This window comes from Coffea arabica, chromosome 3c, assembly GCF_036785885.1.
Source record: "Coffea arabica cultivar ET-39 chromosome 3c, Coffea Arabica ET-39 HiFi, whole genome shotgun sequence".
Classification (NCBI taxonomy): Eukaryota; Viridiplantae; Streptophyta; class Magnoliopsida; order Gentianales; family Rubiaceae; genus Coffea; species Coffea arabica.
Window position 1 is genome coordinate 35,037,204 of NC_092314.1, and position 72,089 is coordinate 35,109,292.

The 72,089-nt window shown below is 33.8% G+C and overlaps 3 protein-coding genes across 3 annotated transcripts in view; 2 read left to right on the forward strand and 1 right to left on the reverse strand.

Annotated features, from left to right (window-relative positions):
* Positions 1-29,227: 29,227 nt before the first annotated feature.
* Positions 29,228-32,550, forward strand: LOC113734041 (GDSL esterase/lipase 1-like). Its single transcript, XM_027260355.2, has 5 exons — positions 29,228-29,585; positions 29,784-29,908; positions 29,998-30,228; positions 31,719-31,980; positions 32,170-32,550. Exons 1-5 carry the CDS (start codon positions 29,321-29,323, stop codon positions 32,403-32,405), a joined length of 1,119 nt encoding a protein of 372 aa, XP_027116156.1. The 5' UTR covers positions 29,228-29,320; the 3' UTR covers positions 32,406-32,550.
* A 32,030-nt stretch (positions 32,551-64,580) lies between these two features.
* Positions 64,581-67,673, forward strand: LOC113734964 (GDSL esterase/lipase 1). Its single transcript, XM_027261754.2, has 5 exons — positions 64,581-64,979; positions 65,140-65,264; positions 65,356-65,586; positions 66,347-66,608; positions 67,299-67,673. Exons 1-5 carry the CDS (start codon positions 64,691-64,693, stop codon positions 67,532-67,534), a joined length of 1,143 nt encoding a protein of 380 aa, XP_027117555.1. The 5' UTR covers positions 64,581-64,690; the 3' UTR covers positions 67,535-67,673.
* Positions 67,674-67,893: 220 nt separating this feature from the next.
* LOC113734965 (ribonuclease 2) overlaps positions 67,894-72,089 on the reverse strand; it is a 7,104-nt gene continuing 2,908 nt past the window's right edge. Inside the window, exons 5-10 of the mRNA XM_027261757.2 lie at positions 71,328-71,429; positions 71,213-71,216; positions 69,928-70,019; positions 68,634-68,795; positions 68,294-68,393; positions 67,894-68,209 (exon numbers count right to left, since the gene is read on the reverse strand). Coding sequence (XP_027117558.1) covers positions 68,181-68,209; positions 68,294-68,393; positions 68,634-68,795; positions 69,928-70,019; positions 71,213-71,216; positions 71,328-71,429 — 489 coding nt within the window. The 3' untranslated portion in view covers positions 67,894-68,180. The remainder of the gene's footprint in view (positions 68,210-68,293; positions 68,394-68,633; positions 68,796-69,927; positions 70,020-71,212; positions 71,217-71,327; positions 71,430-72,089) is intronic.

The window sequence follows — 72,089 nt, forward strand, 5'->3', positions numbered from 1 at the left end:
TTTCCCTCTGCTACCATCCATTCTTCCTACGCCATCACCTTTCCCTATCCCTGCAATCCTTTTTCCAGCCCAACAAGGCCCACCTCTCCCTTCCCATCCTCACTCAATGCCCCTATCTCCCGTCTACCCAATGGCCCTTTTATTCTCCATCCTTTCACTCATCCCCTCTATCTCACAGCCAACTTCTCCTTGGCCGCAAGTCACCCTCACTCAATGTCCAAGCCCTATCTTTGCTCCTCTTTTCATTATTCATGATTCATTTGATCATTTTTCAAGCTTTTTTTTTTTTTTTACCAAAATCAGAAACTAATATCAGAATCTAGAGGAAAATTGAATTTGGATTTCAAATTTTGTGAAATTCTACCTTTTTTTTAACAATCATCTGGAGATGGTTTTCAGAAAATATTTAGAGAGAATATTTTCTAAAAACAATCATCCAAATGCACTTTGTTTATTTAAATTCATATTTACATTTTCTTTTATAATGAGTCTATTTTAAGTGAAAATAATCATTAAAAACTATTATTTATTGAATCTAGAGGTTGTGTTAGATTATAAAGTTCAAAATTAGAAATCTAAAACTTTGAAAAAAATGAACATGTTAAAGTACTCTATACTTATTAAATACCAAGAAAAATAATAACAAATTCTTTTATCTTATCACAGTATTATTGGCTATAATTATTTACCATTAAAAGTGGTGTACCAGTATTATTTTAAGAATGGTCCAAAGTATTTTGTTTGAATATGGTAATCTCCAATGTTTTTATTAATGCCTTTAGTATTGTTGTTTCCTTTTTTATTTACCATTAAAACACTATAGAAGTACAAAAAACATTAAGAGGTAATAACTGCATACACTTATATCCAATAAAAAAATAATGGGATTTAAAAAGGCATAAAAAAGAATGGAATTAATCAAAAGGAATAAAAAAGCAATGGGATTAAAAAAAAGAATGGAAATCTAAAGGTTAAATAGGGGACTTAGCTAAAAGCCCTTCTTAAATAATATATATATATATATATTTATATATATATGGTGCATTTGATAAAATCGAAATCTAAAATTTAAAACTGTTAAGTTATTGAATTGTTGAGTACTAAAATATTAATATTTGACCGTATTTTGCAATAAGTGATAAGTGAACAACTTATCACCTATTGTTTTGAGTAAGTTTTGCTTAAATAATTGAGGGCCAGTTAATTAATTAAGATATTTAATCTTTGGTTATCAAACACATTTGAACATATTAACATCTGAACTCATTAAATTTAAGTGCTAAATTGGTTTTATGAAATAGGGCCATAGCGTGAAAAATTATTTTTGTTTCCTGATCATTTATTTTCATAAATATTAGGCTTGAAATGTGGATAAAGTTTTGCTTATCCATATGAACCCTAACTTTCTAATTCAACTACGCGGTCTTTCGTTTACATTCTATTGGTAATTAAAATAATTCAATAATAAAATATATTTTCCCTAATCAAGTTTTTTTATTTGGTCATTTGGACTTTATTAATGGATATTTTCCTTGCTTATTGTATAATTCATTTATGGCGTATCTATTTCTTTCCTTCATAACCAATTTTCAACTAACATGTACCTACCCTACTTTTGGTAGAACTTTTTTTTTTTTTTTTTGGGTTAGAGTTGCTATACTGAGTGTCAAAAATATTGTTGTTTACTTTATACTTTTAGTAACATTTTCAAATATTCCAAATTTAACTGTACACATTTATAGACAATAATGAAAGGTAATAAATGTATACATTAAACCAAGTAGTCAAAAGAGGGTTTAAAAGTTTTAAGTAATTAAAATAAATAAAAATCGAGGAATAAAAGAACTACGGATTGAGGGCCCTCTTAAATGTATACATTAAATCAACCAGTCAAATGGGTTTAAAAGTTTTAACGAATTAAAAAAAAAGGAATAAAAGGGATGTGCTGTTTTTAGCTACAAAGTTTTCACCATGGCAAGATATGTGCTGTTGTCTTTCTTAATCTTTAACGTTAAGTATCACTAAAAAGGAAAACTGGGTATGACACTCAAGAGGTAAAGCAAGAGATGCAGGGGCATAAAAGCGCTGAAGTTGGAGGCACCATAGTCATGGAAATCTGACTATAGTTCCACAAATTCTAAAAGTGAGGCATAAAAGACAAATGTTTCCTCTGGTTCTCAAGCTGCATACATGTCCTTCAATACATAAATATAGAACTTAAACAACTCTCAGAAATCAATTAAAGGTTCTACCCAAAAAAATAAAATTAAAAATCAACTAAAGGTCTTAAATTCTTTAGGTATCATCTATCTGCCAGCACAATTCCATTTCTAATTTGAACTATAAAAGTATGGGCCCTAAAATTCATCATAATCATAGTTCAAAGTAGCGGTCATGGTCACAATTGTTACTATTCCACATCTATCTCGACATATCAGTTGTGATCTCAATGAGATGCATATTTTAAAGTATCTAGTATTCTAAAAATTGTGAAAATTTATTAAAAATATAAAAAACTATGCTAAACAAAAAATAATAAATAAATAAGCAAAAGAAAATGAATTCAAGAGTTACATTTGCGATGGGGGAAGGTCAAAATTTACCCTCAAGCATCCCCCTATACCTTGTAAAAACTGATTGCGAGTTTAACTTTATTCTTCTAATTTTAAGGGCAAAAAATGAGTTAATTTATGCTAAACACATAACATGCATTTTAATTAATTAAAGTAGAATAAAACACCTAAACATAGCATGATAAATAGAAAAAAAAATCAATAAAAACAAGATGAATAGTTCCAAAGCTTCCATTTAAAAGCCATGAAAAAACACACTTGTGGCCCACTCGATCACATTTGGTAACAATCAAGAGTAATTAAGACAAAAATAAAAAAAAAAGAAAGGAAAAAATAAAAATAAAAATAAAAATACAATAATAATATGGGTTACATCATCTTTAAAAAACTAAAATTAATTACAACTTAACTTAACAAATAACAAACTAATTAAACTAATAGCTAACTAGTTAACTATTAAGGACCTAATTGAAAACATAAAAGTAAAGTATAGGGAAATATTACAAAGTACAAAAACTTGGGAGCCAACATTAAAAGTAAAAGAAACTAGGAGGACTAATGGTGCAATTTCTAATGTCGGTTCATCTTCTCGACACGAAACAGCTTGGGGATGGCTTGCGTGGATCTCGGGTTTCAAGTCATCTCAAAGACAACTCGGTCCAAGATGACCGAGTCTTTTCAATTTCTCAAGAGTTTTCCTCCTTGGATGCGACTCCAAAGCATCTCAGAACGTGAGTCTCCATTAAAGATGGCAATGGGGGCGCGTGCCCGCAAGCACCCGCACCACCGGGGTAGAAATGGGGCAGGGGATAGGGGGACGGGGCAAAATATTTCCCCCCGCCTTAAAATGGAGCCGGGGGGGTGGGGAAACATACACCCGTCCCGCCGCCTGCATACAATAAAAAAATATATATATAATATAATTCTAAATTTCCTAAAGTTGCACCCTTATTTACAAGTACAATGCTAGTCAGTGTCAACGCTCGCCACAACAACTGAAGAAATTTCTTGAACTATTGTTGATTTGTTTCTAACACCTCCCCCAAAGACTAAACTATCCAATTCCAACCTGTTTTGCTCCTAACCCTTTTTTATTTCGATTGGTTCCCTTCCTCCGCACTGAATGTAACTTGACTTGTTATACTTTATTTCCATCTTGATAGCTTTTTAATCTTATTTAACATTGTTTATAATTGTATTATTGTAAATAAACATTTATGATAAGTTGATTTCTTCCCCTGTAGGGGAAATGGGACGGGGACGGGGGCGGGGGCGGCGGACGGGGGGAGTTATTTGACAATGGGGCAGGGAGTGGGGGAAGGATCCCCCGCCCCAACCCCGCCTTATTGCCACCCTTAGCCTCCACCGAGTCTTTGAATCATGATTATAATATGGGATAATTTCACAAACCTCCCCTGAGGTTTCTGACACTTGCACTGAGACCCCTCCAGGTTTTAAAAATTTCACCTAGCTCCCCTGGCAGAGTATTGGGGTCCATTGCTGACATGCAGAGCGTTGAAATGACCTATTTGTCCTCAGAGGATGGCTTAGATGACTGGCGTTAACTAAATTGGCAAATGCATCTAGAGGTTGGTAATTATATTTAACTAGAATAACAGAAATTTAATGTTTAATGAAGGTGATTAAAAAACCATTACTCCTAGGCGCCAATAGAAGAAGTAATTTGGCGCCAATTTCTGATGATAAGCGATGTGACAAGGTTGATTGGACAGATGTATCTTGCTTTGTAGCTACAAACCTCAGAAAACATGTCTTAAATCTAAATGTTAAGAAACGGGACAATGAAGAAGCAGTGGAACTCAAGTGAAGCTGTCTTCATCTGGTGGAAGTTAAGCTTCTTAAAAGCAGAAATTAAGGTACCAATTTCCATTTTCTTCATGCAGCACTGTAATGCAGTGTTGTAATGAATCAGTTTGTTAAAAAAGTGCATGTTATGTAGGGGTGAGCAATTACGGTAATTACCAAATTACCGATCGAAATCGATTTGAATTTGGTAATTCAAAGTCGGTAATTCGGTAATTAGTAAGAATCAAATTAGGGTCAAAAATGATTTTGGAGTTTTTGAATTTGGATTTACCGAATTCGAATTTATTTCAGTAAAACGGTAAAATATTACCATTTTCAAATTCAAAATTCCAAATAAAGTTTAATATAAAATAAATATATTCAGAACTTCGGATGCTTAAAGAAGTGGTTTTTGCTTCTATACAAACAAGCAAAATGATTGCTTGTCATAATTGTGTCCAAGTGCCAAGGCCAGGAAATAATTGCTTGTCATTATTATGCTTTGACTAAGTTGATTACTTGATTACTGATTAGTGCTAAACTCGTATTTCATTTTCTAAGTGAATTCATATGTGAATGAGGAGTGTGAGCAAGATGATGAGAGATTTGATATCTTGTTATGGTGGAAGGCCAATAGCCTTAGATTTCCAATCCTTTCCAAAGTTGCTCGTGATGTGTTAGCAGTCCCAATTTCTACCGTCGCCTCCGAATCTGCTTTTTTAGTACCGGAGGTCGTGTTCTTGATAGATTTAGGAGTTCTTTGACTCCTAGAATTGTGCAAGATTTAATATGTGCTCAAGATTGGTTTCGGTCCTCCAAGACAGAATTAAACGTAGAAGAAAATCTGGAAGAGCTTGAAGCCTTCGAATCTGGTAAGCTATCAAAATTTTTATTGCAAATTTTGAAGTATTTCTTTGTTTCTAATAATTGCCTTTATGATACTTGATAAATTTTGTTTGTTCTTGCAGAGTTGCTGAAGACCGGAGTTGAACCAACTATAATTGACCTTTGAGAGGTCACAAATGCTGAAGTTTGCATTTTGAGAGTTGAATCAACTCTTCTTGAAAGTTGCAATTTCTGGACAATTGGCTTTCTGGATTGTGGATTGTAGTTTATCATTTCTGGACAAGTTAATTTAGACTTTTGTCTCTGTTGAGTTATGATTTCTAGATTGATTTATAATTTTGGAGTGTTGTTTCATGAATTTTATTTGTGGACAAGTTAATTTCGATGAGTTAATACTTTTATGGACTGTGGAGTGTGAATTTTAGTTTCATTAGTTTGTAATTTGTGGATCAGTGATCCAACTATTACGTGTGTTATAAATTGTGGAATATCAGTACTCATCCTTTGTTTATGTTTGTTTCATTGTTTGTGGCTCAGTTAGTGTAATAGTATTGCTATTTGCTGATAAAAAATAGTCCAAAGAATTTGTTTTTTGAAATTTGGTTAAATCGGTAAATGTCCATTTTTCGAATTGAAATCGGATTGAATTCGAATTCGGTAATTTCTATTCCGAATGCGACTTAAGTCGAATTTTCCTAGAACCATTTACCGAAAATTACCCATTTTAAGCTACCGAATTATCGATTTCGAATTCGATGCTCATCCCTAATGTTATGGAGAAGTTTTTTGCTTGATCAGTAGATGTGTCAAGAAACTAAAGATGTTTTTTGCTTCATGCAGTACTGTAACTAAAGATGTTTCTTGAAATTTCATGCACGATGGATGCATGCTGATGTTTTCTGGAAATTTCATTAACTTCTGTTAAAAATATGCATGAATGCATTAGCAAATATGAACTGTAATGATATCAGAAATACCAGTACTTTTGGCAATTGGTCCAATTCTCCAACTTACTAAGCTTATTTGACTAGTGCAGGACTGTAATGATGACCCTGTTCTAATGAATCAGTTTGTTAAAAAATTCCATGTTATGAAGTAGTTTTTTTGCTTGATCAGTAGTTTCTGTAATGCTGAAGTATGCTGACCTGTAGTGGACATGTATGTTGATGTGTTTCTGGAAATTTCATGTGTTTCTGTAAAAATGTAAAGGCATGAAGCATGCACTTTTATTTAATCACCACTTTACATCCAAATATGAAAATATAGGATAGGGACTGTTGCTGCTGCATATAACATTGTTGTTCACTTTAATGCAAACAAAATCAGATTCCAAATGTTGATCCAAGTGGCTACTCATACATTAACTTGTTGTTTGATGTAACTGAAAAGGCATTGAGCAAAATAAGTAGGAATGTTAACATGATTATGCAGATGAGATGTAAAATTCCTGAAAAGAATTGCACAATAAATGTTAATGATGACTATTCAGTTAGTGAGATGTTCAAAATACATCAATCTAAGCCAGTGATAAACTTGCATGTCTCTGATATGGAAATTATCCCTGCTGATGAAGAGAATAACTTAGTAAATCCAACTACTGTGAACATGCAAGATACTGTGGTTATTAGTAAACAGAATAAAAAGACAGGAGCAGTAAGGTTGATATCTCAGATGATGAGTATGGAGACTCTAGTTCTGATTCTTCATGGAGACACAATCTGCATAGTGACAATGAGGATGAATTAGTTCTAGATAGGGTCTCAAATGATGACAGTGAGGATAGTGATACTAATTTTTCTGATTTTGAAGACAATGAAGCAGAAATTCTGGTTCCTGATTCTGAAAGTGAGGAAGGGGATGATCCTATGAGACAATTAATGAGATCAAAGATGTGGATTTACAATCCTAAAGATGACATAGAGTTTGAGAAAGGTCAATTATTCACCAATGTGGATGCATTTAGGGCTGTCTTGAAAGATTATGTTATTCAAAAAGGCTTTCTACTTCTGAGATTGAAAAATGACAGATCTAGAGTGACTGCTATCTGCAATGCTGAGGGATGCCAGTGGAGAATACATGCATCACTAGTGGCTGATAATATCACTTTTCAGATTAAAAGTTACCAACCACAACACACTTATGTGATGGATAAACACTGTGCTGAAGCCACATCTGATTGGATGGCTAAGAAACTAGTTGGTGTCATGAGGATCATCCTAATATGACTAGCAAAGGTGTAGAGGCAGAGTTGAGGAAGTATGTGTGAAGCAAAGTAAAATACAGATTTTCAAAACTAAGAACAAAGCACTTAATGAAATAGAAAGCACACATGCTGGATCTTATTCTAAGCTTCCAAAATATACTAAACTGTTAAGGAATAATAATCCCAACAACATTTGTAAAATACATTATGATATACCAAATCTGTTAGTTGAGCCTAAATTTTTGAGAATATGAATTAGCTTTAGAGCTCAAAAGCTGGGATTCCTAGAAGGTTGTAGGTCTTTTGTGGGATTTGATGGATATTTCTTAAAGGGTCCATTTGGAGGTGTGCTTCTCATAGTAGTTGCTTTGGATGCAAACAACAGCATATTTCCAATAGCATTTGCTATAACTGAATGTGAGAACAAGGATACTTGGAGGTGGTTCTTCTACTACTTTCAAGAGTTTTTTGGACCATTTAATAACAACATCCCTTTAACTTTCATGAGTGATAGGCAGAAGAGATTGAATCTTGCTTATGAGGAGATATTTCTTGATGCAACTGGACGGCATTGTTGTAGGCATATATGCAACAATTTCAAGTCTCAATTTCCAGGAATATTACTTAGAAGTTTCTTTTGGAAGGCAGCAAAAAGTTATGATGTTGTTGGCTATAATGAAGCAATGGCAAGTATTAAAGATATTAACATTGCTACTTGGAGATATTTGGATAAAATTTCAAGAAGTTCCTGGTGTAGGCATGTCTTCTCATCTCCACTTAAGTGTGATCATGTTACAAACAATTTCACTGAATCCTTTAATAACTGGGTTGGTGATCTTAGAGAAAAGCCTATACTGACATTAGTCGATGGTTTGAGGAGAATGTTCATGAAAAAGTTGCACAAGAGATACCAGAAAGGTTTCACTTTGACTGCTAATGTCACTCCTAGGATTGCTGAGAAACTCACAGAAATTAGCCAAGCATCAAGAAAATATGAGATACATATGGCTAATGAAGACACATTCAAGATTGGTGATCTGGACAAAAGCTACATAGTTAATCTCAGCAAAAGAATCTGTGATTGTAGTACTTTTCAGATATCTGGAATTCCATGCAAACATGCAGCACTAGGAATTATGTACAGGAGCGAAAAATTGGAATATTACTGTGAAGCCTGGTTCACAAAGGACATGTATTTGAAGGCATACTCAGCAATGATTCATTCTATTTCTGATATGAAAAGGTGGCCTGCTATGCCTGATTTACTCCCAAAAACTGTGTTGCCACCTCCTTTGTTAAAAGCTCCTGGTAAACTAAAAGTAAATCGAAGAAGGAAAGCTGATAAGGGAGCTTCCTTTTCACAACCAAAAAGGTCAAGTACTCTCAAGTGTGGCCATTGTGGAGCTTTTGGTCATAATAAGAGGACTTGCAAAGGACAACCTATGCACAAAAGGATTGCAAACAAAACCCCTGATGAACTGGTAGTAGTATTGCATAATCATTACTGAACTGCATCATCTTACATTGGTTTTTGTTATGTGCAACTCATTTGAAGTTGTTATCACAGATGACAAATAGAAGAGGCAGACCAGGCAGAGGAATGGCCAACACAGGCTTATCAGGAGCTGTTCTTTGGGTAAACTGTTGCCAGTTTTATGTTTCATTCCTTATCTATTACAATTATGTATGCAGAGGTTTCCAGAGACTTACAAGTACTCTCATTTTACAGGATCATGCAGAAGGAGCAGTACCTATAGTTCACTCCAGTCAAGAGAGCAATCCTAGTCCTACTAATCATAATGGAGGTGTTAACGTGCAGAACAATTGTCAAACTACTGCTGCAAGTTCTAACAGAAAGGTGTTAACTTGTATACTATAACTTGTCTAAGAGAATAACAAGTTCAGTGATACAATTTTTGCTATGAACTTGACTTTCATGCTATTATGTTTACAAAGAGGAAGGCCTGCTTCAAACAATCCTTCTACTTCAATAGTCAAAGGTGCTGGTAGGACCAAAAGTACCAGAATCTACTCCAATCCTTAGGTGCCAGTTCAATTGACTTCTGAATCTGAAAATGCTATATCTGTCAGCATGAATGCACCAGTAAATGTGAACTCTAATAGCATTACCAGTACCAGCACTTTCAGCAACTGGTTTTGAGTTGCCAGTTCAAACTAGTTAGCGTGTAATGATTAGCTTAGCTTCTTTTGAATTCGGTGATGCTATATGGAAATGTACCAGAAGTTAGGATTGCTGAAATGTTTTGTTAATGCAAGCTTACACTCTCTTACAATATTAATGGTGCAATCCTCACCATCTGCTATAGAAACTGTCCTGGTAGATGGCATTTTGTACTTATGGATTGCATTGATGGAAATGTTATATGTACTACTGATATGATTATTGCATTTTAGCATGTGTAATGTCACTGCTATTAACATTCAGGAGCTATTGTCAAATTAGCATACTGGTGCTATTCATTACCTCATACAATGACTGTAAACTGCTACATACATGGATTTTACATTGGTTTACGTAGCATTCTAACTGACATAGTCTTCTAGTTTCACTTGGCTTTCACCACAAAAGGCATACTACAACTGCTACAATGTTGCAGCAGATTTACATGAATTCAGCCAATTGATTTTACTATTTGAATGAAAATAAATAAAGCTAATAGTAGCATATTGGTGATGAGCAACACGTTTCCTAAGACACTTGGAGCTGGAAATTGTCTTTGCAGTTCTACGGCAACATCAGATTGCCTTTCTAAAATGCCAAGCACTCTAGCTCTGCTAATATCTCTTTCCCTGTTTGTGTCTTGGTTGCTTCTTCTGCTATTAACTTCTTCTTCTTCTCCTCCATCATACCATTTGAAATATCTGCATTTTGAGTAGCAGAAATACAATTTGTCCGGATTCTTTTCGCTCTTTGATATCTTCACTGTGGCCTTGCAATTGCAGTAGCAATATTTGTTTTTAATAGTGAAAGTTGTGAGTGAATTCCAGGATTTTGCTAGTTGGCTTGAAGAGACCATTGAATCTGCTAAATGTTTTCAACTTAGTCTTCTGTTAATGCTCCTCACAATCTTTTGGCTTGAGGATAAAATGTGGTTTCCAGATGTTTATATGCACTTAGAGGTTTCCAAATTTTTGGCCGTTGGAAGATTGCATCAGACCGTTGGCTATTCCTGTCAGCTACTGAAGATGTCTTAGCGTAACAAAAGAAATATTCCTGAATTACATTTATATCCCTTCAACTTTGATAATCATGTCTACCTTTTTATTAATAAGCAATCTTGTACTAATATAGGGAGGAATAGGGTATTCATGGAATATAAATGCCATCTCTATCATGACAGTAATATTTTAATTCTAATTGGACTGAATTATTATCAAATTTTGAAAAGCAAGGGAGCTAGGTGAAATTTTTGAAACTTGGAGGGGTCTCAGTGCAAGTGTCAGAAACCTCGGGGGAGGTTTGTGAAATTATTCCTTATAATATAGAGTAGAAAAAGTGGGACAGGGAAAAGATAATTACCCCATAACAAGCAATTGTCCCCAAATCATGTATTTCACATGAAATGATTGTATTTGAAATCCTTTAACATATTTCACGTCATTTTCTTGGGTGGTTGGATCCATTTTCTAGAACATTATCTGCAAAAAAATAGAGAAAACGACGGGTCTATTTGGATAGAAAATTATTTGAAAAAAATTATCTAAAATAATATTGTGGCTTGCAATATATATGTGATATAAAAAGTAATTGAAATCTGTATTTATAATGTAAACCCAAAAAAATTAGAAATTCTTCTTACAAATCTTGATAACCAAATCCCTGATTTTCCATTTCTTTTTCATCTTATAACCAAGAACTGGCAAGAGCAATAGGAGAAAACAAAAAGAAACAGCACAGTCAGAAAAAGATAAGCAACCATTGCAGTACTAGTACCCCTCGAATAATTTCATTCAGTGGGACAATTAGGGATGGCAACGGGGCGGGGTTGGGGCGGGGGACCCCTCCCCCGCCCCGTTGCCTATTAGTTCCCCCCGTCCCCCGCCCCGTCCCCCGCCTCCCGCTCCCCCCGCCCCGCCCCCGCCCCGCCTTGCCCCGCTTCTCCCGCGGGGACACCCGCGGGGTTAATAAAATTTTATTATATAATTAATTTTTAATAAATAATCAAGTACTAAAATATCAACACATCACCAAATTATTATTCATTGTAATTTTACAATTGAAACTCATAAAAACAATCAAACAGAAGTTATTTGAATACAATCCAATATGATGAAATAAATATAACTAAAATAGTCAAATTTTCACTTTTAGTACAAATGCAATCACTAATTCATCATTGTGTTTGTGCTTTTTTTTGAGAAAAAAGTGTTATTCTATTAAGTGTAATTAGAAATTTAGTATAAATGTATTAGTAAATTTAGTATAACTAATTAATAAATTCTATTAGTAGACATGTATAATTATTCATATAATTGATAATATCAACTATATTACATAAACTAATATACATTATATAATACATCTAACTAATAATATCATTATCATAAGTTTATAACTAATTAACTTACATATAATATATAGTCATTTATATATATATATATATTTTGCGGGTGGCGGGGCGGGGGATGGGGCGGGGGTATACTCCCCCGCCCCTCGCCCCGTTTCTAAGCGGGGGGAAAAAATTCCCCCCCGCCCGCGGGCACCCGTCCCCATTGCCATCCCTAGGGACAATCTGATGGTAACCCACCACCAATTCCTACAAAATTCAGCCATGTGATTATGGGTCCCCAGCCCAGCCCCAACGCCTCTTTCTTAAGCGACTCCGCATTCACGACCATCACCCGTGCATTCAATGGCCCTCCCTATCACAATTCCAACGAGTTTGGACAGCATCCTTCGTGTCTATTTCTTGGCCTCACACGTAGTCAGTTCCTATAGTAGGAACTGTCAAACACTTCTCGATATATGGACGCATTCGTACTTTAGAAGATGATTGAGAGAGCCTCTTTAAATCTTGGGATAATTTCAGAAACCTCCCCTGAGGTTTCTAATAATTTTACTGAACTCTCTTTAGGTTTAAAAAATTATACATACCTCCCTTATTATTTAAAATGATAATTTTACCCTTAAATATTTTAATGAAATTTCTTTATTTGGTATGCTTATATTTAGAATGAGTTTTAAAATTATTTTTCATTATTTTTCCTTCTTATTCCTTTTTTTAAATTTTTTGCCAATAAAACTGTAGAATTACTACTATTGCCTCTAGTTTCTATTATAACCAAATATCGAACTAGTGATTGTTTTTACGAGTTAATTTTATATATAATCTAATGTTTTTTGTTAATCTTTTTTTTTCTATTTTTTGTTATTAAAATTAACAATAAATAAAAAAAATGGCCCAAAGGCACTACTAAATTGTGATAATCCCATTACTCAAACAATTCAAAAACTATAAATGAAATATTTCAACATTTTCTTTTCTATCTTATAAATCTAAATCCATAATAAAATACCATCAAAATATCATATCATAGTGATAAAATTATTATTATAGTTGTTTATCAAATAGTAAGTATGAACATGAAAAATTTGGTATATTTTTTTTTATAATTATAATAGATAATTTTATAATTGTATAGGAAAATAAATTAAAACTCATTACACAAAGGTATTTTTGGGTATTCATTTAAATATTTGACCAAACCAATATTATTTTAAGGTTTTGTTACTAAAATTATAAAATCAAGGAAAGTAAGTTTAATTTTTCAAATCTCAGAGGAGCTCAGTAAAATTATTAAAAATCTCAGGAAAGGTTTCTGAAATTATCCCTTAAATCTTTTCGGTGCATAACATCGAGAATTTAAATCTTGATTAGTGCATCAAAAGCTGTGCTTTCTTGCTTTTAAAAAATCCAAAAAATGGTAGTGGGCTTTTCTGAGTTGGAAGGCATTGAAGAAGGAAGCTTTCTGGTCATTTCCATTGCTGTCGGTAGAGCGCATAGAATCTCAGAAGATGAAAAGAGAAGGCCCTCGCTTTTACTTGGAGATGAGAAAAGAATCCTGGAAGGATTCTAGTCGTTTCCTTTAATTTTTTTTTTTGGGTCAAAAGTCAACTTCTATATATTTTGTTTCCTTTGATGTTGGTCGAGTGCACAAGTGCGTGAGGGTGTGTGCATTAGGAAATTTCTTTGAAACTTACCTTATTTATTATTATTTTCATTTTTCTCAAAGCTAAAAATCAAAACTTAGTGCACTAAACAAAAGGAAAGAAAATAAAACTTAATTCAAAATGTATCAACTTACCTTTCCCATTTCTAAGAAAATCAAAATGATAAAAAAATCAGTGTTTACAGTTTGCTTCTCTTTATCAGAATCGTAAAGCAGTCTCAGACAAAGATGTATACACCCCAAAAACTTAAAATCTGTTTGATAACCGAATTCAACACTTTAAATTTAATAGGTTTAGATCTTAATATATTTAAGAGAAATTTGCTAAATTGATCCCTAACATTTTCACAAAAAACTTTTTTAGTCTCTAACATTTAAAATCAGTTAGAATCGTTCCTAACATATAAATTATGATCCATTTTTGTTCTAATGATCGTATTTGCTCATTTTTCGACTGAAAATAACACGCCTCTCTCACGTGGACATATTTTTAGGGGCAAAATCGAAAATTATACTTCCTTACTTACCTTTCCCCTTCTCCCCGACCCCAATCATCACCACCACCATTATCAACACCGCCCCCTTCCTCTTCCTTACCTCCCCCATCCCTCCTTCCCCTTCCGTCTATGCCACCAACACCCACCCTCCTGGTGCCCCCCTCCATCTATAAACTTATCACCTCCTCCTTCCCCACAAGTATCACCTTCCCCTTCCTTTGGCATAGCACCTCCATCTCCAACTCTTTCACCCTCTCCTCCTCTGCCAATTGTAGTCCCATCACCACTTACCTCAGTTTCTCCACCTCCTCCTACTATAAAGTCATAGCTCACCAGCCCTTCCTCTCCTGCATTACCTCCGCCACCACCACCTGCTTCTTCCCAGACTCCATTCTTGTTAAATCCCCCTCCACTTTTGGTGGCGTCTCCTTATCCCATCACCACATCTCTTATTCCACCTTCTCCCCTGCCTCCTGGAATAATACATCCCAAGCTAATGCTCTAATTAGCTCAGTCTTACCAGCAATTGCCCCTGAGAAACCCACTGCAAGATCAACTACACCTGCTCCAAATATTAAAGCAATCACAATATCCAGAAATGGTGGGAGCATGAAGGGCGGAGTTGTCATGGCAATTGGATTCATGGGCTTTCTAGCAATTGGTCTTATGGTGCTTGGTGTCTGGTTGGCACGAAAGCAAAAGAAAAGGAGAGCCCCATTCAACATTAGATACACAATGCCTCCTCCATATGCTTCCTCCCAAAATTCAGGGAAAAAATTAGGGTTTTTTTTACTGTAATTTTAGGGGAAAAGGTGAAAGGGGTACTTTTACTTTCAACTTGGAATGAAGTATGTTTTTAGATTTTGCCCTTAAAAGTATGTCCACGTGAGAGAGGTGTGCTATTTTCAGTAGAAGAAATGAGCAAATATAAGCATTAGGACTAAAATGGATCATAATTTATATGTTAGGGACGATTTTAGCTGATTTTAAATGTTGAGGACTAAAAATTTTTTTTTGTGAAAATGTTAGGACCAATTTGGCAAAATTTCCTATATTTAAATACATTTGATAATCAAAATTAGAATATCTGAATTCATTAATTGATACTGAATTTTCTAAACAAAATTTACTCCAAAAAAAAAGTTTTAAACTGTTCACTTATCACTTAATATAGTATACACTTAAATGTATTAAATTTAGTACGTAACTATTCACTAACTTAATGGATTCATGTTTCAGATTTTAGACTTCAAATTTCAAATTTTAAAATTCAATTTTATCAAATGTACCCTTAGAATAAGAGAAAATGATATTTTGAAAAGGGGTAAAATTAACATTTAAAAGTGATACTTTAAGCTAAAAAGTAGTTCAAAACTTAGATTAGAATCAAATTTTGCCGACTTGAATTTGTAAGAGACGAAAAACTAATATTTTAAAAATAAATAATAAAAAACTTCATTTGATGAAATATAAGTGATGTTTTGAACATATTTCAGTTCTAAATTGTGTATTACACGTACCAGTTGTTATGCAAATTCAATTTATTCCAGTGGTAAAAGTTTGGGTCAACCAGATCTATATCCCCAATTATGGACCTTGTGGACTTTTTAAGTAGCCATGTTACTTCTAGTAACTGGGGCTAACGGGTTTCCTCTTCTTGTATTTGTTTTTTTTTCCCTTTTAGCTACAAAAAAAAACCAAAAAATAAAAATGATTTCCGCTCCTATCAATATCCAAACTTCAAACCTTTCCTTAGGAAGGCAGTTGAGGAGAGTTTTTGGGCAAATTGGATTAAACAAATCTGGTCCTTTTAAAGCCTTACTTAGATTATAGACAAGAATAAGAGGAAAAAATTGAAAGTTTTTTTTTTTTAAAAAAAGGATAATATGAGTACCACAGTCTATAACTTAAATCGAAGTTATGGATACATCTTAATCACAGATTTCTAGTGCACGTTTTGATGGGGAAGGACAACCGGTTTGCTTGGTTAAATGCAGAGATGAGTAAACTTATCTTCTTCTCCTCTCTATGCTCTCTCCAAACCGATTTGTCAATATCTTCTTCTCACACCTCTTTCTCACAAATAACACCCATCATTTCTAATCTTTTAATTTTTTAATCTTTCACTTGGTAATTTAACAAGTCTCCAATCCAATGATCTAATTCTTATTCTCTGTCTTTGGGGATAACGTAAATAACAGAAGATGCCAAAGAAGAACTTCTATACAATGTTGTAAAGTTAAAAAAGATCTTATATTATTTCGCAGGAAACAGTGGGGATAATTGCAACTAAGGAAGAAAATTAAAAAAATAGCTTAGAAAAAGTAAATCTGCAATAGAGAGGTAGTAGATGGGGCCGAGTAAGGGATGAGAGGGATCGGGAGATTGGTAGCATGGGTTTTATCTGATTATCTCTAAGGAATGAGATGGGGCGGATTTTAAGATAGTGGGCTGGGGATGGAGGATGGAGTTAGTGGTGGGGTTATTGGGCAAGAAGGTTTTGTGGGAGAAAGGTTGTGAAGCAGCAAATGTGATGATGGAGTTTGACAGGGGTTCTTTTGATAAATTTGGATTAATTGAAGGATTCTTCAAAAGTTAACACCTACGTCTGTGAACCATGGCTAGTTAACTTTTTTTTTTGTTTTGCTTCTACTTTTGTCGATGGAAAATTCTAAGACACTATACTAGGGGAAAGGGTTAGAGGAGGTAAATCGTCACCAAATCAATGAATGCATGTGCATCTGATGATAAAATCTTCAAAAAATTTTAGAGAAGAACGTAAGTTAGAAAATTTGATCCCCTAACCAAGGAAAGAAATGAATCTAAGAGGGTCAAAGATATATTCCAAGACTCTATACTAGGGGGATGGGGGATGGGATGGGTAGAATCGCCATCGAATCAAACGGATGCATATGTATCTGATGATAAAATCTCAAAAAAATTTTAGAAAAGAATATAAGTGAAAGGATTTGATCTCTTAGCCGACGAAAGAAGTGAACCTAAAAGGGTCAAAGAGAAATTCTAAGACTCTATATTAAGGGGAAAGGTTGGGGGACAGAATTACCACCAAATCAAATGGATGCATATGCATCTGATGGTAAAATTTCCAAAAGAAAATCTATAGAAAAATGTAAAGTAAAAGATTTGATCCGTAGCCTATATCGAAGAAGAGTTTTAAATTTTTCTGTAGTGGTCAATTACTCTAATAACAGTAGGTTAATCCATGATTAGTTAACTAACATGTGAAAGCATGTATGCCTATTTAAACAAGCCAAAAGGGTGACGTGCCTTTTTCAAGGACCACACCGTCTGGGTTCATTAAAGAATTTGTCTATTCTTGTAGTAGTTAAATCAAGTCTTGGTTTCCTAGTCGGTATTGGTTTCTTTAAGTCCAAGTCCAATTGTATTCCCTCTGTGATTTGGAAGCTAAGTTTTAGGAGACAAAGTGGTCTATATAAACCACTACTGGTAGCCTTGTTATTGACAGCCGAGAATTGAAAAACAATCTGAGAAGTTTGCCTCCTGAAGCTTTTGCTGTCCTTCGTTTCTTTCTTTAGCTGTCCCGTTTGTTTATATATAAATATTCCGCTGCCAAGCTATTACTTTGAGTGTGTGATTCACTTGAATTATTCTATCCTGTGGGTTAGTTTCCTACAAAGTGGCATCGGAGCTTTGTTTGAGATCCGGAGAAATTAAAATATGGATCCAAATTATTTGCACAATTGTCACATTTTTATCTTCGATGGTAAAACGATTTTGAGGCTTGGAGGTCGATGATGAAGAATTTTTTCAAAAATATTGGAGTTTGGAATATTGTCGAAACAGGATATACAGAGCTGATAGAAGGTATCGAATTATCAAGCGATGCAGTTAAAGAATTAGAGAGAAATAGACAGTTGGATTGCAAGGCAATGTACTATCTCAATACTCAAGTCCAGTTGCATGTAGCCAAAAAATTTATACATGCATAGTCGGCAAAAGAGGCTTGGACAATTTTGGTGAACTCAAATCGAGGTGCTGCTAACGTGAGAAAAATCAGATTGTAGGAACTTAGGAGACAATTTGAGTTGGCCCAGATGAAATCCACGGAGTCAGTTAAAGATTTTATTGGCACAATTAAAGAAATTGTCAATGATATGGAGTCCAATGGTGAGAATTTGGAAAATGTTAGAATTGTTGAAAAAGTTCTAAGATCTCTAACTGCCAAATTTCACACCAAGAAGACGGTCCTTGAAGCCACAAAGGACCTTGACAATTTGTCACTTGCTGAATTGGAAGGAGAATTGCTGACGTATGAGATGTCCTTGAATCAGCAGCCATCGGATACAGTAGAGGAGGTGTTACAAGCCAAGGTAGATCACCCAAAAGGAAAAGAGGGGGTGAATCGTATGGACACAAATCAAAGGGGCCAGAACTTCAGAGGTAGAGAACATGGAGGCAGAGGTAACTTTCGTGGTCATGGAAGAGGTAATTATTCTTACCAACCCAGAAACAATTCTAATAGGGATCAGGAAAATAGTCAACAGCAAAGTCAAAGAAATAATTTTCAAAAGCATGATAGATCTAATGTCCAATGTTATAATTGTGGTAAAATTAGTCTTTATCAGAATGAATGTTGGTCCAATAAAGAGGTGTATGCTAAAGTGGCTGAAAATAGTAGTGATAGAGAGAAGACCTTGTTGTTTTCTAGTTCTACATCTGAAGAGTCTATGAAGAATGATTGGTTTATTGATTCTGGCTGTAGTAATCATATGTGTGGTAAAAAAGAGATGTTTTCTGACTTGGATGAATCTTTTCATGCATCTATGAGATTTGGAAACAATGAAAAAGTGCCTGTTCTTGGAAAAGGAAAAATCAGAATTATCTTGCAAGATGGGTCTTCAAATTATATTTCTAATGTTTTCTATGTGCCAAGTTTATATCATAATTTATTGAGTTTGGGACAATTGTCTGAGAAAGGTTATGATTTGCATTTTAAATATGGTGATGGCACCATATGTGATGAGAAATTGGGATTAATTGCCAAGGTAAAAATGAACCGTAGTCGTTTGTGGCCTCTTTCTCTTAACTGTGGTGATTTACCTTGCTTTAATTCCGTGACTTGTGATGATTCTTGGTTATGGCATATGCGTTTTGGGCATTTGAATTTTGGGAGTTTGAAATTTCTTGCAAGAAAGAAATTAGTTGTTGGGTTGCCTTCTGTTGAGTTTCCTGACAAGAAGTGTGAGTCTTATATTTTGGGAAAGAAGCACAGGGATCCTTTTCCAAAAGGCAAGGCTTGGAGGGCTAATCGACCGCTTGAACTAATTCATTTAGATTTATGTTTAGTTGAAGTTCCTTCCAATGGTGGTAGTAAGTATTTTATCACCTTCATTGATGATTTCAGTAGGAAGACATGGGTGTATTTTTTAAGAAATAAATCTGATGCATGTGATGTGTTTAAAAGGTTCAAATATTATGTAGAGAAGCAGAGTGGCTACTTTATTAAAATTTTGAGAACTGACAGAGGCACTGAGTATCTTGTTTGTGATGACTATTTGGTGGAAAATGGTATAAAACATCAATTGACAGCCAGATATACACCTCAGCAAAATAGTGTGGCAGAAAGGAAGAATAGGACTGTAATGGACATGGTGAGGTCTATGATGCACTCCAAAGGTATTCCTAAATCCTTTTGGGCTGAAGCAGTCTCTTGTGCTATTTATGTTTTGAATAGGTGTCCTACTAGATGCAATTTCGGGAAGACCCCGCAAGAGGTTTGGACTGGCATGAAACCGGATATTTCTCACTTCAAGGTATTTGGCTGTCTTGCGTATGCGCATGTTCCAGATCAGTTGAAAAAGAAATTGGATGACAAAGCAGAGAAGTGTATTTTTATTGGTTATAGTCATGAGACAAAGGGGTATAAGTTATTCAATCCAAACACAGGAAAGGTGATTGTTAGCAAAGATGTAACTTTTGATGAACATGGAGTTTGGGAATGGTTTAGAAAAGATCCTAAGACATCGCCAAAATTTTCATCCATTTCTCCCATTATGGGACCGAGTGCTAGTAAGCAAGTAGTGGAGCAAGTTGTGCACTCTTATGGTGATCCCTCAACTTCTACTATTCAGGTTGAGACATCCAACCGACCACAAAGAGAACGCCGCATGCCAGCCCGATTTGATGATTATGTTGTTGGCACAAATGAAGATTTAACTGATGACGCGATTATAAATTTTGCTCTTTTTGCAGATTGTGATCCTGTCTCATTTAAAGAAGCTGTCAAAGATGATTGTTGGGTTCGTGCAATGGATGAAGAAATTCATGCCATTGAGAAATATGATACATGGGAGTTGACCACTATCCCACCTGAAAAGAAGCCAATTGGAGTGAAATGGGTATATAAGACCAAGTATAAGCCAACAGGAGAGGTGGATCGCTTCAAAGCGAGATTGGTTGTCAAAGGCTATAAGTAGAAGGCAGGTATTGATTATTTTGAAATTTTTGCACCAGTTGCCAGACTTGATACGGTTCGTATGATTGTATCACTTGCTACAAATAATTGCTGGAAAATTCATCAAATGGATGTGAAATCCGCATTTTTAAATGGTTTTCTAGAAGAAGAGGTATATGTTGAGCAGCCTGTACGGGTTGAAACAAGCTCCTAGAGTTTGGTATACTCGCATCGATACTTATTTTATTGAGCATGGTTTTCTGAGATGTCCATATGAGCATACTCTGTACATCAAATTCAACCCTGGAGGAGATGTCCTTATTGTATGCTTGTATGTGAATGACTTGATATTTACAGGCAACAATCCCAAACTAATTTCTGAATTCAGGGAGGCCAAGATTAGTCAATTTGAGATGACAGATTTGGGATTGATGTCTTATTTTCTTGGTATTGAGATTCATCAGTTGAATGATGGAATTTTTATCTCACAAAGGAAGTATGCAAGTGATATTCTGAAGAAGTTTAAGATGGATGTGGCTAAACCAATGATGACGCCGGTTGAAAAAAAATTGAAATTAACCAAAGATAGTACTGGTGATTTTGTTGATGCTACTTATTTTAGGAGGTTGGTGGGGAGTCTCAGGTATTTAACTTCTACGAGACCTGACATCACTTATGGAGTTGGTTTGATTAGTAGATTCATGGAATCTCCATGCTAGTCTCACTTCCAAGCCGCTAAGAGAATTTTGAAATACGTTCAAGGTACGCAATCTGACAGTATATTTTATTTATCTTCATATGATAACAACCTTGTTGGATACACTGATAGTGATTGGGCTGGTGACACAATACAAAGGAGAAGCACTTCTGGTTATGCATTTTACTTGGGATCTGGTGTATTTTCTTGGTCCTCAAAGAAACAACAGGTGGTTGCTTTGTCCACAGCAGAAGCAGAGTACATGACGGCTACAAGTAGTACTACTCAAGCACTTTGGTTGCGGAGAATGCTTGGATTCTTACAACACAAGCAAGATGGTCCTACCACAATATTTTGTGATAGCATGTCCGCTATTAAGTTGACAAAAAAATCCAGTTTTTCATGGGCGCAGCAAACATATTGACATCAAGTATCATTTTATTCGTGAGTTGGTTCAAGAGCAAGAAATTGTCATTGACTATTGCAGAAGTGAAGATCAAGTAGCTGATATTTTGACAAAGCCGCTCAAATTGGAGATGTTTATGAAATCGAAGAAGATGCTCGGCTTGGTAAAATTTGAAGATCTTGATTTAAGGGAGGCTATGTAGTAGTTAAATCAAGTCTTGGTTTCCTAGTCGGTATTGGTTTCTTTAAGTCCAAGTCCAATTGTATTCCCTTTGTGATTTGGAAGCTAAGTTTTAGGAGACAAAGTGGTCTATATAAACCACTACTGGTAGCCTTGTTATTGACAGCCGAGAATTGAAAAACAATCTGAGAAGTTTGCCTCCTGAAGCTTTTGTCGTCCTTCGTTTCTTTCTTTAGCTGTTCCGTTTGTTTATATATAAATATTCCGCTGCCAAGCTATTACTTTGAGTGTGTGATTCGCTTGAATTATTCTATCATGTGGGTTAGTTTCCTACAATTCTAGTGGGTAGGTGCAGTATTTCGGACCCAGCTGGTACAGATATGCTACAACCCAAAAAGAGCGGTTTGCCTAAGTATGAATTGACTTGCCGACATATATAGTTGACAATGGGCAGGAAGATCGCCAAAGAAAATAGATACAGAGTGTTAAAACATGGCAAATTTGCATATCCAACTTCACTTAGTAGCATTATTCTTCCTTTCTAGTCTTAACACTTCACTTAGTTTTTGTGACAAAACTAATTACTATAATTTAAAAAACCATTATGATTTTTTGGCAGAATTTACTATTTTTTTCTTTAATATTGACTCACTAGATTAATCTTTTATACACCTTCAACGTAAGTGTTTTTTTTTTTACATGATTATATCTTCACATTTCATCGTAAAAATTAGGATGATGAGTAATAATTTTTTCCCTAAACCTGGTATTTGTTAACAAATCATCAACTTGATAAATACCAATTTTTGGAACAAATTTTCCCACTATTGCTATCATTGGCTTCTTCCATGTGGAATGACTCTTCATTATTGGTCTTCCCCTTGTAGTATCTATGTCTGTCGAGTTAAACTTATAATTAAAGTAGGTGACAGCTAACAAACTAACAAAAATATTAATCACAAAAAGTAAAAGGTTAATCACTAAAACAAGGGTTAATTCCAATAAAGCCCTAAAAAAAAAAACTCTTTTCAGAACTTGCCTCGAAGGTTTAATTGTACCAATCCATCCTTTATAATTCCAATATTCCCAAAGGCGTAATAACATATTAGTTTGGTAATGATATGGGCTGACAAAAATGAACGTGTACTAAATGTTTTAATAATGCAAAGATTTGTTGGATAATAGATGATTTAACGCATAGAAAGCACTAAGATATCTTTTTCTTTACAAATGTCAAGATGGACTACCTAGAATAAATGTGTAATGAAGTATTAGGAAAAGTTTGGTCACTTCACAGAATCACATGAGCTGCACATGACCAAATCAACTATAAATTGGACTGTCCAACCTGATTGCACTTAATTGGGAGTATTATTAATAGTATAAGAGGTGCAAGGGTACAATTAAATCTTTAGGGGCAAAGTGAGAAAATAGTATTATTTGAGGAGGTTCATTGGAATTAACCCTTAAAACAAAAACAATGACTTATAAATTCGATGATTAATTAGAAAATACCACATAAAGACACTAACAAATTTATCAGTTACTTAAGTTAGAGTAAATTAGTTATTTATTATAAATGACAAATTCAAAATCACAATAGAAAGGAGTTAATAAAGTTTTTTACGACTTGGAACTAATACTTAGTTAGTTTATAATTAAATGATGTTGATTCTAGAGAGCGGAGATATGACTACTAAAATATTTTGGTTGGAAGATGGACAGCAAATTGGTAAAATAGTAGGTTATAGAATATTGTACTAAATTAGCTATATATAGCATACGCAGTAGGTGGAGTTATTTACAAACAATTGACAGATATAATTGGAAATTTTGTCTGATTGTTTGATTGTTGTACTTTTTTTTATAATATAATGTATGTTTATATAACATTGATGTATTTTTAAATTTTATTTATGTACACCAACTTAATTTGTAAATACAACTGCATCAGTACGTACACACCATATATTGTGGATAAAACACAACAATTGCATTAAATCGTACCTAATCTAATCATCCTACCTAGATCCCACTATTTACAAAAGGGCAAAAATTAATGCAAAACTATAGTTGTCAGATTTTTTTAGTACATACAAGAGTTTCTCGTGGGCAATAGGCCCTACTACGCTCAGACTACATCAGCCCTTGCTTATCATCAGCTTAGTTTTGGAAGTATTGTGTTTATGTTTCCAAGATTACCTGATTTTCTATGGAGAAAATTGCACTTTAGACCTCAAAGTATTGTGTTTATGTTTCAACCAAAATAAAAGCAACCCCTAAAGTATCCAATTTCGATCGATTAATCCCTAATGTTTCGATCTAAACAAATATAGTTTCTAAAGTATAATAATTAACCAAATTGGTTCATAATGGTTTATAAAACATAACCAAATTTAATAATATAAAACAAATGTTTGAAAAGGTTCATCAAAGTTATAGAAAATTCTAGAAAGACCACAAAGATTTTAAAAACATTAATAAAGTATAAAGTAAAGGTAAGATATTCACTTTTGACAAAATAAAGACATTTTGTAGATATTCCATTTTTGTAATTTGTACATAAAAGTATACAAAAGTGCATATATAATTACAATACTTAATTTACTTATTAAAAAAAGTACACAAAACGTGTAGAAAAGAACACATGCACTACACATGCTTTGTTCCAGTGTTAAAATTAGATTTTTTAGATTACCTTAAACTTATTTTCTAGGGTATTAAAAATTTTATGATTTAACTATAAATTGTTATGACGTGTATATAAATTTCACGAATTTTGATGGATTTTTATATTATATAAATAAATTTTCTTAGATTTTATAAAACATTAGGGACTAATTCAGTCAATTAATATACTTTAGGAATTATATTTTTTTAGGTTGAAACATTAGGGATTAATTAGATTGAAATTGAATACTCTAGAGACTACATTTGTTTAATTTGAATAAAGCATTGTGGACTAGTTTGCTCCAACCCCCATACATAAAGGACTGCAAGTGCAATTTTCCCATTTTCCATGTGTGATATGTCCAACCTTGCTAAAATAATGTGAATGGTTTTCAAACTAGTATTCAAATTAAGAGAATTATTTTTTTTGGCATCTAGGTACCTACTACAATGCCTACTCTCTTTGCTAAATGTTTGTTAAGTCCATAATCTAATCGTACAGCCGCAAAAAGTGAGATTTGAAAAGGAAATACAACTAAAAAAAACTTCTTGGAGCATTATATTTTAGGTAGTAGTTATATTTTTACAAAAATGGAGTTAAATATAATTGCAATTTCAATGACCTCTTAATTATGGCTTTAAACTATTGATTTGTGATTGGATTAAACTACACATATATAAACACTATTATAGGTTATATTTAAGTAGGAGAAATTTGAGACGATAAGGTACAAAATATCCAAAATTGATGTTAGAAAGTAAAACAAAAGACATATAAGTTTGAGGGTGCAAAATAGAATTAGTGCTTTGTAATTTTTTGATTTAAACCAAATTAAATGCATAGAAGAGGAAACACAATCATATCGATTGATTTTTGATGATCAAGCTTCAACGTCATTGCATATGTCATCTTAATTTTTTTTTGGGGGCTACATGATGACTTAAGAAAGGTTTATAGTCTAGTAATATATTCTCCTCTATTGCTTTTCCTCATAAATTTATGTGTATGCCTTTGTTAGTGATTTATTGCCATAATTAATTCTATACAATCTTAATTCAATTTTTTGAGCGCATTATTTCCAACATTACTTGCTCTAATAACCTGTAATGTAGGAGGTTAGTGTCCCTTGGAATTTCCATTTCTTTATGGGTTAATTACATTAATTTTTCAACCTTGAGATTTAGCCAAGTTACTAAACAAACCTTGAAGTTTTGTTAAATAACAGTCTCACCTCTTGACTATACAAACGTTTGTCCAAAAACCCCCTAACATCTAAAGCCGTTAGAGATGCATCTGATGTCAAGAAAAAAATATTGTGCAAGCCCAAAGATGCCATTACATAGGCCTGCTCATTTTTTGTTCTGCAAATACCCCTTGGGCGTTTTATACATTGGTTACACAAAAGTTTATCAACATGCCTCAGGGTTCAAGAATATCGTTCATCTCTCCCAAAGTCCCAAGAATATCGTTCATTTCTCCCAAAGTCCCAATCTTGATACTCAATACAGGCAATAATAGTAATAATAATAATAATAAAATCGAAGGTTATTAAATCCGAGGAGGAAGAAGTAAGAAAGCAAGCACTTGTGGATTAAGTTTTGGACAATCAAAATCAAGATTCTGACATGCATGTGAACGTCCATAATTCAAGGATCAAGACAATTTCTTTTTAATTATTTTGAAGATTTGAGAGTTTTAGAAATTGGGTTTGAAAATCCATGGAAGACTGGATTTTTTTTTTAATCATTATATGGTTAATATGATTAGTGGGCGTTGATCAAGTAAGAGCTTTTTGTTTAATTTCGAAATTTTTAGTGAGTGTGTTTTCTTTTAGTTGTTCGAGTAGATTTCTTTTTTCTTTTTTCACATTTGATTTACATTTCTTTAATGAAAACTCTGTGATTTCTTCTTTTCTAGTAAGCAGGTATTAATTAAAATTTTAATTTTGTGAACAGTTTTTTTTTTGTGAAATTAGGCACGGATTCATCATGAATAGTACCCCCAACTGATAATCTAAGGTTGAAAAACGGATGATGTACCAAATATGGAAACTGGACAGTGGGTATTGGTGAAGGTTTCAAGAACCTTGGTTTACTATCAGGTCATGCACCTATAGGTGAGCAACCGGTTTGGGTTATCTATAAATAATGAAAAAGAGTTAAAATTAGGTCAAGCTATAAATGATGATTATGCATTTTTAAAGGAGTATAAAAAAGAGTGGAGCAGGTTTTAAAAAATGGTGAAATTGATGGAACCTTTTCAAATAGGAGGACTGGGAATGTGAAACTAATGAATTTGTTGATTAGGAGAACTTTGTGAATCTAATTAATGAAGCTGCTTTGTCAGTGATTTCTTTAGTTTATAAAACAGAAGTGCAAACTTTTCTTTACCTCTTCGTTCCTCCAACAGGTCTCTACTTCCTCTCATCCTCTCAGAAAGTCCTTCTTCTTCAGGAAGTAGACCATTCCATGGATTCCATTTTATGATGTTTTTCAATAATGTCTTTGCTAAGCTTTTTTAGTGAGACTCGTTTATTTCTCCTAGGAGTTTATAGTGAGAATTTTATATTGCTCCTCTGTTTGGATTCATCAGTTTTTCAAATTGAAAATTTTTAAAAAGTACTCTATAAAGTATTCTAAAAAGTAGTCTAAATTTTTCTTAATGTTTAAAAAATATCCTAAAATATATTCTAAAAATTTTTCTACTCTTAAATATTCCAAAATATTTCCTAAAAATATCCTAAAATATACTCTAAAAACTCTGCTATAGTAAAAATTTTCAAAAAACCCCCAAAAATAGTTAATCCAAATGGATTTTATCTTCATTTTTTTGTTTGATTCGAATTTACTTCAAATCTGGTTGTCAAATCTAGAATGTCTTTGGATCTTGCATCTATCTCAACAGATGTGATTATTGTTATTGAAGTTTAAAGCCATTTGATTAGTAGATGTGTTGATTGAAATATGTACAGAAGGGAGTTACAGTGATTTATCTTATTAAAAGGTAATTTGAAATTTTCTTGTATTTTTTAGATTTGTTCAAAATCATTCATATCTACTGGACTAGTTATTAAATTGCAGATTTATTATTTTAAATGCATGTTTAACATCGCAGAGATGTAATGATAGTGAGAAACACCTTGAGAGAACCCACCAAAGAGTCTAAAATGTAAGTCAGGAATCCAACTCTAATTCAAAAGTTTAAACCATTAGATTTCGGATCCTTGCTTACATATTAACCGTCCTTTCTCTATCTCTCGGACCAATGTGAGATATAATCCTTTTACTCATGAACCTAACAAATCTCCTCCTTCAAGAGTATCCCTCACATTAAACCTAAATTTACAAACCCTTTTTCAAACCCACTTTAATACTCAACGCAAATCCAACTTATCATCTAAGGTCACCTCTTTCCCAAACAGGGACCCATTGTTCTTCAAGATCCAAACTGCATTTTTGGAATCCTGCAAATCTTTGACTCTTTGGTCTAACACCGACCAGACCCCCCTACTAAACCCATGGCGCACCTGGTCCAACACTAACCAAATTTTAGCACTTGGGCACTTTGGTCCACCATCAAGAAGAGAATTTTTACCGGTCCAACTCTTAGAAGAATCCACTTATCCATTAGTAGCCCAGTCTCGCAACCTAAAACTCTGATACCAATTTAATAGGAAGAAACACCTCGAGAGAGCCTATCAAAGCGCTCAATATGTAAGTCAGGAACCCAATTTTGATCCAAAAACTTAAGCCATTAGGTCTCGGATCCTTATTTACATATTAACCGCTCTTTCTCTATCTCTCAGACCAATGTGGGACATAATCTTTTACTCATGAACCTAACTTGTAAATCAAATTGTATTAGACAATTTTCAATAATCCGTTAATGAAATTTGCTTTTTGTCAAAAAAGAAAAAGGAATAGAAATGCAAATGAGCCTTGCTCGATGCACCTATTGTAGCGGACTCTGGATATGCAGAGAAGATATTTCAGTTATTTTGGAGTGGAATGATCAGAATCAAAGGGTAAGTTTCTAAACCATGGAGAGAATAGTTTATCAGAAAGTGTGTGTGAACATGGATCTGATGTAATATATAGTGACAAAGGTGCGCAGGAATGCCTTTGTTGCCTTTCATCTCCAAAACAGATAGCTGCGTAATTTGAAAATTTACTTTTTCCAGTTTTTAAAATGCACTGATCCAGCTCATAAGTGTTCTGGGCATCCAATCATTTTACTAATTCTGTCCAAGATATGTAACAGAAGTTTCTTAAACGGGGTATCTGTTATTTGACTAAACCTCGGGGTTTGGGCAGATAGTTTGGCCAAAAACCTCAAGAGAGGTAGATGTAATTAATCCTTCTTTATTTACAAAGGTAGAAAAAAAACAAGGGAGTACCAAATGTATTGACTTCTGCATTAATTTTGTCCAATATCCCGGTTAGATCAATCATCAATGAAGGTCTTAACTTGTGGTGCTTAACTTGAACATTTTTTTATTTCTTCTGGCGGCTTAATAAGAGGCTGACTTTTTCAATTAAATGCTTAACGTTGATTATTCACCTAGTTAATTACTAATATAATCTCAGCAATCTATAACATTTCTAAATTTCCTATTGTACTTGCCAGCAATTATGCAGATGGTTGTTCAATTTCTCCTAGTAGCCAGGTCCAGTAGAAGATTCCAATCCAACTGGCACTTCAAAAACTATTGAGCAATTTGCCTAATCTATGAATTGACTTGCCCATGAAGAAATATATAATTGACACTGGGCATCAAGATCGCCAAAGAAAATAGATACAAGTGTTATAAAACATGGCAAATTCGTACGTCCAACTTCACTTCGCAGCATTATTCTTCCTTGCAAGTCTTACAATCCCCTCTAATTGCCTTCCTGGCCTTTATCCTAAAGCCCCTGTTGCCCTCTTTGTCTTTGGTGATTCACTTTTTGATCCTGGAAACAATGACTTCATTAAGACAACCACTACTTTCCAGGCAAATTTTCCGCCTTATGGAGAAACATTTTTTAAGCTCCCAACCGGGAGGTTCACTGATGGCCGCATTATCCCTGATTTTATAGGTAAGAGCGCTTTCTTGCAAAAATCTATATGTTTACAAATTAATCTTGCTTGCTAAAGCGTGTGCAAATAGAGTATTTGATACTTGATACGTTATGCATCTATATCTGTTAGTGCTTAAAGAAAAAAACTTTTATAACGACGATGTTTAAAAGATTAATCTTTAAAATATATTTAAAGCTAGTAGTGACTTTTTGCAGCTGAATTTGCAAAATTATCTCTAATTCCACCATACCTGCAAACTGGATATCATGAATTCTTGACTAATGGCGTGAACTTTGCATCTGGTGGTGCTGGTGCTCTTGCTGAAACTAATACCGGATTGGTACGTATTAACTTGTGATTATGCAATTAATTCCAATATTTTAGTCACATCTAATTGCTAATAGGTCAGTTTTTCATGTCATTTTTCAGGTGATCGACCTTAAAATGCAATTCAAGAACTTTAGGAAAGCTAAGAAACATTTGAGGTTGAATATAGGTAAAAGAGCCGCAAGACGAGTGGTGAAAAATGCTGTATACTTGTTTGGCATTGGTAGTAATGATTACTTGAGCCCGTTGACTAATAATTCCAGTATATTTAAGTTGTATGCACCACAAGATTATGTGGCAATGGTGGTTGGCAACATTACATCGGTTGTTCAGGTAATATTCCGATTTTCTTTCTTTTTTCAACCATTTTTTTAGTAGGAAAAATGTGGGGTTTAAGAATTCAGAATCTCTAACTTACAAAATTTCAACTTTAATCACTAGATCAAAACCTTCTCAGCTATTTCTCTTTCAACTTTGTTAACTCTTTATTGCTAATATTGGAATTTCCTTAGCCAACACATATTGGCTTAGTTGATAGTACCATTTCCTCTAAAAACGGATCACAAGTGGTCGAGGGTAGGGATGGCAACGGGATGGGGTTGGGGAGGGAGATGCCTACAAATTCCCCCTACCCTTGCGCCCGCCCCATCCCCCGCCTCCCGCTCCCCCTGCCCCGCCCAGTTTAAAAATTTATTATATAATTTTATTATAGTTAAATTTTAACAAATAATCAAGTACTAAAATATCAACACATCATCAAATTATTATTCATTGTAATTTTGCAATTGAAACTTATAAAAACAATCAAACAAAAATTATTTGAATACAATCCAACATGATGAAATAAATATAACTAAAGTAGTCAAGTTTTCACTTTTGACACAAATACAATCACTAATTCATTATTGTGCTTGTGCTTTTTTTAAGAAAAAATTGTTATTGTATTAAGTGTAATTAGGAATTTAGTATAAATGTATTAGTAAATTTAGTATAACCAATTAATAATTTGTATTAGTACACATATATAATTATTAGTATAATTAATAATATCAATTATATTATATATATACTAACAGACATTATATAATACATATAACTAATAATATCATTATCATAAGTTTGTAACATTACATCGGTGGTTCAGGTAATATTCCGATTTTCTTTCTTTTTACAACCTTTTTTTTAGTAGGAAAAATTAGTAGGGAAAATGTGGGGTTTAAGAATTCAGAATCTCTAAATTACAAAATTTCAACCTTAATTACTAGATCAAAACATTCTCGATTATTATCTCTTTCAACTTTGTTAACTCTTTATTGTTAATATTGGAATTTCCTAGGCCAACACATATTGGCTTAGTTGATAGTACCATTTCCTCTAAAAAAGGATCGCAAGTTGTCGAGGGCCTATTATATGGTAATGATCGAAACTGAAACTACCTAAACTTAACTTTTTAGTGCCGTAACTGAAACATCGTTATACCAATGGTTTAGTGTTTATGTTTCTCGCATTGAAGTACCAGTTTGATTATCACAAACCATCTCAAATATGTGGATGGGATTTCACAAGTTTCATTTTCGACAAATTTACCCTTTGATGTAATTGGGTTGAAAATGGTATAATAAAAGTTCGAATCTGGTGTAACTAAGTTAAGAAATAGTGTAACAAAATATAAAATTACTAATCTACCCGAAATGAAGTAAAATACAATTTGTAATCCCCATTTCCACATTTTTTTTCCCTTCTCGCCCCTTCCCTATATGTTGCCTTTTGGCATAGTGTGTTTAATATCCATGTATCTAATCCCATTGTTAATTGACTGACAGAAAATTCACGGGGAAGGTGGAAGAAAATTCGGGATTTTAAATTTGGGCCCTTTAGGCTGTTTGCCAAGGCTTAGAGCAGCCAATGTGGCCGCGGGAGGAAATGGAGAGTGCGTGGAACATGTCACAGCTTTGGCTAAATTACACAACGTATTGCTTTCCCAAAAACTCCAGTTGCTACAAAAACGGCTCAAAGATTTTAAGTACTCGTATTTTGACGTCTTCACAGCTTCCATCGCGACAGTACAAAATCCGTCCAAATTCGGTATGTTCTTGAACACTTTCACGAATGATGGGGAAAATTCTTAAGTACTACAATCTTTCATATTAGATGCAGAGAAATGTCTGCAGAATTAGTGGCATCTCTAGATCTTTTTTAAAATAGTAGTATAATACTGCTAACAATTAGCAAAGGTAGTTGAGTAACATTTTATTCGTTGATTACTTAAAAAAGGTTTTAAGGAAGTGAAGAGTGCTTGCTGTGGTAGCGGGCCATTCCGAGGATATTTTAGCTGCGGAGGAAAGAGAGGAATGAAAGAATACGAGCTATGTGATAATCCCAAAGATTATTTATTTTTCGACGCTAATCATCCAACTGAAGCGGCGAACTTGCAGTCTGCGGAGGCGATGTGGGGAGGGACTCCCAACATAACAGGGCCTTACAATCTCCAGTCGCTGTTTCTGCTTTAATTTCTGGTGAGGACTTTGTAAGTTGTGTAAATTTGATGTTCATTACTTCAGATTTGGACTATATGTGTAATTTTATAATTATGTTTTACAAAATAACCGCATGAATTCAATTTTGTTGTCATTATCAAAATGTATCAACAACCAATTCAATAACATAGGATCAATGCATTGCAAAGCAGCCTTTGTTACACCAATATAGGGTCAAAGCGGCTTTTCTAACTGATCCATCCACCTTAAACTCTTGTAAGATCAAACCATACAAAAAAAAAATCAGAGTGTGAACAAGTCCAAACTTTAATTATGTAAAAAATATCTTTAAAACATTAATAACTAAAAAATCAATGCCGTAAAGGCATTTAGAATAACAAATTCCCATTAAAACTAAATATCATTTAATGACATGACACCTATATGAGCAGTGTACTCATAAAATATTTTGGATTTCAATCTTTTAGTGAGCGGATTCGCAATTACGGAGTTTGTTCCGATATGTTCTATAGACAACTATCCATTCTGAATTTTTTTTAAGAGTCAGGAACTTGATGTCTATATATTTTGATTTGGTTGATCTCCTATTATTATTAGAATTTTGAGTTGCTGACTTATTATCACAAAATAATTTGAGTGATTTTTCAATACCATCTATTGCATGTAATCTTGTGACAAAATTTTGTATCCAAATTCCATGATTGGACACTGCATAATAAGTTATGAACTCTACTACCATAATAGAAGAGACTATAAGAGACTGGTTAGCACTCTTCCAAGATATGACATCCCTAGCCAATAAGTAGATATAGTTTGATGTTGATTTCATACTATCTTGACATCCAATATAATTGGAATTAGTATACCTAATGATTTCGAGTTCATCTGGCATCCGAAATGTGAACATGTAGTCTTTTGTTTTTGTAAATACCGCAATATCCATTTGGTTGCTTTCCATAGGTCTAATCTTGAATTGTTTAAATATCCACCCAACATCCAATAATGTATACAATATTCAGATGCATATAGATCTGAACATACATTAGACTCTCTAGTGTTGGTGCATAAGGAATCTTTTGCATTTCTTTTTCCTCAAAAACATTCTTATGACGCTGATTGAAACTAAACTTGTGTCTCTTAACCACAAAGGTGTCACCTGATTTGCAATTTTGCATGCCATATTTTTTGAGAATCTTTTCAATATGGCTCTTTTATGATATTCCAAAATTACCTCGAGAGTAATCCCTGTGTATCTGTGTGCTTAGCGCAAAAGACACATCACCAAAATCTTTCATCTTAAAATTCTTAACTAAAATCTTTTGGTTTCATGCAATAAGTCTATATTATTGCTCACGAGCAAAATATCATCAACATACAATACTAGAAAAATATATTTGCTCCCACAGAATTTATGGTATATACACTCATCGACCAAATTCTTCTCAAAATCGAATAAGATGATTACTTGATGAAACTTAAAATTCCATTATCGAAATGCTTGTTTGAAGTCATAAATAGATTTTTTAAGTTTGCAAACCATATTTTTAAAATCTCTTGGTACAAAGTTTTTGGCTGCACCGTATAGATTGTCTTATCAATGTTACCATTAAAAAACATTATTTTTATATCCATCTGACGTAACCCAAGATTGAAATACATCACTAATATCATTATAGCCCTAAAAGAGTCATTTGAAGAAATTGAAAAGAAAGTCTTTTTATAGTCGATGCCTTCTAACTTTTGCGACAAGACGAGCTTTGTACCTTTTCACATTGCCATTCAAATTCTTCTTGACCTTAAATATCCATTTACAACCAATAAATTTTGTTCCTTCTGACAATGGAACAAGATCTCAGATATCATTGTCTTTTATAAACTTGATCTTTTTATTCGTGGTATTGATTCACTTTTGAGAGTTTGAACTTTTCATAACTTGAGGGAAGTTGATTGGATCATCTTTCATCATTTTAGTGTCATCCTCATGTTCTTCGAGAAATGTAATCATCTAGGATTGTACTTCTCATTTTCTCTAATGCATTTTTTTAATGGCATTTGTTCTTAAGGTGGTAAAATTTGTTCTTTTGCAACAATTCATTGAATGGGAGGTTCCCCGACATTATCTTGATCTATTGCATCATGAACAAGATCAGAAATAGGGCTCCAAACAAAATCAATGGCACCTATAGGAATATTAATATATTACTCTTCAAAGACAAGGTGTCTATCTTTTTCTCCAAACTCAACATCCTTAAAGAATCAAACATTTTCTGTTTTGAAAATTAATTTAGATATGGGATCATAAGATTTATAACCCCTGGATCTTTCAGAATATCCAATAAAATAACAACTTATCGTCCTTGAATCTAGTTGCTTTTGATTTAGCCTATAAAGTCTTGCCTTGTTTGGACATTCCCAAATATGTAAATATTTCAAATTAAAATTTTGTAATCCAAAACTCATAAGGGGTTTTGGTAGTTACCTTAGTTGGAAGTTTGTTAAGAATATACATTGCAGTTTTAAGTACTTCTCACTCGAGTGACTGTGGCAAAGTAGAATGATAAATCATAGTCCTCACAATATCCTTAAGCAGCCTATTTCATTTTTCAGTTTTCAACAATACCATTCACAGTGGGTGAACCCCACATAATATAATGCGGGATGATATCGCATTCTTCTAAATATTTAGCAAACATTCTTGGACATTATTTATCTAAACCGTTATATCTACCATAATACTCACCATTATGATCAGATCTGACACTTCTGATTTTATTTTTTTTGAGTTGTTTCTCAATTTCAGGTTTAAAATTATTTAACACATCCAGTAACTATGACTTTTCATAATTGAGACACATGTAGCATATCTTGAAAATTATTTATGAACGTTATAAAATATTATTGACGATTCCAAACAGATGTAGGGAATGGCCAACAAAAATCCATATGTATAAGTTCTAAGACTTCTAAAGTCCAGTTGGCTTCAAATTTTCTTTAATTGGTTTGTTTCCCCTTTATATAATTAATACAATCATCAAACTTTGCAAAATTTAAGGGGTCAAGATTTTCATTTGACACAAGCCTCTTTATTCTGTGTTTGAATATATGACCTAATCTCTTGTGCCATAATGCAACTAAATTCTCAATTATTAATTTTTCTCTTTACACCTCTAGTATTCAAATGTAGGGATTCATTAGATGAAGTAATTGTATTAATTAAATATAGATTATCATAATATAATAAAGAATTAGAACCAACCAATTTTAAATCATGAAATAATCTAAACTTTTCATTTTCAAATGAACAAGAAAAATCGAATTTGTCTCAATTCTATTGAAAAGACAGTACAATAAATATTTCATTAAAATTCAAATAAAATCCAATTTTTAATAATAATTTAAAAACTCCTATTGCCTCAATTTCAATTGTGTTGCCATCACTCACGTAGATATATCTTTGACTATTACTAGGCTTTTGGTAACTCAGGCAACCATGCATAGATAGATTGATGTGAGATGTTGCATCAAAATCTGTCCACCATATATGTCTAGATATTCAAATTAAATCATCCTTAGAACAAAGCAAATTAAGAAGAATACCTTTCTTAACACACTAATCATGATAGTTGGCGCAATGTTTCTTCTTATGCCCTTCAACTCCACAGAAGAAACAACCATTTTTTCTCGATTCAACCAATTCCTTTTGTTGTTTCTTTTGTGGTGTCGTATCTATAGCTTTCTTAGCATTCTTCCTTTTGCATCCCTTGCCATTATTAGTAGTGGGTTGAGGTTAGATAAGCACGTTCTGTCTTATCTTATTTCAACCTTTTTTCTTCCTCTATATAGTATGAGATGAGTTCATTTAGAGACCAAATTTCTTTTTGACAGTTATAACTCACCTTAAATTGGCAAAACTGTGTAGGAAAGTATATCGAGACTTGATGCACGAGTAATTTCTAAGAGAGTGTTACGTTAAGTGCACTCAATTTAGAAGCAGGATGAGATATTTTCATAATGTACTCCTTGATATTACCTGCGCCACTATATCTCAATGAAATTAAGTCTGTCAAGAATGTATTTATTTCAACCTTTTTATTTTTGACAAACCTCTTTTTAATGTCCTAAAAGAACACCTTAACTGTTGTTGTCATTTCAGACATTATGCTTCCGAATGCTTTCAGAATAGTCTTTTTCATGATCATTAGATACATGTGATTTGATCTCTCCTACCTTTCCTTATCCCTTTTATCATCAGGGGTACTTTTATCTGTAAAAAGTGGAGGAAAATTATCCCTTAACGCAAAGTCGAGATCCATTATTTCAAAAACTATTAAGGGGTTTTCTTTTCAAGACTTCAAGTTTGTGCATTCAGCAAAGGAATATTGTTGATATCGGTAGTTATATTTACATGATCATTCACAATAATAATCCTAGATTATTTTAAAAAAGTTGTATGAAAAGAAAAAGCTGAAAAGTTAAAAAAAGGCATCATTTTAGTGTCAATTTTTACCAAAATATTATTTTAAACACTGAATGAATTGAGAACAACAAACAAAATTAAAACACAAAAAGAAATACCAAAAATACACAATTTCACCCCCTCTCTCCTTTCTTTCTCCACCACTCCTCCCATCCAGTAACCCTAACCCACTGACCTACCTCTCTTCTCCCTACTACCTATTTATTTCCCTCCACTACCATCCTTTCTTCCTATGCCATCACCTTTCCCTATCCCTACAATCCTTTTTCCAGCCCAACAAGGCCCACCTCTCCCTTCCCTTCCTCACTCAATACCCTAATCTCCCATCTACCTAATAGCCTTTTTATTCTCCATCCTATCACTCATCCCCTCTATCTCACAGCCAACTTCTCCTTGGCCACAAGTCACCCTCACTCAATGTCCAAGCCCTATCTTTGCTCCTCTTTTCATTATTCATGATTCATTTGATCATTTTTCAAGCCTTTTTTTTTTTACCAAAATCAGAAACTAATATCAGAATCTAGAGGAAATTTGAATTTGGATTTCAAATTTTGTGAAATTCTACCTTTTTTTAACAATCATCTGGAGATGGTTTTCAGAAAATATTTAGAGAGAATATTTTCTAAAAAAATCATCCAAATGCACTTTGTTTATTTAAATTCATATTTACATTTTCTTTTATAATGAGTCTATTTTAAGTGAAAATAATCATTAAAAACTATTATTTATCGAATCTAGAGGTTGTGTTAGATTATAAAGTTCAAAATTAGAAATCTAAAACTTTGAAAAAAATGAACATATTAAAGTACTCTATACTTATTAAATACCAAGAAAAATAATAACAAATTCTTTTATCTTATAGCGGTATTATTGGCTATAATTATTTACCATTAAAAGTGGTGTACCAGTATTATTGGCTGCCAATAATTGCCCTTAAAAATGTATGAACCTGAATTCTAATATAAAGACATGAAAGGAGTCAAGAAAATTTTTAATAAAAATTAATCTTTCCTCCAGATGAACTTTGGTGAATCAAAATAGGAGAAGAGCTTTTTGATTTTATTTCATTTTAGAAAATTGGATGCAGTTTGAAGAAAAGTTGCGATCAATCTTTCAAAGTAGGAGAAGAGCTTTTTGATTTTGTCTCTTATTAGTAAAATTAGCTGTTATCTTTAAAAAAAAAAAAAATTGTTGCGAGCAATCTTTGAAATGATTGACATTATGGTAGAATGAAAAACCACAAACAATTTTGGATCAAATTTGGTTAAAATTCCTATCGAGTAGTGATATTCACATATTCCTATCTGATACCACATGCTTTTACTTCCTTGAATTGACTTAGGATGCAACAAAAATTATGATGATGAACGTGTTTTCGTATCAAACAAGGATGTGTGAATATCATTACTCTTTCTGTATTTATTAATGTCATTCAAGGATTGAATATAGTAATCTCCAATGTATTTTTTTTTTGTAGAAATAAAACTTGCTGTTAGAATCTCTAAAATAATGGTCCAAAGTATTGTTGTTTCCTTTTTATTTGTTTGTATCATTCTCAAATTTAACGGTATAAAACACTATAGAAGTACAGAAAACATTAAGAGGTAATAACTGCATATACTTATATCCAATAAAAAAAACAACGAGATTAAAAAAGGCATAAAAAAGAATGGAATTAATCAAAAGGCATAAAGAAGCAATGGGATTAAAAAAAAAAGAACGGAAATCTAAAGGTTAAATAGGGGACTTAGCTAAAAGCCCTTCTTAAATATATATATATATATATATGGTGCATTTGATAAAATCGAAATCTAAAATTTAAAACTGTTAAGTTATTGAATTGTTGAGTGCTAAAATATTAATATTTGACCGTATTTTGCAATAAGTGATAAGTGAACAACTTATCACCTATTGTTTTGAGTAAGTTTTGCTTAAATAATTGAGGGCCAGTTAATTAATTAAGATATTTAATCTTTGGTTATCAAACACATTTGAACATATTAACATTTAAACTCATTAAATTTAAGTGCTAAATTGGTTTTATCAAATAGGGCCATAGCATGAAAACTTATTTTTGTTTCCTGATCATTTATTTCATAAATATTAGGCTTGAAATGTGGATAAAGTTTTGCTTATCGATATGAACCATAACTTTCTAATTCAACTATGCGGTCTTTTGTTTACATTCTATTGGTAATTAAAATAATTCAATAATAAAATATATTTTCCCTAATCAAGTTTTTTATTATGGATATTTGGTCATTTAGACTTTATTAATGGATATTTTCCTTGTTTGTTGTATAATTCATTTATTGCATGTCTATTTCTTTCCTTCATAACCAATTTTCAACTAACATGTACCTACCCTACTTTTGGTAGAACTGTTTTTTTTTTTTTTTGTTAGAGTTGCTGTAATGAGTGTCAAAAATATTGTTGTTTACTTTATACTTTAAGTAGCATTTTCAAATATTCCAAATTTAACTGTACACGTTTATAGACAATAATGAACGGTAATAAATGTATACATTAGACCAACTAGTCAAAAGAGGGTTTAAAAGTTTTAAGTAATTAAAATAAATAAAAAATCTAGGAATAAAAAACTATGGATTGAGGGCTCTCTTAAATGTATACATTAAATCAACCAGTCAAATGGGTTTAAAAGTTTTAAGGAATTAAAAAAAATTAAAAAAAAGGAATAAAATGACTACTGGTTGAGGGCTGTCTAAGAGGATTAGGCTGAAAAGTCCCTTTTATCATATACACCTCCATCCCTCCAATAGATGAAAAAAACAAATTTCTCAAAAAAATTCTAGAGGACAATTAACTTACAATTTTCCCCAAAAAAAATCCCAGTTAATTTCAAAAAATAAAATCTTTGAGAAATTTTGGTAAACCATGGCAAACTTAATTGCCAACCCTAATGAAAGTGAACCAAGAATTACAAGAAGAGTTCTCGAGTCTTAAGATATAAGAACATTGAGTAGGCAGCCATCCTTGCTGCCAATGAGCTGCTTACTATCCAATACATATATGAATTTAGCCAATTTAAACGCCTACATTCAGTCAGTCTGAATAATGATCAACTAATGTTCAGAAGCCGCATAGGGCTATCCATCTTTATAAATGTTGGTTACTTTACTCAAATGTTGCAATATTGATTCCTTTCCCTAAAAATCTACAGCATATGGTATATGTGCCCTGTGCTTTTCAAGCCAAAGCCTGTGCGACTTTCTTCCCCTTTCCAACATTTACCAATGAAAAAAAAAGAAGGCGCCATGGAAATGCAACTCCATTTGTTTGAAGGCATGTAAGATAAGCATAGAGGAGTTCATCTTGGGGTGGAGATAATAGGAGGACCGTTTGACCAAATAAACTACTAACATATTGCATTTGAACAACTAGAGAAGATAGGATGAAATATTTACGTTACCTACATTGCTATAATTTCAGACAGCTCCAATAATCCTATAATTCTGAAGTAGTAAACTATGAGCTCTGCAAGGAACAAATATCTCATCCTTGATGTTCAATTTTCTACTAGTCTGTCATACAACATCTCCAAATCATCTGCGGCTCTTCATTCGGTACAGGTGTCTTTAAGAGACGACTGGCATAATGTTCCACATTGGTGATTATTCAAAAAGCCACTCATGTGTCAGCATATCCTTAGACTTTCGAGTTAAGCAAACAAATTATCAAAATTGTAACAAAGGTAGCATAGTTATTTGATAAATAGACAAAAGTGGACTCACTTGAAGAGACTTGAACAGCAGGCAAGCTGACACACTTGGAACACGAGCTTAAAGCAACGAGATAACTTTCAATGTGAGGTTCACTGATGCAATCTCGAGGCTGCAAGAACAGTAATTTCCCGAAGAGAACTATGAATCTGTCAAGAGGGAAAGAAATGAGATGAAACATACTCTAATCAACTGTAATATTAAGGTCACCCTCATGCTCAAATGCAAATCAAGAATACTGCCAGCTAGTTGGTATATAAGTGGTACATAAACAATAAGGACTGCAGGATTATGTGCATTTATGCATAGAAGTACCATAAATGTTTGAAGAAAGCCAGTAACACTCCCAGAAAACTGTAACAAGTTCAAAAGCCAACCTATTAGTTCAGAATATGTATTTTGAGAGAAAAACATCTAGTCACCGTATTATGAGTGACCAACTAGTATTTATAGGAGTACAAACCTAACAAACTATTTACAAGAATACCCTTACTAATTTATTATCTACAAGAATACTTATATTCTCTTAACACTTTCCCTCAAGTTGGAGCATATATATCATAAGCACCCAACTTGTTACAAATATATTTCACCCTAGAGCCCCCTAAACTCTTGGTAAACAAATCAGCCAGTTGATCTACAAACAGTACATGAGATGTCTTAATGACTCCATCAGGCAATTTCTCTCGAATGAAATGACAATCAATTTCAATATGTTTTGTCCTTTCATGAAACACTGGATTAGACGCAATATAAACAACCGCTTGATTATCACACATTAAATTTATAGGCTGTTTATGCTGAAACCCAATTTCAAATAACATGCTCTTCAACCAAACCAATTCACACACAGTGTGAGCCATAGCGCGGTATTTAGATTCTGCACTTGATCTGGAAACAACTGTTTGTTTATTACTCTTCCACGACACTAAATTACCACCAACAAACACACAATATCTTGTGGTCGATTTTCGATTTGAGGTAGAACTAGTTCAATCTGTATCACTGTATCTTTCAATATCAGTGTGTCCATGATTTTGATACAGCAACCCTTTTTCAGGAGCACTCTTAAGATACCTGAGAATCCGTATAACAGCATCCCAATAACTAGTACGAGGGGTATCAAGAAATTGACTCACAACACTCACTGCAAATGAAATGACAGGTCTCGTTACAGTGAGATAATTTAATTTATCCACAAGTTTTCGATACTGCTTAGGATCATCTAGTAATACACCTTGATCTCCTACTCATTTCACATTAGAATTCATAGGAGTCTCCACAGGTCAGCAACCTAACATCCCAATTTCACTCAGCATATCGAGTACATATTTCATTTGACACAAATAAATCGTATATTTAGACCGAACTACCTCAATACCCAGAAAATATTGTAGATGACCTAAATCCTTTGTCTGAAAGTTTGCTTGCAGATTGGATTTAAGTTTATGGATCCTCACAATATTATCACATGTAATTACAATATCATCCACATAAACAACTAATAAAATTTTATCAATATTAGAATGCCGATAAAATACAGAGTGATCTATTCCATACCTTGTCAGACCGAACTCCATGACAACACTACGAAACAGGTCAAACCAAGCCCTAGGAGATTGTTTCAACCCATATAAGGATTTTTTCAGACGACAAACCAACCGTGAATTCTCTTCCTGAACAACAAATCCAGGAGATTGTTCCATATATATTTTTTCTTCCAAATCTCCATGTAGAAACGCATTTTTCACATCCAATTGATGCAAAGGCCAATTATAAGTTATTGCCAAAGAGATAAGAAGATGAATAGAGGTAATCTTTACAATAGGAGAAAATATTTCTAAGAAATCGATTCCATACACCTGAGTAAATCTCTTAGCTACCAGACAAGCCTTCAATCTATCAATGGAACCATTAGGCTGCACTTTTATATTGTACACCCATTTACAACCAACAACCGACTTACCAGAAGGAAGAGGGACAAGATCCCAAGTACCATTTTTCTCCAAAGTAAACATCTCTTCTTACATAGCTAATCTCCAACCAGGATGATTGAGAGCATGAGTAATAGACTTAGGAATGGAAACAAAATCAAGGGAAGCAACAAAAGAAAAATATGACAGAGAGAGACGAGAATAAGAAACAAAATTAGAAATAGGATGAGAAATACAATGTTTCTTACCTTTGCGTAAAGCAATAGGAAGATCTGACTCACAGAAGGGCGTCATACCTGGATTTGAAGTTTGAGAATTAATTAGTGAAGTGCATGACATATCAAGAGGTACTATGCAACGACGAGAATAAACTTGAATATTAGGACGAGATAATCGAGTTGTGGAATCTCGTGGACTAGATAACTCAGGTAATAAAGATGAAGGGACTGGTAAACTAGGAGAAGGAAAAGAGGAACACTGGTCTAATTCACAAGACATACCTTGTTTCATAAAATAATGAGTGGATTCAAAGAAAATAACATCAACACAAGTAAAAAAATGATTTAAAACTTGATTGTAACATCTATACCTTTTTTGCGCTCGTACGTATTCTAAGAAAATACATTTAATAGCACAAGAATCTAATTTATCCACCCTGAGAGCAAGCTGATAAACAAAACACACACATCCAAAAATACGAGGAGATAATTTAAATATAGATTCATGAGAAAAAAGAATAGAGTGAGGTAATTGGCCTCCAAGAATATTAGATCGCATACGATTAATTAAATAACATGTAGTTAAAACTGCATCACTCCAAAATTGTTTGGACACATTCATGTGCAACAAAAGTGTTCGAGCAATTTCAATTAAATGTCCAATTTTTCTTTCTGCAACACCATTCTATTGTGGAGTATGGGGACAAAAGAACTGATGAAGAATACCAGATTTAGTCATAAATGTATCAAAAGGAGTGGAAAAATATTCTTTCGCATTATCACTACGAAGTATACATATAGGCACACCAAATTGATTCTTTATTTCTGTAACAAATGCACAAAAAATGGAATATAGTTCTGAACGATCTTTCATTAAATAAACCCTTGTAACTCTAGAAAAATCATCAACAAAGATTACAAAATATTTAAAACCTAACTTTGAAATAATTTGACTAGAACCCCAAATATCAGAATGAACTAATAAAAATGGTTCAGAGACCCGTTTATTGACTTTAGGGGCAAAAGAAACACAATGATGCTTTCCTAACTGACAAAATTCACATTCTAATGAAGACAACTGATTCAAGGTAGGAACTAACTTTTTCAATTTTGTAGAGATGGATAACCCAAACGACAGTGAATTTCAAGAGGAGAAACAGTAGCAGAACACGCAATCAGACCATTGGAGTTGAGAAAATAAAGACCATTATACTCATGCCCTCCACTAATTGTCCTCTTTGTCTTCAAATCCTGATTGACAACAAAATCAGGAGAAAAAGTAACTGAACACTGTAGAAATTTAGTAAATTTACTAACGGACATTAGATTAAAAGGCAAATTAGGTACATAAAGAATAAAAGATAACGGAAGAGATGTGTTAATTTCTACAGTGCCTAACCCTTTAATTTTAGTTGTAGATCTATCAGTTAAAATAATATGAGGAAAGGAGGTAGACTTTTGAAAATTAGAAAATTTTCTAAAGATACGTGACATATGATCGGTAGCTCCGGAATCAAAATCCATGAGTCAAAATTAAAGGATGTGGAGAGACAAGCCATAGTATTACTTTTTTGTGCTAAAGAAGCAGAGGGAAGAGATGCGTGATTTGCAGTTTGGTACTACAGAAATTTGACATAATCTTCCTCGGATATGATAAAAGTTTTCTGGGACCCTTGTGCTGAAGAACTTGATTTAGTTTAGTCAGTGGTAACCGCATTAGCAAACCGAGGAGGTTTCCCAACTAAATCCCAACAAGTATCATGATTGTAATTCTTCCAACTACAATGAGTGCACTCACGGGTGTCTCGACCCCCACGACCTCCTCTACTTCTTCCTCCACGAGTGTCACGTCCAAAACTAAGTTGCTCACGTCCCGAGCTAAGTTGCTCTATCCGATTATTATTAGCAACTAAAGCAGACTTGTCATTAATTAGAGCACCATCATCCTGTGCATTGTCCTTAGATGTAGAACATAAGACCCAAGTATACGCCTTTGTAAAAGATGATAATTGTTCACAAGCTAAAATTTGAGATTTGATTGGTTCAAATTCTGGCTTAAGGCCAGCCAAGAATTTGAGCACAAGCATTTGTTCTCTTTACCTCTGCATAACTGTAATATCATTTGAGAGAGGCATTACAGCATTTAATTTTTCTAAAATTCGCTTGAGATCAGCAAAGTATTCAGTTACTATCTTGTTATTTTGTTGCAACTGAAAATACTCCAAAGAAATATCATACATCCGTGAAAGATTACTGCAGTATAATAACCGGACATAATTCCAAACTTTTTTGTTGTCTCATAATGAGAACACATGTAAGCAATTCGTGCCTTCATAGAATTCCATATTGCTCCAAGAATTTGGGCATCCTCTTGAATCCACATTAGTCTCTTGTTGTCCTCCATAAGAGAGTCATCTGTGAGATATCGTTGTTTTCCTAGGCCTGTCAGATAAATGTTAACAACTTTTGACCACTGTTGATAATTAGTATCATTCAACTTCCAATTTATGATTTGAGGCATCACCATTGGCATAATATTAGTGGACGCGAATAGCACTTCAAATCAAAAAACAATCAAAACCCATGATGAACAGTACCGTGTAAACAGTACCGCATAAACAGTATACGATGAATAGTATCGCGTGAACAGTTGCGATGAAAAGTGTCGCGTGAACAGTATGTGATGAACAGTATCGCGTGAATAGGACTTTTGCTAGATGTTTAATTCCAACCCTAAAACTTTAGCTCTGATACCATGAGAATATGTATTTTAGAAGAAAAACATCTAGTCACCGTATTATGAGTGATCAACTAGTATTTATAGGAGTACAAACTTAATAAACTATTTACAAGAATAACCTTACTAATTTATTATCTACCAGAATACTTATATTCTTTTAACATTAGTAAAACCAATTAAGGCAACAACAAGCCTTGAAATCCTTAAAGAAGCACAAATGGAGTTCCTCATCTGCACTCCTTTGCACTGGAGTTCCGGAGTTGCATGGAAAGCATTTTGAATTGCTGTGATTATGCCCCCTAGAGGATACCTTTCAGGGTTTGATGGTAAGTATCCAGCTTCGTTCACAACTTGCCGTTCTCATGTCCAACATAAATGTTAGAGAAACGAGTAAGCAAACAAGCAATACCACTCAAATTTATACAGGATAGACATTTAGTCTAGTGTTTAAGTAATTTTGTGTGTGCGTGTATAAAAAGGCCAAGTTCATAAATAATGGTTGCCGCTAATTCAAGAGATTTTTATTCTTCCTTACACTAAACCAGAAAGTCGTTATGGAAAATTGCTTGTGCTTTCAGATCGGCAAGTTAGGTGGAAACAGTACAAATAATATGTTGTAAATCAAAATTTCTTCTATCTCAAACCTGCAGAAGCAGTTCCAGCCAGTACCGCATCTTAGATTTCAGAATGCACAAGCGATCATACATGCGGAATATCAAGGTAGAAGAACCAAATTAAGAAAAGGAATACCATCAGAACACACTCCGTAGCTCAAATCATCTATTAACCTAGAAAGAAACCTGAGAACAAAATCCATCAGGACATTGTAGCAGAATGGTAACCCTAATTAACTTGTCTCTTCCCTGCAATCTTGGTTTCCCTTAAAAGACTGAGCTTGGGTTTCTTATCCTACTAGCTCCTTGGTTCACTTGAAGGACTTAAGGGCTTCTTTTCCCAACAACTTAACTTATTCAAACGATTTCATTAAAAACGTCCATTCTTTCCCAAGATTTTGTTTTTATCCACTTCTTGAAAATAGTATAATCCAATATCAACTTAGTAATCAAGGAAGAGGTATTCTTGCTATCTTCTTCCAATGTTCTTCAATGTGTACTCAGCCACAAATTATGATAAATATGTTTATACTGAAGTTGACTTCTGGGATAGCAACTGAGTATCAATCAATGTTATTTGGTTAAGTTAGCACCAATTTCTCAACCATCAGTTAAAAGTTGGAGGAACCCATGATGTATTTGCAATTTCACCACAAATAGCAGATCTACCTGCGACCCTTTGACAACACATAAAGTTTTGATGTACACAAGTATGCAAATATGCAGTCATCAACCAGTTATTTGTAGAACCAAATCTTTAGCTTTGACTAGAAAAGGGAGTTTAGTTGCTCCTCATTGGGAAAATCCAAGTAAAAAGATGAATAAAAAAAATTGATGTAGTAGTCGACTGAGAAGAGAGCTAGCCGAACCCTACTTCTAACTTTTTTCCTACTTTTTAAACTAAAAACTAATAGTCCAATTCCCATAGGAAAAGAATTTCTAAAATAGACAAAAGTGAACTAATAAGTTTTCTAATAGAAATTGGAAGCTTGCGCCTAGAGTAAAGTCTCGTCCAAAGCTTCAACGAGAATTCATGATTGGAAACTTCCGCACGTGAGCTTTCAAGACTTTGCAAATGCTCATACACGCCCACGCCTAATTAGATACAAGCTTCTGGAAATCGGCCTCTTTAGCTTCTTTTTGCCACTAATTCCTACAAATACCACCAAATACGAAAAATAAATAAAATCTATCAATTAGCACAATATTTGGCCTAAATAAAGAGAAGATATTGACAATTTTAATAGCTATATGCAACCTATCAAAAAGTTAAAGTTGACAAGGGAAGAAAACCAGTTGTTATACGGCATGAGACAGTAACGGGCATAGCTTGGCAACTCGAGCTGTGATCCTCAAGCAAAGGACATAAGAAGCTCAATGTTAGCTGTGATTCTCTTGAAAATACTACCGACCATTTAATACTGTTGTTAAACATTATTCATTGAGGAGTGACTGCTTCATTTTCACTACGTGCAATTCATATAATTTTATTTTTTTTTTCAACAAACATATAATTTTAATTACTTATTCTTATTATTACTGTTCAGGTTAAATTTCATCTATTAGATTCAATGAGTGCTGCATGAAGAAAAAGTTAGGGGCCATAATGTGTAACGCCTAACGTCAAAGACCACAAAGCATAAATCCTCAATACTCTCCTTCAACAATATCAGCAGCGTCTAAATTTTTCAACATGGCAAGATATGTGCTGTTGTCTTTCTTAATCTTTAACGTTAAGTATCACTAAAAAGGAAAACTGGGTATGACACTCAAGAGGTAAAGCAAGAGATGCAGGGGCATAAAAGCGCTGAAGATGGAGGCACCATAGTCATGGAAATCTGACTATAGTTCCACAAATTCTAAAAGTTAGGCAAAAATGACAAATGCTTCCTCTGGTTCTCAAGCTGCATACATGTCCTTCAATACATAAATATATAACTTAAACAACTCTCAGAAATCAATTAAAGGTTCAACCCAAAAAAATAAAATTAAAAATCAACTAAAGGTCTTAAATTCTTTAGGTATCATCTATCTGCCAGCACAATTCCATTTCTAATTTGAACTATAAAAATATGGGCCCTAAAATTCATCATAGTCATAGCCTAAAATCGCGGTCGTGGTCACGGTTGTTACTGTTCTGTATTAATCTTGGCATATCCGTTGTGGTCTCAGCGAGATGTATATTTTGAAGCATGTAGTATTCTAAAAATTGTGAAAATTTATTAAAACTATAAAAAAAAACCATGCTAAACAAAAATAATAAATAAATAAGTAAAAGAAAACGAATTCAAGAATTACATTTGTGAGGGGGGAAAGTTAAGGATTTACCCTCAAGCATCCCTCTATACCCACTAAAAATTGAATGCGAGTTTAACTTTATTCTTCTAATTTCAAGGGCAAAAAATGAGTTAATTTATGCTGAACGCATAACATGCATTTTAATTAATTAGAGTAGAATAAATCACCTAAACATAGCATGATAAATAGAAAAAAAGTAGTAAAAACAAGATGAATAGTTCCAAAGCTTCCATTTAAAAAGCCATGAAAAAACACACTTGTGGCCTGCTCGATCACATTTGGTAACAATCAAGAGTAATTAAGACAAAAAAAAAAAGAAGAAAAGAAAAAATAAAAATAAAAATACAGTAATAATATGGATTACATCATCTTTAAAAAACTAAAATTAATTACAACTTAACTTAACAAATGACAAACTAATTAAACTAATAGCTAACTAGTTAACTATTAAGGACCTAATTGAAAACATAAAAGTAAAGTATAGGGAAATATTACAAAGTACAAAAACTTGGGAGCAAACATTAAAAGTTCAAGAAACTAGGAGGACTAATGCTCCAATTTCTAATACCGGTTCATCTTCTCAACGCGAAACAGCTTGGGGATAGCTTGCGTGGATCTCGTCTTTCAAGTCATCTCAAAGACAACTCGGTCCAAGTTGACCGCGTCTTTCCAATTTCTCGGGAGTTTTTCCTCCTTGGATGCGACTCCAAAGCGTCTCAGACCGTAAGCCTGGCCTATTTGATCAATGTTTTGAAAATGATAGAGTATTAAAATATACCAAATCACATACAATGCTTCTATATAGCTGACCTTCTCCACGCGCATTAAAACTACAACATAATCTGTCCGTTAACACCTTTATTTTCAAATATACGTGTCATGCTCTGCTCCTCTACCTATTATAGGAACGGTCAATGCCTTCCAACCATAAAGGTTTCCAGACATGATCAGTTCAATTTCTTTTATTTTCTCCAAAAACTCTCCTTTTTTCTTGTTGTATCTTTTTCGTTTTCAATACATCAGTTTGGACCAAAAAAATAAAATAATATTGAAAATATGTAAAAGATTCATAAATTAACTCAAAAACACTTTATAGACTACCCAAAACATTATCTTTGTAACTTGCAAAAACTTCAAATAAACATTCAACTACTAACTATTGGTGTTTAAAAAATGCACTATATTTTATCGAATCAGAATAAATCCTTATACTTTTTTATTTTTATTTGTTTTTAATATACTCAAGTTTTGGTAATAAAAAGTAAGACAACAAAAGGGTAAATTTGAAATTACATTTTTTAATATACTCAAAATAAATTTTTTTAATATTATATTTTAAAATGAGCTGTAAATAAACAAATAGTTTAAAGTATGGGAGGCAAGTGAGTTTCACACCCAAAAAAAAAAAAAGGAGAGGCAAGTGACATTTTCAATATTTGTGAGTGCCAAGTAAAATTTTCAGAAACATCCGGGGAGGTTTATGAAATTATCCCAAACAAAAATTTAGAATGAATTAAGTTGCTTTTTATAACGGTTCTAAAGGTTGCTTGAGACTTTATAAATTAGGTGTCTTGAGTTTGCAAAAGCAATTTATTGCATATCTATTGCTAGTGGAAACGGAGTTTAAACTTGCTATAGGTTAGTTTCTTGTTTTCCATTGTATCCTAAAGGGTAATTTGCCATTTAACCTAATTTTATTCTGATTTTATCCAACTAATAAATTAGCTTATGGAAAAATGGGTAAATGGGTAATTTATGGAGGAAAGCCATAAAAAAACTAGTGTTTTATTAGAGGTGCATAGCATGACACGTATATTTGGAAATAAAGGTGCTAACGGACCAGTTATGTTGTAGTGCTAATGCGCGTGGAGATAAACCAAACGAACATGTCCGGATGCAGCCAACCAACAAATACCGTACGCTGTTGTCGTATACGCAGTGGGCCCTACGCATTAGTACTGGGTTTCTTGCCATTCTCTCTGTTTTTTTTTTGTCACTTGTCAAAGTCTACATCTATACTTACTCGTAGTCCTAATCTAAGTCTACATTTATACTTACTCGTAATCCTAATCTAGCCTATACTAAGGGGGTGATCCAACAGGGTTACGGGGAATTGATAAGGACTAAACTACTATCGAACCATATAGATGCACAACACCCACATGGATGTTTTCCTCTCCAATTACTGTGTATGTTTTCCTCTCCAATTACTGTGTATGTTTTCCTCCGTTCACTGTGCATGTGTTTCTCTCGTAGCAATTATTTCATTGTTTCTCCCATTGCTTTATTACATTCAAAAAATTCTGAAACTACTATTTTCTGCACCTAATATACCAAAAAATTTATTAAAATTAATAACAACATACCAACAATATATACCCATGACATAAATATACCAAGCAATCATAAAAATTATTAGGATAGTTACTTTAGAAGTTACTCACAAATAACGTGCAACTAAACTTTCCATTCAAAACTAACGATAGTACGAGAAAAAAAAACAAGACTAATTAATGAAAAGATGATCTCGAAAATTTTTTAATTTACAGCCACAATATGTGAATTCGTGATAAATGTAAAAAAAGTCGGTAGCATAATTTTTTTCCCCGAAATCATATCATTTACAATTTCCTTAATTTTATGTTCACACTATTAATGTGTTCATTTTTTAAATTGAATACAATTACAATTTAAAAAAATGATCTTTCCATAACTTTGTTTTATAGGAAATAAATACTTCAAAATCAATTTATTTGCCATCTAATACGAAGTCTAAAGCAATTGGGGAAGGTTTCGTTATTAGTAGGTTCTGCCATTTAATTGTTCATTATTATTTTTGTAAACTTAACCAATATCAAATATGATGATATTTTAATTTTTGTCAGTTATTCAAATTGATATTTTATTGCAAAATCATTGCCAATGCTTGCTACTTCTTCTTATGGTATGTTTGGAAGACTTTAACTTTACGAACTAAACTTAACTAATACAACCATATTTTTGGATTGAATCCATACACAAAACTAATAATGACATTTTGTTTATTTCCAAAAATTTATAATACTTAAGAAACAATAATGGAGACACAAAAGCTGAATAGCTAGCTTTGGATGCAGAAGTTGTCTTCAAATACACACACAACACATGTATGTCTGTGTTTATATGTCTGTATTTAGATCACTCTTCTAAGGATAAAACAGTGGAAAAATACTAGCTCCGTTTGGATTAGATATTTTTGGAGATGTTTTTCAAAAATAGCACTGTAGCATTTCGAATGTGAAATACAAGTACTGTACATATCTGCTATTCCTTTCCCTTTTAGACCAATCCTTTTGACTTTTGTGCTTTCTGATAAAAAAATTTCATTAATTTTTTGTGAAAATGCAAAAAAAAAAATTAATTATGTATAAATCAAAAAAATTACTAATTTAATTATTGGCACTTTGCTCATATGTTGGAGGACTGCCATAAAGAGTTGCCATTATTTAAAATACCAAATCTGTGAATGTGTTTTAAATGTTATCCATTGGTATCCTACATTTATGAAAGGTAAACCAATGGATTATACATTTAATATCAATTAAATATGTAAAAGTAAACGACCAATAAAAAGTGGGTGCTTTGTTCATATGTTGGAGGAGTGCCATAAAGAGCTGGTATGTTATGCAAAAATGGGCACTTCATGCAACAAAACTATAAATTGGTAGCATTTCTATAAAAAAATAAATGGAAAATGGGTATAATTGGCTATTTGCTCTGATTTTATCTGATAAATAAATTATTAATCCTATGGTACCCTGCATAATTAATAAAAAATTTATGAGAAAATGGGTATAACATGTTAAACCCACATATTCGCCATTTACTCTGACTGTATCTAATAAATAAATTATTAATCCTTCGGTACCCTAGACTTATGAAATGGAGACTGGTGGATTATGCATGCAACATGAATTAAATAAATAATTCATGGAGAAGTGATATAAAGAGTTGGTAATTCATGGAAAAAAGGGAAAAATGAGCACTTTATGGAGGAAAGCCAAAAATAAATAGTAATTACTGGGAACACGGTATTACATATTAAACCCATTTATTCACTAGAAATTTTACTCTGATTTTATCCTGTGAATAAATTAGTATTTTTGGAATTTATACATAATTAATTTTTTTCTTTTGCATTTCTATAAAAAATTAATCGAAAATTTTTTCCCGAGAGCAAAAAAATTCACAAGTCAAAAGAGTTGGTCTAATAAGGAAAGAAATAGCTAAATATCATTGTTTAAAGTACTAAGTAAATAGATGTAAAATGCTCGTTAAAAACTGGTATTTTGATCATATAATGAAGGAAAGCCATAAAGAGCAGGCTATTTACGAGAAAAGTTTTCATTAATAAAAATACGTAACGTGAGGGGGAGAGGGGGCCAATTGGGGTGGCAGTGGCAGTGGCAGTGGCAGTGTGTGAAAACCCTAGAAAATTTTTGTGTAGGTCTTGCATGTATTATTTTCATTTTGCTATTAGAAATAATAATTGGCCAATTAAATGTCAAAATTTAAATTTTACAACCAAATCGAGAAATTTTAAATACTTTGGAATGGTGTAAAAATATATATAACCAAAGTTAGGAGTTAATGTGTAAACTAAAAAAACCATAGCTCCTTAGTAAGCAATTAAATTGGTACCAAATGACCTAACTAACCTTGAGTCTTGACTAAACCACCATGCGGCCAACAAACTATCAGAATGGTAGCAATAAAACTGAGTGGAGAGCTTAGAATTGTTCCCACCGACTGGAGAGGAAGTGAGTGATCAGTTCTTTGGAGTTATCGACTGGGAGAGTGAGTGAGATAGCTCTGCATTTTTCCTTAGGCAGCAACAGCCGAGAGAGGAAAAAAAAAAAAGAGCAACTGAACCGCTTTTCCATTTCTGCACTTTTTAACCAACCAAAGCCGAGAGCTAAGAGGAGAAACCAGGCTGCACTTCGAGTATCAGCTACATCAGTGGGGAGAAGGATAGCGGGTGCAAGAGTGGGAGGACCCAGAGCCGAGAGAAGAGAGAAATCTGTAATTATCGAGCTTTAGGAGGAAAAAGGTAAGAAACTTCAACAATCTCTTGTTTATTTATCTGGTATAAATGAATATATAAGCTGCATGTTAGGTTCTAGCAAAGAAAATGAGTTCTTGACCGAGGGAAACTCTGTTTAGTAACTGACTAAGTGCTAGAAAAGAAAACTGAAATCACCGAGACGATGAACCGGAATTGCAGCTTGTTAACCGAGTTTTCTGTGGAGAATAATGTTAGGAAATGCATGTAAAATGTTTACTCTAAGTATTATGAGAACATTAGCTGAAGAGGTTTGTGAAAAGGTGGAAATTTGGATGTGTAAAGGTTGATTAGAACCTGCTGGAATTTTTCAGTCTCATCCGAGAGGGGGAAATGCAGAGGTTTCTAGCTGTCTCCTTGAATTTTGGCCTTGAATTTTTATGCTAAGCTGTAATAAATATTGCATTAAAGCTTGGTCTGAACATGCATGAAAGATTTGAACATAAACTGAAGAGTTTATTGGAGAAGAGTTGTGTCAAACTGATTGCTGTACAAATCAGTCACAGCTTGACCGAGAGAGAGAAGTAGACTTCAGATTGCTTGTGCGTAGCTTTTGGGTTGAATAATTGTTGAAACTAGATGCTATTTGCCTTGGTATATGCTGGACTGAATGTACCTTAAGTATTTAGCGCTTTAAGCAAGTGAAAGAATAGAGTTTTGACAAAAGTTGAAGTAACGTTACTGGATTAATTTTGTGGTTGCTGTCCGACAGAGTGAAGCAGGATGTGTTTCTGTCCGGCCATTTTTGACCCTGAAAATGTGAGAACTGGGCATTGGTGTCTTCATAAGAAATGTAGGTCTATATCTTAGCTTCGAAACGCTATAAAGTTCGCCTCAATCCGATAAGCGTAGCTCTAGTTATGATTGAAATACCAGAGGATGACAAAGCTGCCTTCCTCATTGCCTTTCCTTTTGTTTCGCATGCATGCAGCTTTGATAATGGCCATGAGGAAACCAACTTTTAACTAACATTTCTTCTAATTTCCAATCTTGTAAGCTTTCATAAATGATAGCTACGATTGTGATATACCTAGTTCCACGAGTAGAGTTAAACTAAGGCGATTGAGTGAAAAGTAACGATAGTTATATACGTAAAGTGGCTTCTAATTATTTAATATTATTTTCACAAATATTTTAAAGACTATTAATCTGAGGGGCTAGTATAGTGGAATAAAACTTAATTTCCAAATAACTTAGAGTCTAATTAATTAAAAGGGAACCAATGGAATGCTTCTAAGCCTTAATTTTGGAATCTTGAGTGGAAAATGATTTAATCCTAAAATAAATATCTTATAAATTATTAACTTGTCCAGGAATTAGCTGTGAACCAGAAAACTGACTCGAAGCTCGAGAGTAATTTATTTGGATATTTGGTGAGTGTTTTCCAAATTTATGTGTTAAACTGCTTATGTATACCTAAGTGCAATTATATGGCAAATGTGCTTATTATGAAATATTGCTAAGTGATTCATTGTGAAGTGTTTTCAATTGTCCCCCGCCTTCTAAGTCGAGAGTATACTTTATCGCACTCGGCTTAGTTGAGCTTAAAGGTTGATAATTGATCAAGTGATATTGTAATTGTGCATGACTGTAAGCCGTGTGTGTACTTTATCACACTCGCTAAACTGGGCCCCAAAACCCTCTGTTCAATGGACTATTCAAGCTAGCAAAGGGTTTGGTCGGATAGGACGGTAGCTTTGGGTAAGTGTTTCGGTATACTCGAGTATTATCACGGAGTAGCAGATTACTGATATTGATATGGCCATCTAAGTAAAGGAAGTGTTTACTGTTTTGGAGGTTATAAGGAGGAGTTCAGCGGAGTGTGTAGTGCATTAAAGTGGCTCTAATGCGAGCACCGTATCCTTTTAAAAGTGATTGTTTAGTGAAGTATTTTCTCAATTGCTTAATGAAAGTGATTGTACAGTGAAATATGCACTACTTGCTTAATTGTACTGATTTAAGTGTTTATTGATTGTTGCTTGCATGGAACCTCACAGGCGTAAGCTCACCCTTTTAGCTTTGTTTTCCTTATAGGAGTTGGAGATTGAAAAGTGATTAGATTGAACTAGAAAGTTATTTTGGGAAGATCCATTACTCTGTGTATATAGTGTAGTCCTGGTTTCTTTTGAATTTTGAGACGGTTGAATCTTTTGTTTGAGTTGGTGTGATATTAAGAATGGATATTTAGAACAGGTATTTTGTTTCTTTTATTGGACAAATTTATGTTTCAAACTGATTGGAGATGTACTTAAGAGTGAATGTTCAGTTGTCCAATGATAATGTTATCTCTGAAGTTAATGTGAGTGAGTGAGTCCTGGCGAAAGCCAGGCAAGCGATCCGCTAACTTCTAGGGTATGCCCTAGAAGAAGGTGGGGTCGTCACACAGTGTGTGGTGGGTGATGGCAGGGGTGGTGGTGGGAGGGTGAAGAAAAGGAAGGAAAGCGAGGGAGAAGAGAGGAGAGTGAAAGAGGAAGAAATAAGGGAGAGAGAGAGATGAGAAGGGGGTGGTAGTGGATGGTTGAAATTTTTATAAAATATCTCAAATAATTCTTAAATTCTAAAGATATCCCAAAATACAACCATAAAAATACCTCTAAAAACAATCTTATTATTTAAAATACCAAATCTATGAATGTGTTTTAACTGTTATCCATTGGTATCCTAAAATATCATTTTTCCATCAAATACCAGCTCTTCATAGCTTTCCTCTATTATAAGAACAGAGTACTCATGTTCCCATAAACAAATTTATTTATCAGATAAAATAAAAATAAACCCGTTTTCCAATAAAACACAAGCTCTTTATGGCTTTCATCCATTATAAGAACAGAGTACCCATTTTCCCATAAACAAATTTATCTATTGGCTAAAATAAAAATAAATCCGTTTTCCAATAAAACACCAGCTCTTTATGGCTTTCCTCCATAAATCATCCATTTACCCATTTTTCCATAAGCTAATTTATTAGTTGGATAAAATCAGAAAAAAATTAGGTTGAATGGCAAATTACCCTTTAGGATACAATGGAAAACAAGAAACTAACCTATAGCAAGTTTAAACTCCGTTTCCACTAGATATAGATATGCAAGAAATTGTTTTTGCAAATTCAAGACACCTAATTTATAAAGTCTCAAGCAACCTTTAGAACCATTATAAAAACCAACTTATTCATTCTAAATTTTTGTTTGGAATAATTTCATAAACCTCCTCGGAGGTTTCTAACAATTTTACTTGGCACTCACAAATATTGAAAAATCTCACTAGCCTCTCTCTTTTTTTCTTTTCTTTTTTTTGGCGTGAAACTCACTTGCCTCCCTTACTTTAAACTATTTGTTTATTTACAGCTCATTTTAAAATATAATATTAAAAAAATTCATTTTAAGTATATTAAAAAATGTAATTCCAAATTTACCTTTTTGTTGTCTTACTTTTTATTACCAAAACTTGAGTATATTAAAAACAAATAAAAATAAAAAAGTATAAGGATTTATTCTGATTCGATAAAATATAGTGCATTTTTTAAATACCAATAGTTAGTATTTGAAGTTTTTGCAAGTTACAAAGATAATGTTTTGGGTATTATATAAGGTGTTTTTGAGTTAATTTATGAATCTTTTACATATTTTCAATTTTATTTTATTTTTTTGGTCCAAACTAATGTATTGAAAACGAAAAAAATACAAGAAGAAAAAAGGAGAGTTTTTGGAGAAAATGAAAGAAATTGAAGTGATCATGTTTGATCAATGTCTTTAAAATGGTAGAGTATTAAAATATACCAAATCACATACAATGCTTCTATATGGCTGACTTTCTCCATGCGCGTTAGGACTACAACATAACCGGTCCGCTAGCACCTTTATTTCCAAATATACGTGTCATGCTCTGCTCCTCTACCTATTGTAGGAATGGTCAATGCATTCCTACCATTAAGGTTTCCCCGTAAGCCTCCGTCGAGTTTTTGAAGCATGATTATAATACAGAGTAGAAAAAGTGGGACAGGGAAAGGATAATTACCCCATAACAAGCAATTGTCCCCAAATCATGTATTTCACATGGAATGATTGTATTTGAAATCTTTTAACATATTTCACGTCATTTTCCTGAGTGGTTGGATCCATTTTCTAGAACATTATCAGCAAAAAATAGAGAAAACGATGGATCTATTTGGATAGGAGATTATTTGAAAAAAATTATCTAAAATAATACTATGGTGTGCAATATGTATGTGATATAAAAAGTGATTAAAATCTATATTTATGATGTAAACCAAAAAATTTAGAAATTCTTCTTACAAATCTTGATAACCAAACCCCTTATTTTCCATTTCTTTTTCATTTTGAAACCAAGAACTGACGAGCAATAGGAGAAAACAAAAGGAAACAGTCCAGTCAGAAAAAGATAAGCAACCATGGCAGTACTAGCACCCCTCGAATAATTTCATTCAGTGGGACAATCCGATGGTGACCCTCCACCAATTTCGTACTAAATCCAGCCGTGTGATTATGGGTCCCCAGCCCAGCCCCAGCGGATCTTTTTTAAGCGACTCCACATTCACGACCGTCGCCCGTGCATTCAATGGCCCTCCCCATCACAAATCCAACGAGTTTGGACAGCAACCTTCGTGTCTATTTCTTGGCCTCACAGGTGGTCAGTTCCTATAGTAGGAACTGTCAAACGGTTCCCGATATGGACGCATTCGAGTTTTAGAAGATGATTCAGAGAGCCTCTTTAAATCTTGGGATAATTTTAGAAACCTCCCTTGAGGTTTCTAATAATTTTATTAAGCTCTTTTGAGATTTAAAAAATTATACATATCTCTCTTATCATTTAAAATGACAATTTTATCTTTAAATATTTTAATAAAATTCTCTTATTTGATATACTTATACTTAGAATGAATTTTAAAATTATTTTTCATTATTTTTCCTTCTTATTCCTTTTTTTAAAATTTTTTACCAATAAAACTGTAGAATTACCACTATTGCCTCTAGTTTTTATTGTAACCAAATATCAAACTAGTGATTTTTTGTTTTTACAAGTTAATTTTATATGTACTCTAATGTTTTTGTTAATCTTTGTTTTCTATTTTTTGTTATTAAAATTAACAATAAATCAAAAAGAAATAACCCAAAGGCACAACTAAATTGTGATAATCTCATTATTCGAAAAATTCAAAGACTATAAATGAATTATTTCAACATTTTCTTTTCTATCTTATAAATTTAAATTCATAATAAAATACCACCAAAAGTATCTTATCATAGTGATAAAATTATTATTATAGTTATTTATCAAATAGTAAGTATGGGCATAAAAATTTTGACATATTTTTCTTATAATTATAATAGATAATCTTATAATTGTATAGGAAAATAAATTAAAACTCATTACACAAAAGTATTTTTGGATATTCATTTAAAAATTTGACCAATCCAATATTATTTTAAGCTTTTGTTACTAAAATTATCAAATCAAGGGAAGTAAGTGTAATTTTTCAACTTCAGAGAAGTTTAGTGAAATTGTCAGAAGCCTCAAGGGAGGTTTCTGAAATTATCCCTTAAATCTTTTCGGTGCATAATATCGAGAGTTTAAATCTCGATTAGTGCATCAAAAGCTATGCTTTCTTGTTTTTAAAAAATCCAAAAAATATAGTAGTGGACTTTTTTGAGTTGGAAGGCATTGAAGAAGGAAGCTTTCTGGTAATTTCCATTGCTATCGGTTGAGCGCATAGGATCTCAGAAGATGAAAAGAGAAGGCCATCGCTTTTACTTGGAGATGAGAAAGGAATCCTGGACGGAAGCTTTCTAGTCGTTTCCTTTGATTTTTTTTTTTTTTTTTGGTCAAAAGTCAACTTCTATATATGTTGTTTCCTTTGATGTTGGTGGAGTGCACGAGTGCGCGGGGGTGTGTGCACTAGGAAATTTCTTAGAAATTTACCTTATTTATTATTATTTTCATTTTTTTTCAAAGCTAAAAATCAAAACTTAGTGCACAAAACAAAAGGAAAGAAAATAAAATAAAACTTAATTCAAAATTATCAATTTACCTTTCCTATTTCTAAGAAAATCAAAATGACAAAAAAATCAGTATTTACAGTTTGCTCCTTTTTATCATAAGCGCAAAGCAGTCTCAAACAAAGATGTATACACCCCAAAAACTTAAACTATGTTTGATAATCGAATTCAACACTTTAAATTTAATGGGTTTAGATCTTAATATATTTAAGAAAAATTTGCCAAATTGGCCCCTAACATTTTCACAACAAACTTTTTTAATCCCCAACATTTAAAATCAACCATAATTGTTCCTAACATATAAATTATGATCCATTTTAGTTCTAATAATCGTATTTGCTCATTTTTCCGGCTAAAAATAGAATGCCTCTCTCACATGGACATATTTTTAAGGGCAAAACCGAAAAACATACTTCCTTACTTACCTCCCCCCTTCTCCCCGATCCCAATCATCACCACCACCATTATCAACACCACCCCCTTCCCCTTCCTTACCTCCTCCATCCCTCCTTCCCCTTCCATCTATGCCACCACCCACCACCCCCTACTGCCCTCCTCCATCTGTAAACTTATCACTCCCTCCTCCCCCACAAGCATCACCTTCCCCTCCCTTTGGCATAGCACCTCCCTCTCCAACTCTTTCACCATCTCCTCCTCTACCAATTGCAGTCCCATCACCACCTACCTCTGTTTCTCTACATCCTCCCGCTATAAAGTCACCGCTCACCAACCCTTCCTCTCCTGCATTACCTCCTCCACCATCACGCTTCTTTCCAGACTCCATCCTTGTTAAATCCCCCTCCACTTTCGGTGACGTCTCCTTCTCCCATACCTCCTCTACCATCACGCTTCTTCCCAGACTCTATCCTTGTTAAATCCCCCTCTACTTTCGGTGACGTCTCGTTATCCCATCACCACCATCTCTTATTTCACCTTCTCCCCCCGCCTCCCGGAATAATACATCCCAAGCTAATGCTCCAACTAGCTCAATCTTACCAGCAATTGCCCCTAAGAAACCCATTGCATGATCAACTACACCTGCCCCAAATATTACTGCAATCACAATATCCAGAAATGGTGGGAGCATGAAGGGCGGAGTTGTCATGGCAATTGGATTCGTGGGCTTTCTGGCAATTTGGTCTTGTGGTGCTTGGTGTCTGGTTGGCACGAAAGCAAAAGAAAAAGAGATCCCCATTCAACATTAGGTACACAATGCCTCCTCCATATGCTTCCTCCCAAAATTCAGGGAGAAATTTAGGTTTTTTGTGACTGTAATTTTCAGGGGAAAAGTGAAAAGGAGTGCTTTTGCTTTCAATCTGGAATGAAGTGTGTTTTTCGATTTTGCCCTTAAAAATATGCCCATGTGAGAGAGGCGTGCTATTTTCAGTCGGAGAAATGAGCAATATGAGCCTTATGACCAAAATGGATCATAATTTATATGTTAAGAACGATTTTGGCTGATTTTAAATGTTGGGGACTAAAAAAATTTTTGTGAAAATATTAGGGACCAATTTGCAAATTTCCCTATATTTAAACCCGTTTGATAATCAAAATTAGAACATTTGAATTCATTAATTGGCACTGAATTTTCTGAACAAAATTTACTCCAAAAAATAAGTTTTAAATTATTCACTTATCACTTAATATAGTATACACTCAAATGTATCAAATTTAGTACTTAACAATTTACTAATTTAATGGATTTAGGTTTCAGATTTTAGACTTCAAATTTCAAAATTTAATTTTATCAAATGTACCCTTAGAATAAGAGAAAATGATATTTTGAAAAGGGGTAAAATTAACATTTTAAAAGTGATACTTTAATCTAAAAAGTAGTTCAAAACTTAGATTAGAATCAAATTTTATCGACTTGAATTTGTAAAAGACGAAAAACTAATATTTTAAAAATCAATAATAAAAAACTTCATTTAATGAAATATAAGAGACGTTTTAAACAATATTTCAGTTCTAAATTGTGTATTACACTTTCCAGTTGTTATTGCAAATTCAATTCATTCCAGTGGTAAAAGTTTGGGTCAACCCGATCTATATCCCCAATTATGGACCTTGTGGACTTTTTAAGTAGCCATGTTACTTCTACTAACTGGGGCCAACGGGTTTCCTCTTCTTGTATTTTTTTTTTTTTCCCTTTTAGCTACAAAAAAAACCAAAAATTAAAAATGATTTCCTCTCCTATCAATATCCAAACTTCAAACCTTTCCCTATGAAGGAAGTTGAGGAGAGTTTTGGGCAAATTGGATTAAACAAATCTGGTCCTTTTAAAGCTTTACTTAGATTATAGACAAGAATGAGAGGAAAAAATTGAAAGTTGAAAAAAAAAAAAGGATAATATGAGTATCACATATATCCACGTTATGGAGACATCCTAACCACAGATTTCTAGTGCACGTTTTGATGGAGAAGGACAACCGGTTTGCCTGGTTAAATGTAGAGATGAGTAAACTTATTTCCTTCTCTTCTCTGCATGCTCTCTCCAAACCCGACTTGTCAATATCTTCTTCTCACTCTCTTTCTCACAAATAACACCCAACATTTCTAATCTTTCAATTTTTTAATCTTGGTAATTTAACAAGTCTCCAATCCAATCATTCAATTCTTATTCTGTGTCTTTGGAGGTAACGTATATAACAGAAGATGCCAAAGAAGAACTTCTATACAATGCTGTAAAGTAAAAAAAGCCCTTATATCATATTGCAGGAAACCATGGGGATAATTGCAACTAAGGGAGAGCAATTTAAAAAATGCTTAGACAAAGTAAATCTGCAACAGAAAGGTAGTAGATGGGGGCGATTAAGGGATGAGAGGGATCGGGGTATTGGTATCATGGGTGTTTATCTGATTATCTCTAAGGAATGAGAGGGGCGGATTTTATGATAGTGGGCTGGGGATGGAGGATCGAGTTAGTGGCGGGGGTTATTGGGGAAGAAGGTTTTGTGGGAGAAAGGCTGTGAAGCAGCAAATGTGGTGATGGAGTTTGACAGGGGTTATTTTGATAAATTTGGACTAATTGAAGGATTCTTCAAAAGTCAACACCTGCTAGAATCATTGCCAGTAACCCGGTTGCCACCCACAGACGTCTGTTAAGTTCCAAACTTACAGACGTTTGTGAACCATGGTTAGTTAATTTCTTTTTTTCCTTCTTTTGTCGATGGATAATTCCTACTCCCTCCGTCCCATTTTGATAGTCATGTATTCCTTTTTCATCTTTTCAAATTATAGTCCACTTTCCAATTGAAGAATGTAGTTGTATTTTAATTTTTCTAAAATACCCTTATTCAATGTAAGTAGTTGTTAGTCTAGAGGTGGCAATATGGATAAATGGTTCATAATTGGTTTTGACTTAATGGATAGTGGATGAAATTTATCCAATCCATTTAGATCCATTTAATAAATGGATCTAAATGGATTAAATAAAAACCAATTATCCATTTATAATCCATTTAAATATTTTGGTTACTTTTTTTTTTTTTGTATTACCATTTCTTGTAATATGAAGATACTTTTTTATGTACTTGTAAATTTTAGGTGTAGTTGGATGAGAAAGATGGCAAAATATTTAGATTTTTCATTTAAAATTTAGGTAGTATTTTGGTCCAATTTAAGAACAATTGGTCTAATTTGGTTACCGTAATTTATAAATAAAATTTTCAAATGTTATTTAACCTATATCATAAATATAATTTTTAATTTTTTTATCTCATACACATCATGTCACAACAAATTTATAATATTCTTTCAAATACAACCAGTGATTGGAAAATTTTCTGAGTTTAAACAGTGAGGGAACCCAGCTAGGAATAGGAGGGAAGGTTATGGTGGGGGACCAAAAAGGGGGGGGTTCCCAAATTGAGTTCGTTGATGCGGTCCGCCGCATGATTGGGGAGCATGGGGGACTACACTGTCATATATTTCTTGCTTGCAAGTTTTGATCATGATAAGCTACTTTTATTTGGTTTTTAAATAAATGGATATATGTGGTTTTTGTGGATAATCCATATAAATCCATTTAATTTAATGGTTTTACTTTAGTCAACCATTTAAAACCAATACCATAAATGGATAATCCAAATCCATTTAATTGTGGATTATATGGATGGATAAATGGATCTCAATCCAAATTGACACCTCTAGTTGTTACTATAAATTTACCCCATTTAATGAGAGTTGATTCTTTTTTTTACCATCAATTCAAGTTCCCAAAAAGTTGTACCATATTTAATGTGAGGGTATTTTAGGAAAATAACAATTTAAATTTACTTTTCCAACAAAATTATTTACTTTTTCTTAAACTGTGTGAAAAAAGAAACATAACTATCAAAGTGGAGCCCTCAGGGGCTTGGTCTGGTGGTTGAGGTTGCTGAAGATGGAGCCTCAGGTCCCTGGTTCGAACCTTGCTGCCAGCAAGTTGCTGAGGGTGGTGAATAATCTGCGGGGTCCACTCCCTGCGGGACACACCTAAAAAAAAAAAAAAAAAAAAAACTAGCAAAGTGGGAAGAAGGGAGTATTATATAGCTTCTCTTACTTTACACTAGGGGGAAGACGTGGGGAAATTCTAAGAGTCTATTAGGGGGAAGGGTTGGAGGGGCTGAATTCCACCAAATCAAACGAATGCGTGATGATAAAATATCCAAAAAATTCTAGAGAAAAATATAAGTTAAAGAATTTGATTCGCTAGCTGAGAAAAGAAATAAATTTAAAATGGTCAAAGAGAAATTTTAAGACCCTATACTGTGGGGAAGGGTTGAAAGGGCTGAATCGTCATCAAATCAAATGGATGCATGTGCATCTGATGATAAAATCTCCACAAAATTCTAGAGAAGAATATAAGTTAGAGGATTTGATTACTTAGTTTATATCCAAGAAGAGTTTTAAATTTTCTACTACTCTAGTAGTAATGGTTAATCCATGGTTAGTAACTGACATGTGAAAGCACGTGTGCCTATTATTTAACAAGCCAAAAGGGTGACGTGCCTTTTATAAGGACCACACCGTCCATTAAAGAATTTGTCTATTTCCGACAAAAAAAAAAAAAAACATGGCAAAGAGCAGAGTTTGCCTAAGTATGAATGGACTTGCCGACATATATAGTTGACACTGGACAGGAAGATTGCCAAAGAAATTAGATACAAAGTGTTAAAAGATGGCAAATTTGCATATCCAACTTCACTTAGTAGCATTATTCTTCCTTTCTAGTCTTACACTGCCCTCTAATTGCCTTCCTGCCCTTCATCCAAAACCTCCTGTTGCCCTCCATCCAAAATCCCCTGTTGCTCTCATTGTCTTTGGTGATTCACTTTTTGACCCTGGAAATAATAACTACATCAAGACAACCACTACTTTCCAGGCAAATTTCCCACCTTATGGAGAAACATATTTCAAATCCCCAACCGGGAGGTTTACCAATGGCCGCACCATCCCTGATTTTATAGGTAAGAGCGCTTTCTTGCAGAAATTTATATATTTACAAATTAATCTACGTGCAAATTTTTTTTGTTACTCTAAAAAAATTAAAATAAATTTTAAAATAATTTTAGTGTTTATAAGATTAACTTTTAAAATATATTTAAAGCTATAGTGACTTTTTTGCAGCTGAATTTGCAAAATTATCCTTAATTTCACCATATCTGCAAACCGGGCATCATGAGGTTTTGACCAAGGGCGTGAACTTTGCATCTGGCGGTGCTGGTGCTCTTGTGGAAACTAATAAGGGATCGGTAGGTATTAACTTGTGATTATGAGTAACTAATTCCTACATTTTAGTCACTGCTAATTGCTAATAGGTCAGGATTTCATGTCATTTCTCAGGTGATCAGCCTTCATATGCAATTCAATAACTTTAGGGAAGCTAACAAACAGTTGAGGTTGAAGGTAGGTAAAAGAGCAGCAAGACGAGTGGTGAAAAATGCTGTGTACTTGATCAGCATTGGAAGTAACGATTACTTGAACCCGTTGATTAATAACCCCAGCATGTTTAAGTCGCATGCACCACAAGATTTTGTAGCAATGGTGGTTGGCAACATTACATCAGTGCTTAAGGTAATAGTCCGATTTTCTCTCTCTTTATTTCAACTTTGTTAAATCTTTACAGTTAAACCTTTTCTTTTAATCTTTCCATTCCTTTTCACGTCCTTTCTCTATTACAGAGAGAGATGGATTGGATGGTACGAGAGGAGAGAGTGTCAGTGAGAGGTTCCGATTTCGAGACCTCCCACTTATACTTAAAAAAACAGAAAGAGAAACAAATAATTCCTCACACCCTTTCCTACTTTCAATGACTAATTAATATTGAAATTTTCTTATCCAATACATGTTAGCTCAGTTAATAGTACCATTTTTTCTAAAAATGATAAGCGGTCTAGAATCTATCTTGACCTATGGTAATGATTGGAATTAAGACTTACTTGTACTTGCTACTGCCAAAATTAAAATTTCCTTACACCAGTGGTTGAGGGTTTATGTTTCTTGCCTTGAGATACCAATTTGGTTGTCACTAACCGTCTCAAATATGCGGATGGGGCCTCACAAGTTCTATTTCCTACAAGTTTGCCCTTTGATGTAATTGAGTTGGAAAATGGTATCACAAAAGTTTGAATGTGGTGTAACTGAGCTGAGAGATAGTGTAACAAAATATATAATTACTAATTTACCCTGATATGGAGTAAAGTACATTAATACAACTGGTGAGACCACTTTCTACCCTTTTCTTGTTTTTCTTCTCACCCCTCCCCTGGGTGCTGCCTTTGGCATACTGTGTCCAATGTCCATGTATCTAATCCTATTGTCAATTGAATGACAGAAAATTCACAGGGAAGGTGGAAGAAAAATTGGGATTTTAACTTTGGGTCCTTTAGGTTGTTTCCCAAGGCTTAGGCTGGCCAATGTGGCCGCTGGAGGAAATGGAGAGTGCCTGGAACAGGCCACAGCTTTGGTCAAATTACACAATCCGTTGCTTTCCCAAAAGCTCCAATTGCTACAGAAACAGCTCAAAGGTTTTAAGTACTCATATTTTGACTTCTTCACGGTTTACACTGAGACGATACAAAATCCACCCAAATACGGTATGTTCTTGAATTCGTCATTTGCACAATTCCACTTTTAGGAATTATGGTGAAAATTTTAATACTACAATCTTTCATACCAGCAGTACATAAATGTCTTCAGAATTAGTGCCATCTCTATTTCTATTAAACAAATAAATAAATGCCTTTAGAATCATGGAAAGTGGTTAAAATATGAAGATTATGTATTAAAGTATATAATTAATTACCATGCTTGTACACTCCTAACAAATATTGCATATTTTGGAGATATTTAATTATTTAATCATTGTAAAATTTACCTAGTCATTTCTGCAATCCCAAAATTGAAATCATGCTCCTCAATCGAGAATCAGGATTCGGCTTAACTTTCAATTACTTCCCTCTCCATTTACCACATCATCCAATTGGATGGACGACACGTCTTTCATTTGTCAGTGAAATCGAGATGTGTAGAGTGAAAAATGGAGAGAGGAATAATTAGAAGAGGAGTCGAAAAAATACGCACGTCTTGCATGTGTATTGTGAAAAACGGATAAGAGAGTGATGAAGACAAGCCACATTCTAAATCTTTGGCTCCCAATTGCTACTCCTAATATTATTATTTTCTCCTATATTGAGGCTAGATCTTCTTTAAGATAGTAGCATAATACTAGCATCAATTAGCAAAGGTAGTAGAGTAACATTTTTATTGGTTGATTACTCAAAAAGGTTTCAAGGAAGTGAAGAGTGCATGCTGTGGTAGCGGCCCTTTCCGAGGAAACTTTAGCTGCGGAGGAAAGAGAGGAGTAAAAGAATATGAGCTGTGTCATAATCCCAAAGATTATCTATTTTTCGACGCTGAGCATCCAAGTGAAGCGGCCAACTTCTTGTCTGCGCGGTTGATGTGGGGAGGGCCTTCCAACGTTACAGGGCCTTACAACATCCGGTCTCTCTTTATGCGCTAATTTCTGGTGTGGACTTCTTAAATTGTGTAAACTTGAAGTTCACAACTCCAGATCTGCTTCTGATCTGCTTCTTATATTTGGTCATGTATTTGAATAATAATTTCAATAAGAAAAAATATCAATAAGCCGTATAATCTCATGGTGTTTGCTCTACGGTCAGTCCTTCAATAATGACTAACTAATCTTCAGAACACGGGCATATGATGTGCTCCGTGTTTTTCCTGTGGAACTTTTTTGCCCTTTTCCAAAATTTGCCTGTGGAAAAAGAAAGCACCAGGGAGATGCAGCTCCATTTGTTTCAAGGCCTGTAAGATGAGCATGGAGGTGTTGATCTTGGGGTGGAGATAATAGGAGGATCGTTTGACCAAATAAACTACTAACAGATTACATATAAACAACCAGAGAAGATCTACAGTGGATGAAATATTTATGTCAGATACACTGCTACAACTTTAGACAGCTCCAAACATCTTGTAATTCCGAAGCAGTTAACAATGATGGTCCAAAAGGGACAAATATTCCATTCTTGATGTTCAATTTTCTAATAGTCTGTCATACAACATCATCTCCAGATGATCTCTGGCTCTTCATTTGGTACAGGTGCCTTTGAGAGACGACTGGCATAATGTTCCACATTGATGATTACTCAGAAAGCCACTCTTGTGTCAGCATATCCTTAGATTTTCAAGTTAAGCAAACAAATTATCAAAATTGCAACAAACGTAGCATAGTTATTTGATAAATTCTTGTTCCACTCACTTGAAGAGGCTTGAACATCAGGCAAGCTGACGTACTTGGGACACGAGCTTGAAGCAACCAGATAACTTTCAATGTGAGGTTCACTGATGCAATCTCGAGGCTGCAAGAACAGTAATTTCCCGAAGAGAACTAAGAATCTATCAAGAGGTAAAGAGATGAGATGACAAATACTCTAATCAACTGTAACGTTTAAGGTCACCCTCATGTTAAAATGCAAATCAAGGATACTGTCAGCTAGTTGGTGTATCAGTGGTACAGAAACAATAAAGAACACTCCCAGAAAACTGTAACAAGTTCAAAATTCAACCTATCAGTAAAACCAATTAAGGCTAAAACAGACCTTGAAATCCTTAAAGAAGCACAAATGGAGTTCCTCCACTGCACCACCTTTGCACTGGAGCTCCGGTGTTGCATGGAAAGCATTTTGAATTGCTGTGATTATGCCCCCTAGAGGATACTTTTCAGAGTTTGATGGTAAATATCCAGCTTCATTCAGAACTTGCTGTTCTCATGTCCAACAAAAATGTTATAGAAACGAGTAAGCAAACAAGCAACACCATTCAAATTCATACAGGATAGACATTTAGTCTAGCGTTTAAGTAATTGTGTGTGGGGGTGTGTCTATATTTATATATACATATATATATATATATATGGCCAAGTTCATAAATAATGGTTGTCACTAATTCAAGAAATTTTTATTCTTCCTCATGCTAAGCCAGAAAGTTGTTATGGAAAATTGCTTCTGCATTCAGATTGGCAAGTTAGGAGAAAATTGTACAAATAATATGTCATGAATCAAAATTTCTTCTATCTCAAAACCACAGAAGCAATTCCAGCCTGTACTACATCTTAGATTTCTGAACACATGAATGATCATACATACGGAATATCAATGAAGAAGAACCAAATGAAAAAAAGGAAAACCATTAGAGCACACTTCATAGCTCAAATCATCCATTAACCTAGAGAGCAAACCTGAGAACAAAATCCTTTAGGACATTATAGCAGAATCGCAACCCTAACTTGTCTCTTCCCTGCAATCTTTGTTTCCCTTAAAAGATTGAATTTGGGCTTCTCTTCCTACCAGCTCCTTGCTTCACTTGAAGGACTTAACTTGGGCTTCTTTTCCCACCAGCTTAACTTATTCAAGCGATGTTCATTAAAAACGGCCATTCTTTCCAAAGATTGTTTTAATCCACTTCTTGACAATAGTAGCATCCAATATCAACTTAGTAATTAGGGGAGAAGTATTCTTGCTATCTGCTTTCAGTACTCTTGAATGTGTACTCAGCCACAAATTATGATAATTATGTTTAAAACTGAAGTTGACTGCTGGGATAGCAACTGAGTATAAATCTCTATCGTTATTGGTTAACTTAGCACCAATTTCTCAACCATCAGTTAAAAGTTGGAGAAGCCCACCAATAACAATGTATTTGCAATTTCACCGCAAATAAGCAGATCTACCTTCAACCATTCAACAGCACATAAAGCTTTGACGTACACAAGTATGCAAATATGCAGTCATCAAGCAGAGAAATTGGGACAATTAAGATGGATTAAAGGAAATTGGTTAAAGTTGAGGAAAAATTTAAAACATTAAAAACTTGAGTACACTACTAAAATCTTACTGTGACATTATGCTTGGAGTAGACATTAATAGCCGTCAAAAAATAGCTGTATTCATCACGAATAACAGGAGAGCAACATGTCCCATGCTTTTCTGCATGAACACAACCAAAAGTTATATTCAGATATGCAGTGTTGTAACCCCAAGTCATCTCCCATAACATTTATTTCAGCAAAGCAATTATTTGAATCTGTATTTTAGCAGAACTATGTTTGTGACGATCGCCCCCCACTCCCTGTACGAGGTCAAATACGAAATTATGCTTTGAAAGTTAAAGTTGACAAGAGAAGGAAACCAGTTCTTATATAGCATCACCCAGCAATGGACACAACTTGGCAACTTTACTACCCGAAATTTTGCAGCCCAAGGAATTCTGGGCCTTTTGTGGCCCAAACCTTTAAGCAGTTCCTTATTCAAGCTTGACTAGGTTAGTTCCTTACTCATATGACCGGGATGCAAAAAATTCAACACTTGAGGCTAAAGAGTTACAGCAATGACCAATAAAAAGTAACTCTTGACACTACCTCACCATTGAACAATTTGACTTAGTGGTCATACAGTATTTCCCCCACAGCAAAGGGCATGACAAGTTCATTGTTAGTGGTGATCCTCTTGAAAATACTACTGACCATTTAATACTGCAGTTAAACATTATTCTCTGAGGAGTGATTTCCTCATTTTCACAACATGCAATTCATATAATTTTAATTACTTATTCTTATTATTACTGTTCAAGTTAAATTTCATCTATTAAATACATTGACTGCTGCATCAAGACAAATTAGGGGCCATATTGTGTAACACCCAACATCAAAGACCACAAAGCATAAATCCTAAATACTCTCCTTCAACAATATCAGCAGAGTCTAAAATTTGCACCATAGCAAGATATGTGCTGTTGTCTTTTCTTAATCTTAAATGTTAAGTATCACTAAAAAGGAAAACTGGGTATGACACTCAAGAGGTAAAGCAAGAGACCCAGGGGCATGAAAGAGCTGACGATGGAGGTGCCATAGTCATGGATATCTGAAAAAGGTTCCACATATTTTAAAAGTGAAGCAAAAGTTCCAAATGTTCCCTTCAGTTCTCAAGCTGCATACATTTCCTTGGATACAAAAATATAAAACTTAAACAACTCTCAGAAATCAATTGAAGGTCTTGAAATTCTTTAGGTATCATCTATCCACCAGCAGAATTCCATTTCTAACTTGAACTATAAAAATATAGGGCCCTAAAATTCATCATAATACAAAGTAGAAAAAATGCGACAGGTGAAAGATAATTACCCCACTGTAAGCAGTTGTCTCCCAATTCAACCACAAAACCAGCAGAAAGAAAACATGTCAGCGCTATGTGATGGAACTAGAAAGCTTGTACACAAAATTACAATCAATTGAGCACCTCATGAGCCCAAAACGTTCCTTTCCCTCCATGGCATGTTGATGATTTACTACAACTTAAAGATGGCCAATACTTCTTGAGAACATCAGTCAGTGTTGAAATCTGGTTGAATAATGCAATTCAAAAGAATTAGAATGGTTTTGAGATACTGCCAAAAGTAACAGAACTTGCAGAAGATACTGTCTAAAAAGAGAGAGAGAGAGAGAGAACTTGCTGAGCACTAATTTGGAGAAATGCCAAAGAATGAACCCATATACACCAGTATTACAAGAATATACAGACAAACTCAGTGGAACATACAGTTACCAATGATTAGGGAAAGTAAACTCCTTGATCATTATCATCTTGCTAATTCCAGGCTAATCTAACGAAACCCATTGGATTACCTTCCCTTTATTGGGAACTAGACGATACCAAGCAGAAAAGGTTTATATGAAGAATTTCATCCTTAAAAAGTACTCCTATGTAGACACCAGATACTATAATTAGTAGCATGATCATGCTGTAATGCAACTCTTGATCTTACAATACCATTGACAATTTCAGACTAACTGTATAACCAACAATTAATCAATATTTTGTGCGTACAGAAAATGTTTACAGCAATCCTTTCCCTCAGAAGCACCAAAAATTTCTCAAGGATAAAAACCAGCACAAAGATGCAAAACAAGTAGTGCATGAATCACCAGGTGTCAAGAGAATCTGAACCACAAATCCTACAACAAGAACTTGACAGTTGAAATCAATTACAGGCACTTCCCG

What these genes read in the sequence shown, in the direction of transcription:
- LOC113734041 (XM_027260355.2), top strand. Translation starts at nt 29,321, where the DNA reads ATGGCAAATTCGTACGTCCAACTTCACTTCGCAGCATTATTCTTCCTT. An exon ending in ACATTACATCGGTTGTTCAG is followed by an intron (nt 30,229 to 31,718) that starts GTAATATTCCGA and finishes ATTGACTGACAG; the next exon opens with AAAATTCACGGGGAAGGTGG. An exon ending in ACAAAATCCGTCCAAATTCG is followed by an intron (nt 31,981 to 32,169) that starts GTATGTTCTTGA and finishes TACTTAAAAAAG; the next exon opens with GTTTTAAGGAAGTGAAGAGT.
- LOC113734964 (XM_027261754.2), top strand. Translation starts at nt 64,691, where the DNA reads ATGGCAAATTTGCATATCCAACTTCACTTAGTAGCATTATTCTTCCTT. An exon ending in TGGAAACTAATAAGGGATCG is followed by an intron (nt 65,265 to 65,355) that starts GTAGGTATTAAC and finishes GTCATTTCTCAG; the next exon opens with GTGATCAGCCTTCATATGCA. An exon ending in ACAAAATCCACCCAAATACG is followed by an intron (nt 66,609 to 67,298) that starts GTATGTTCTTGA and finishes TTACTCAAAAAG; the next exon opens with GTTTCAAGGAAGTGAAGAGT.